This window comes from Salvia splendens, chromosome 6 (assembly GCF_004379255.2).
Source record: "Salvia splendens isolate huo1 chromosome 6, SspV2, whole genome shotgun sequence".
In the NCBI taxonomy this organism is placed as follows: Eukaryota; Viridiplantae; Streptophyta; class Magnoliopsida; order Lamiales; family Lamiaceae; genus Salvia; species Salvia splendens.
The window spans coordinates 18,445,615-18,517,703 of NC_056037.1; the positions used below are offsets into that span (position 1 = coordinate 18,445,615).

A 72,089-nucleotide genomic window follows, 5' to 3' on the forward strand; every position below is an offset into this window, starting at 1 on the left:
CGTCGTGAATCGGAGTCGGAAAAGGAAGTAAAGCTTTTGCGTTTCGTTTGAACCATCCGGGGAAGGTAACCCCTAACCCTTGTTTAATTCGAAAACTCATGCATATAGGACGTTTTGGTTGGTTTAGATGCTGAATAGGGTTTGTGGCTATGCGATATGGTTGAGCATGTTTTTGATAGTAACTGGCAGTGGGTTCCGACCCCTTTTTAACTAAGCAAACGATCTCCGTTGGGTACGAAATTTGAACTGTGTAAAGGTTAATGTGTCTTTTGTGTGGTGTGTAAATTTCAGCATCTTTGGATGTCGTATGAATTTATTATGATTTTTGCAAGTAAACTGCGCAGTTTCGCGAGTTGTATGTTTTTGGGAGATGTTTTCATGTGCAAGTGGCGTGATTCTGAGTGATATGTTTTTGTGATGAATGTGGGTGTGTTTGGCCAAGAGATGGCTCGGGAAAATCAGTGTTTGGTTCGAGGGTTTCGCGTGGGTTGGCCGAGAGTTTTAGGGTCCGGCCTAGGGCAGTGTTGTGGGGAGTTTTTGAAGGGATGATCCCAGGTGTCTGGGTGTGTTTTGGGACGTAGAATGTGTGGTGTGAATGTTGTATAGGGTTTGAGAATCGGAAGTTGGAGGAAGGGGAGTGTGCACTGGCCGAGCAGGCGGCCGAGGTGCCGAGCCAGCGGCCGAGGTGCCGAGCCGGCGGTCGAGGAGCCGAGCAGGCGGCCGAGGTGCCGAGCCGGCGGTCGAGGAGCCGAGCAGGCGGCCGAGGTGCCGAGCCAGCGGCCGAGATGCCGAGCCAGGCGGCCGAGGTGCCGAGCAGGCGGCGAGGTGCCGAGCCAGCGGCCGAGATGCCGAGCCAGGCGGCCGAGGTGCCGAGCAGGCGGCCGAGGTGCCGAGCCAGCGGCCGAGGTACCGAGCCGGCGGTCGAGGTGCCGAGCAGGCGGCCGAGGTGCCGAGCCAGCGGCCGAGGTGCCGAGCAGGCGGCCAAGGTGCCGAGCCAGCGGCCGAGATGCCGAGCCAGGCGGCCGAGGTGCCGAGCAGGCGGCCGAGGTGCCGAGCCAGCGACCGACGTGCCGAGCCAGGCGGCCGAGACACCGAGCCATGTCGAGACGCCGATCCTTTTTCCGAGTTTTTCCGAACCTTTTCCGAGCCAAGTGAGCCGTTTGCACAGTAAGGGTATGCCAGGACTTGGAGTGCTGTGTTCGTGTGTCGTGTGCGCGTTTTGGGTACGTCGTTTGCGTGCGGGGTGTGTTTCGAACGTGTGACTTTGTGTGTTTGTTTTGTAATATGTTGTTAAGTGTATGTACGTGTAACGTGCTAGATGTTGAAGTCGTCCACGTAGGAATCATGCATTGTCGTTTAAAGTCTCGTCTCTTCTGACTCTAATCATGATATTATTTATCTTTCAAAAGGGTGATCTTTTTCGAGGAAAGTGTGGTTGAAGGGAACTGTTTTAAAAGCTAAGCAATCGAGGTGGGCTTTTCTACCCTACTTTTATGTGGGTTATCTTTAAATACGGACTTTGTTCCGGAAATGTTTATGGAGGTGAACTGTTTGTCTTGCCAATTGTTTTGTTTTGAAACCTATCTGAAGTGGTTTACCACATATGTTTAATCGAATTCGGGTCTGTTGGGCTGCGAACCCTCAGGCTAGTGTACACGAGACCGGGAGCCATCTGAGAGCAAGTTGGCCGGTCTAGTTGACCTAGGGTGTGGCCACGCCCCTTGTCATGGTTGGATCAGATAGTGTATGATAGAGGGAATAAGGGTGGCAATATCTGAAAATGACTGCGCAGTCGAATTTATGAAATATATTTGGTGTACTTGGGTTATTTTCATTACACTCAAAACCCCAATGTTACACTGTTATGGCATGACAAACTATGTTTTTGGCGTGTGTCCACTGAGTGCAATAAGTACTCAGCCCTGCATGTTGTTTTCTTAATGTGCAGGTTGAGCGGCGATGGGGAGGACGGATGTTGAGCAGTTAAAGCCAAAGTGTGTTTTTATCTTTTGGATGGTGTCGTGTCGTCATACCCGGCATCATCTGTCTTTTGGTCTTTTCCGCTGCTTGTAAACCGTCACGATGTTTTCATTTAAAACTCTGAATACTTTAACTCAAGAATGTCGTCACAGTACTTTGTTTTGAATTGAATTTCCTTTTATTAAATGTTTTCGGGTCAAATATTCTCGTTCCCCCTTTCTTCCCCGCTTCTTTACTCCTCCCCTAGTCGCGGTCCACCGTACTTCCTATCCTTAGGAAATGCGGGCGTGACACGACGTGCCATAAAAAATGGATTGGGCAAGAACAATTAATAATATGGGGGTAGTATCTCCTGTTATGAACTAGTATTGTGCCCATTTACTAAGGCCTCGTTTGGTTGTATTGATAGGTCTTGATAGGGCCGCCTAACGGAGGTATATCAGGTATTTGGTTGTACTGATATACTATCTCGTTGACCCGGTAAACAAATCAAAATCCCGATGCATTTATGATAGCTAACTGCATTTCACCGTATAATCCTAACTAGGTCCTCCCGTCCGATAATCCTCAATATCGCGAAGCCCGTTTGGTGAAATTCGGCCAAGTCACCATTTTACCCCTTCACTCCACCATTTTTAAGCCCCAATCTGCTGAGAAAATGGTCGGCCATCGTTTTTAGGTAATCATTCAATTTTGTAAGAACATCCGATTAATCTTTAATTGATTTGCAAATTCGTTGACCAATCTTGGTGATATCGTAACCTGGTCCCGATTTTGAAGCGATTACCCATGGCTAATGAAGAGGAATTTCGCAAGGTACACAAAATTCCCAACTACACAACAAATACATCGACGCTTGAAAATTTAAATCGTCCGCATCGCCGATTTGTACTATGTTTCAATTGTTTGTGCATGTGTGCTTGGGAATTACATACTTTTCTCGATTGTTATGACTTCCTTCCATATTTGTATTTATCGATTTGTCTATAGGGTTTGATAAAATATACTTCTTCCCATTTTAGATGTTTTTGTATTGTTTTTTGTTGGTAATAGCACCATCTATATGTAGTTAGCTTGCAGAGCTTTGTACAATTGTCTGGGTTGTATGGACTTCAATCTTGTGTTTACATTGGTGTTTACCACATTGTGAATGAAGGATTTGACTTCGTTTAGTACTTCTAAATTGAGTGGGTATTGCATTGGTTTCAATTGGAAATAGCACATTCGTGTTGCTGCATTTGCACAGAGTATTTGCTGATATGAATTTCGTGGAACTGATGTTTGTGTGTCTGTTTGATTGTCTTAGTTAGAGTAATTGGATTCGCATCAAACTGTTTGTCGGTGTTCCTTCATTAGGTTGGAAGGAGGCGAGATGAGATGACAACCGTTTTGATTTTGCTTGAGGAGTTATTAAGTAATCTTCAAATTAATTTGTTGATGATATCTCTCATAATCACTCTAATTGGACCAAATACTCACAAGCGCAAACGTTGGTCCATAGAGGATCCAACCCAAATGCTCGATTCAATTCCTGCTCATGTCAAGCAGTTAGATAGGCTTGTCCGTCTCACAGATCGGTCTTGCGTTAATAATTTGCGGATTGATAGAAACACGTTTGGCCGACTATGCCGTATACTCCGTGATCGTATAGGGTTAATTGATCAAAAATTTGTCACTGTTGAAGAACAAGTTGCCATGTTGCTATGTGTTCTATCACACCACAAGAAAACTGGTATAGTTGGATACGACTTCATGCGGTCCTCCCATACTGTGTCCAGATATATACATATTGTCCTCTGTGGTGTGCTCATGCTTCACAACCTGTTTTTGGTAAAGCCTAGTCCTATGGATGATAGTTGCAATGACCGGCGTTGGAGTTGGTTTAAGGTTAGAATATTAATTCCATTTTCAGCAAGCTCTTTTTATTGCGATCCTTATTTATATGACTCGTTCATTATATTTTCAATGCAATTCAGGGATGTCTGGGTGCCTTAGACGGAACGTATATCAACGTACGAGTGCCTGTTGCCGACGCACCACGGTATCGAAATAGGAAAGGCCACATCACAACCAACACTCTAGCCGTATGTGACCCGCATCTTCGCTTTGTTTACATTCTACCAGGATGGGAGGGATCTGCGGGGGATTCAACGATTTTGCGCGATGCAATAAGCAGACCATTGGGTCTCAAAGGGCCAAAAGGTGATGCTCTTGTTTAATACAATAGTTGCTGGTGCATATATGGTAGGGCGATGTAGTTAACAGTTTGGAAGTGTCATTGTTCACTTGTTCAATCCATTATAGGTTGTTACTATCTTTGTGATAATGCATACCCGAACGTCGAAGGCTTTGTGATGTCACTTAAAGGAGTCCGTTATCATTTGAAGGAATGGGGTCCTGGTACACAAGCTCCTCAAATGCCCGAGGAGTTGTTTAACTTGAGACACACCAAGGCTAGAAATGTAATCGAACGATCATTCGCGGTCTTGAAGATGCGATGGGGTATACTCCGTTCCGCAAGTTTCTATCCATTTGTGCTGCAAACAGGCTTGATTATAGCATGTTTCTTACTTCACAATTTCATTCGCGATCAAATGGCGGTTGATCCGGTCGAAGAGAAGTTGGGTAACCACGACAACGATGGGGATGAAACGGATCAAGAGCAAGCGCCTGTTGATCAGTGTGGAACCTTCAGCTGAGTGGAATAAGAAAAGGGATGATCTGGCGACAACAATGTGGGCCGAGAGACATAACATGTAATCGAGGATGTGCTGATGTCTTCAATTTAATTCTTACAATTTATGCCATGGATATTCATACATTTGTGTTGTGTTGTATGTCCAAATATAATGGTTGCTTACTATGGTGCAACTGGATTTTTCCAACAATTTATTTTCATTTTCACTTACATATGATATAATGGATATTCATACATTTGTGATAAGGTTATTTTCATTTTCTTGTTCGAATTACTCCTTTTATATATAATGTCAAAATCAGGTCTTGTTAATTGTAGAGAAAATATTTTACCCACTACGGAGAACTGATGTAAATGAAATATTCAATTTTTATATCCTCAAACTTTGTGTGGTTTTACTTAGTTCATCATCAAGGAAACTCCTTTGAAGTATTTTATCAAACCCTTTGTGGGCAAAAGTTTTCTTTCAGTTACAGAATGCGTAAGGAGTCCAGAATGGGTAGATTTTCTATCACCTGGCCGGGTGATTTTTTAGTTTCAAAATCCACCCGGTCGGGTAGTGCAATTCTAACTGTAAATTAGTAGTTTCTTGGGTAGTTTTTTTTTAGGCGGTTTTGCTTGGAAGAAAGGGGGTGACGAATGGTGTAGAGAATCTGGAGAGGGGAAAGATTTCTGTAGAGAAGAAATTGGTGAGAACTAATATCTAAAAATCAATAAAATCAAATTATTTGTACACGTTATATTAAAATTTATTTGCTAATTCGTTGTACATGTGTAATATTTGTGTCAGTGTGGATCTGACTCATCAGTGAAAGGACTCCATCAATCTTATCCTACATTTTCCTTTTTCTAACAACTTTCTTCGGCACCTTCAGAGCTGCCACAGTAGCAGCACGTGCCCCTGACCCAAGCCAGGAGCAGCCCCTGAACCCGAGCCAGCACCAGTACCAGCCCCTGACCCAGAACCAACCTGTGCCTCTGATCCTGAACCAGCCCAAGCTCCTGAGTTGGATCCAGTCCCAGCTCCTGAGTTCGAACCAGCCCCAGCCCCATCTCCCTCGGTAGTGGACTGGCTCTCGTCCATCATCTCTGGGAGAACACTAGGGGGAAGACTTCGTCGGGGAATATCTCCTCAAATGTTATGGGATGGGATGTACCAGCCTCATCGGGCAAGTCAACTTTATTTCCATAGTTTTTTTGAACTGCATCTCTTAGACCTACAACCTTCACACCCCAGCACGATCATTTCCAAATACCTATTTCCAGTCTTCTATTGGAGGCCAAGCCTTGTTCCTCATGTACCTTGCATTTGGGTCTTTCTGCACAAAGTAATCGTCACAACTATTATAAACATATCCATCAACTGCCTCTTGACAAACAATTAAATTCAATCAACAACACACATTTTCAACCTAATCAGAGATGCATTATTATGGAAACTAAACTAGCACCAACCTTAACGAATTGTGCCCACTGCTCATTGTCACATTCTATCTTGTACTGACCATCCGAATTAAAGCCAATACCACTATGATTAAGCATCATCTTGAGGGAGCCATAGTTTTACTTCCAAGTATTTATCTTCAAATAAATGTGGGGGTGAGGGCAGATATCAGTATTTGGGAATTCACGCTTGATCACCTCCTTGATACGAGTTAAATACCCAGCTCGATATCCATTATCGCACTTCCATCCATTCGCTGTCAACTCCTTCAATGTTGCTATGAGGATCTCCTCCTCACGCACGACCTAACGCGCCTCAACCTGTCCGATTTTATGGACTTGCTCTTGCCCAACTCATTGCTACCTGCAACCCATAGTCAGCACAACAACAAAAAACATATGTCAGTCATGTGAAGTAATCGTACCCTCTGGTATAGGGAGACCTTCGTCATCACTACCTCCCATCTGTTGGGATGCCATTTTACACAAGTGGAAGGCTCTTTGAAGGAAGACTAATATTGCACCAAAGAATGAATTAGTGATTCAGACAAAACATCATCACATCAGATTGGTGAATCAATAATGATTAATTGAATTCAACAGATGTCGAGCCCAACTCCGAGAACACAACAATGAATACAGAAAGTAACGCTGGACTTTCACAAATGTGCGTCGATACCAAAAAGAGGAACAACTTAATTTTATATGAAACATTTCACAGCTTTTGTGCGACGAAATCAAAAGAGGCACAACTACATTTTATATGAAACATTTCACAGCTTTTGTGCGACGAAATCAAAAGATGCACAACCACATTTTATATGAAACATTTCACAGCTTTTGTGCAACGAAATCAAAAGAGGAACAACCTAATTTTATATAAAAAAAATTCACAGCTTTTATGCGACGAAATCAAAAGAGGCACAACTCTGAGAACACACCTATTGTCGATTGTAGTATGAAGAGGCACAACCTAATTTATATATGAAACATTTCACAGATGACTTCCAAAACCATGACACAACAGCAGCTTTCGGAACGTACCTGTGGTGGGCAACACGAAACCACGGAAGGCCGATAATCGGACCCCAACACAGCAGCAGCCATCGATGGAGTTGAATGTCGAAGAGCTGCGCAAAATTGGGCTGATGTAGGTGGGTTTTTTAAATGAAATCTCACAAAAAGAAATAGGATTTATAAGGACAAATGTGTCAATACGTTATTTTTATGAGGTTATATTGGTCTATGTATATTTGTATCAATAGTTTCTTCACTCCCAAACAAACACCATGGAACTTATCAAGGAGGATGCTATCGGTGCAACCAAACATCAACTGAGATATAAATCTCAGTACACAATTTTGGAAGATCAATCAACACTATCAAACACAATACTATCAATACAACCAAACGAACCCTAAGAATCAAGTAAAAACATAGTAAAATCGACGATACTTAACAAAATTTTGGCTCTATTAACACAACATAGAATACAAAAATTATTCCTCTTCCCAACTATTCCTTCAAAATCTATTTTCCTTCTATCACATCAGATTCCAAGATACTCATTTCTACTTACTAAGAATCTGTTATCACAATCTACTTTCGTAGAAGACAACATTATTTGCACCTAACCTTCCAAGAAATTTCATTCATTAGGCCTTATTTGCACTTATTTGTAACATTGCCTCAATTGTATCATTTTAACCACCCAACTATATAACTTAGATCAAGGATTTCACTGTTTCTATCATTAAGGCATCTAACAACAACCAAAATAATAGTAATAAAAAAGATATTGTTCCACAAGTAGTAAAATCACAACTAACCTCTGCTTCCAGCATAGGTAGAATAATCATCATCAGGTCGGGCAGCGGAGTAAGTTGACTGGTGGGACTGTTGTTAGCTCAACAACAGATCCACCACCTTCTGCATGTTGTTCACATCCTCTTCCAACTTCATTCTACGCTCACGTCCTTCGTTGAGATTTTGTTACATCTCACTTTTCCACTTGGCATCATGTATTTGATTGCTAGTCGATGCAGCCATAGAGTTACTCCCCAAGAGCATTGCTCCAAGGACTCCCATGACTTGATTCTTGTCAAGGCGGCCTCCCATGACTTGATTGATGTTTGTGTTTCACATGTAGGAGCCACTTCAGTATATACCGTCAGGATATCGTCCTGCTCCTTTCGTTAACCTCAGGTACAAGAAGTCACGGCCTGCCATTATTTCATTTACAGAATTGTAGCTGAATTTCACTACAAAAAAAATCGCCTATTAGTGCGGATATTTCCGGATCAAGTTTTGACAGATCCGTCAATAATAAACTTGTAAATAAAAAGTTTTAGTGACTGATATTTCCATCACTAAAGCTACTATGACGGAAACCATAGGCAACTGCTTCGCATTCGTGACAGATATTTCTGTCACTAATTAGTAACTGACAGTTTCGGTCACTAATAGTTTAGCTATTGGATGCCGTCACTAATTCCGTCATTATTTGGCACTTTTTTTGTATAGTTACCTTTTGTGTTTTATCTCTTAATTGCCACTAATTTTGAATGTGTACTCCTCGTACATTTGTGGGTGTCTAGATGTGCGTTCACTTCTGCCCATCAGTGGACTATTACAAACCCTAGGAGATACACTAAAATACAACTCGTTATGCCTTCGAGATATGGAAATTTTATGGATAATCAATTCATTGCGTAGTTCATACCTTTCGCTTGCTGGACCCCGATTGCATCACTTCATTAGTTCAGATGGATCAGATTTGCCGCGCAAAAATTTAAATTTGGCGGGAGGTGGTTGAATTTTGTGAAATTTGTAGGGACTTTTTGGCCAGAGAGCATCGCACACCCTTGAAATCAAATAATAAAAATATTCTAAACGTTGGTACAAAGTTTAATTTCATGGATACTGAACACCAGATTTCAATTACATATATGTAGGTCATACGAGAACAAATCTTGTCCAATGTAATCATATGCAAACTCTAAATACTCTACAAACTCTAAATTATGATCTTAGAAAATATCAACAGATTACAAAACAACATCAACAGAAAAATGTCAACAGAGTGTCAACGATTGACGTTATGTTGACAACAAAATATTGAAATTTTACACAGTTGACACTGTGCTGACATTGCGTTGACACTATACTAGGGAGTTTGGAGTTTGTACAAGATTTAGATTTTGTATTTTATTACTACCATACTAAACACCGGACAACATATATGTATGACATACAAGAATAAATCTTGTCCAAATTTAATTCTCATCTTGCCCATATCAAATAATGAATAGGCCCTAAAGGTATTTATTTCATTAGAACAATAAAATTTGAAATTTTAAAAAAATTACTCCCTCCGTCCGTGAAATGTTTGTTGTACACTTTGCTTTTTTCCATTTTTGGTAAATGAATCTCACGTTCTGCTAACTCATTACATTCACATTCTATTATAAAACTAATTTATAAATATGGAACCCGCATTCGACTAACTTATTACACTCACTTTTCTTCATATTTTTTAAAATAGATATTGACACCTAATATCCATAAAACTTTCAAAAAGTTAGGTTTTTCCCACGAACTTTGAAATTGACAAATAATATCACGAACTTAACCATGAGTTTGTTATTTCCCACCAATGAACAAATTATGGCTATATTAATAGATTTAAGAACAAATTTGGAGGGTGTGCTTCAAGAAAAACTATTCTCAAAGATTGAAAATCTTGAAGCTCTTGAAGTTGTTGTCGAGAAATTACGAAAAAAAAATTTGTTTCATGATATTATTTTTCGTAATTTTTTCATTGGTGAGAAATAACAAACTCGGGGTAAAGTTCGTGATATTATTTGTCAATTTCAAAGTTCGTGGAAAAAACTTAACTTTTTGAAAGTTCCATGATATTAGATCTCAATATCCTATTTTAAACACATATCGAGTCAAATATGGACAATATTTCACGGATGAAGGGAGTATAAACAAACAGAGTTCATATATATTATTATTCTTTATTAAGTTTGATTCATTTTTATTCTAAATTTTTTGAATGGTTCAATTTGATTAGTACTAGTTTTCCCATATAAATTCCCTCTATTTCTAATTATATCGAAACATATAATCTTGAAAAATTGTAAAACAAATTCTAATCCTGTAAGATAACGTTGAAAAGTCCAATGTGATGAGACTTGAATGGAGAAGAAGCAAAGTTATTACGGAAAAGGACATTGTCTGAACAATTCATTATGGTTAGTATATAGACTTCTAGTATTTCTTTGTTTGGACAATTTTAGACTTAGAGTCGGCTGGATATTGTGGAAAACAAACTTAGTCAGACATGAATTATTTATTATTTTAAACTAACTAAAATAGCTCAGGATAACAATATTTACATTTTAAATATCCCTAATTAAATTTCATTAGCATAAATATATCATGTAGATAAGAAAATTGTAAAGTCATTTTGCATTATTTTTAAACATTTTTTTTATTTTTTTATATATTTTATTTTCAAGTTATTTCTGTATTTTTGAAATATTGTATGAAACTTAAAAAACTTTAAATTATTATTATTTAAAAAAATATGTATAAATAATAATTATTAAAAATATATGTATTACGATGTAAAATTTACTTTTTTTTGTTATGTACGTTGATTACTGCGATAATATTCATTTCTTAAAAATATAAGGAAACGCATCATACAACTTCATAGTATAATTTAGTTGTTTAGTGCGTAGTACTAATTTTTTAATATTTCAACTTATATTTAATTTGTGATGTTGTGTACTTTTTTTTGTAACGCCTGCCCCTTTCCTTTCTTTTGGGGTACTTTTTTTTTATATTATTTTATCGTCCTTGTTTTGTTTTGACAATCAATAGATATGTTTTTTTTTTTTTTGAAGGATCGATGAGTGTTTTGAATCGTATTGTTTGGAGTTTCGATAAATGCTATGGATTATGATTTGAGAAATTAGGAATTACTTTCGCGAGTACTTGGAATAACACCAAAGCACTTAAAACAGAATACTATGAATTAATTAATTTTCATCTTCGGCAAGATAAAAGAGAGGAAGAAACTCAATGTTTGGGCCTATCATTTTTGTATATCTTGTTTTAGCCATTGTATTTCTTTTAGTTGGAGCCAATTGTGAGAAGCCCAAAATCAATTCCTTGTTATAATCCTTTAGTCAAATTTTGGTGAAATATATTTCTCTCAATCCCATTGCCATCCGGTTTCTCCCATATCTCGACCAACCTTAATAATCTCCAACTAAATATTATTAACTCCACACATATCCCTTCCCAAAGTTTCAGTCTTTTATCAACACCGTTTTCTTTACTTCCAGTGCAGTTTTCTTTACAGGTAAATTCTTTGAATACTAAAATCTCCATACTTTGATTCCATAACATAAATTCTTGACATCACCGTGTGAAGGAGAAACCGGGAGAATTTTGAGTTTCAATACCTTCTGTTTGTTTCCTAAAGGTATTTTCCTTCTTCAACTTCACGGCTTAATTGTAGTCTCACGATAGTTCACTCACAGAACTTGTCCAAGATCCGATCTTTAATCTGCAGTAGTAATTGGTCCTTTGAACTAATTCAAATTAAAATACTTCAAAACGGGGAGGGGGGAAACTTACCGGTTGTGAGACCAGTGGCGGATCCAGGATTTCAGGTTTGGGGGTACGATAAATATTATACCTCGAAGTACGAGTAATCGTTAGCAAAATTTTAGAGCAGTTCAAGTCATCTTCAGTGCATGATATTAATGCTAGATAAAAAGCAATTGACTTAGATGATCGATTTTTTTTTAATATAGTACTACTATTAGATTTTAAATTTGACATGAATATATTTAAGTAATATTTATTTTTTGTTTATAATATTGATTTTGGTGTATAGAAACACATAAAAAATTAATATTATATAGATTATTATAGTAAAATTCATATTTTGCTAGTCAATTTTATGTATATAATTCAATAACGCTAAAATAAAGTATGAAAACATTCTTAAATTCAATTTATATATACTATTTATAATTTTATATTTTAAAATCTAATGTTCCCTTTATTTTCAAATTCAAAAAATATATAAATTAAAATAAGAAATTATTATGTCCACACATAGTTAATTAGAGAAAATTTCCACACATTTGCACAAATCAAAACCAACTGGCAAATCAGAAGTGGCCCCCACCTCATATGCAATGGCGCGTCCATTTTCTCTCTTCATCTTTCCCCGTATCTATAATCCCTCCTCCTTTCAGTGAAATGAAACTAAAAAAAACAGTCTGCAATACTTATTTTCTTCAAATTCAAACAGCTGAACATGGATTTAATGGCTATGGCGGATGGTTTAGAAAAAAAAATGGGGGTACAGTCGTACCCCCTTGTTCTAAGCTGCGTCCGCCACTATGTGAGACAGAGGCGCTACCCACGGACAACAACGATGGATGCCTGGAGTTTCAGATTTTGGGAAGCGGCGGCGAATTTCAGTGGCTATGGGCGGCGATTACAAGAGTGAGAGAGAGAGAGAGTTGTGACTAGAGTAGGAATTTTGTGCTATTGTGAAGTGAGATTTGAAAAGGTGAGGTCTCCTGTCTTTGGAAGAAAAATTGAGGGAGGGAGAGACGTGAGTTGTAACGAGGGAGAAAGACGTTCTGTTGAAATCTATTCCTATTATTTTCGATATATGGTCAAGTTGTGTTTTATTATTGCTTTTGTCAAATTTTTAGCATATATTTGTTATTTTACAAATATTACTCCTTCTGTTACGGGACAACCATCAGCCCGCCTTAAGGAGGCAGGCGACGAATGCGTAACGGAGGAGATTGATGTGGATACGAGAGTTCGAGAAGTCAGAGAACCAGATCAGAGCATAGCCAAGGATCGCGCAAGGCGTCAACAACGCCAGCCGGATCGCATGGCTGATTATGCGAAGACTTGACGGAAGGCCGAGAAAATTAGTATTGGTTTTATTTAATATTTGTTTTATTTTCTTTTTATTATTTGACTTTAGTCTTTTTCGGATAATTATGTTTTTTTAATTATTTTGCATCGAGTGTAATTATAAGCTCCTTTCCGGGTTTTTTTCGTTGATTCTTTCTCGGATCGTAGGTCGTATCAACCCTAGGGTCCTAGTATAAATAGGCGTGTATTTTATTTCACTCTTTACGAAATAAGATATTTTTATGCTACTTTTATGTCTTCTTCATCAAGACACCCTAATTCTTTTCGTGTGCGATCGTCGGGCAAACGCTCCCGCGACCTCACGGAGGAATCAATCAATCAATTGGGAGATTATCCCTAACACCTTTCGTACTTGAAGAGCAAATGAGCCAGCCTCAGCAGCCATGTGTTAGCCTCTCCCTTGAGAGCAAATGGAACTACGCGTAGGCGATAATCTTCCTCCGTGGTGTCGTTGGGCCTTTTCTTAATGCTGCACGGCTTGCTAAACTCATTTAGAAACTCGTATGGACACTCGTTCCTACGCCCGGAGAACGTCGGTAGAATGCCTAGCACATTTGTCTTAATATCGATGGCCCTCTAACGCGGATTCATAACTATAGCCTGGGCTGGCTCACTATCTAGATGGGCAGTGAGCGAACCGATCTCAGGATCTGGATCGACTACCTGCGCTATGTCTCTGATCTCTACCTCCTTTGTTTCTGTTTCTGAAGACGACTCGGGATCCTCTCTTCCTGACGAACTCCAATCCTCGTCACTTTTTGAACCAAACGGAAATGGATTTTCCGTATATAATCCCGATCTGGTGGTGACCGTAGATGCTGACTCTCTGTCCTGCCAAGTTAACCGATCATTCCTCCACCCAGATGAGTTACCCCAGTGTCCAAACCGTGAGCCTCTGCTCATAAACTGAAAATAAAAAGAAAAGAAAAATCAAAACTATGTACGCCAAAATCTCTAAACACAATCACAAACTACGTCATCCATCCCCGGCAACGGCGCCATTTGAAACTGCTCGGAAACTGAGTGTGTGCTTTTGTGCTAGGTCAAGCTTCGCAAACCCAGATAATCCACTAGATCACAAGGTCTAGGAACTCAGAGGATCCTGGAAGTCTCGGTCGTCGGACACACAAATTCTGCATTCAAAACCCTCAACCCGCTATACTATGAATTAGTACAGGGAAGTAGGGACACACAAATTCCGCATTCAAATGCGTAAGAAGGCATTTAAAAGACTCTGGAAAGGTGATTGGCTGCTGCCACGCAATTTTGGGTTGAGGAAAGCTATTACTAGACTTATGAACAAAATCTAATATTAGACATAGGAAACCGAGAACATCTTGCAAACTTCGAACTTACTCGTGACTTCAATATCTCAAACAAACTTCCTTGCCCTAGTAAACGGCTACCTAAATTAGCTAGACAGAAAGTAAACATGCACTGGGGACCATTTTCCAAAAACAGCAAGGTACGTATGAAAAACTGCAAATAACAAACTATGAATTTAACTAACAACGACATGCATCTCGTTACCTGATTCAAACGCGAACATGGAAAAAAAACAGAGTAAATAACTAGATTCAAACAGAATATAATAATTCGGACGTCGGAAACTGGCGATTAATCAGAAACAGAACAGATCTACATATACTAGACGAAAGGAAACAAAAACACGGAATCGAGTTATCAAATTCATGCACAATCAACCAACTCTGCATTCAGATCCACAGGTCGGACGCTCAATCCACTCCGGATCCAAGAATCCGAACCCAACTACGACCAAAAATGACTCCATAAATTCTGATTCAACCAATCTGCTCCGATCAATCGACAGTCCAACCACGCTTCTACTCCAACTCAACAGATCAAGTGCGAAAATCATCCATTCAAGTAAATAACTATAAACTCAGAAACAAACATCATACATACTCAAAATCAACATCATCTTAACGGAAAATAGAAATGGCATAGAAAGATTAACAATATTTCAACAGCAAACAAAAAGCCGAGCTTCGAACAGCGAAGACTCTGTGAAATTCACAGCAGCAAACTGAAATGAAAGCAGTAAAATGTTTGTTCGCCCTTCGTAAGGACGGTGGTACACAACAGCTAACCGAACGTGAAACCCGAACCCCTTGCCAATTCCGAAAACCCCAAAATGTGTAGAAGTGTGTGTAAGTGAGCTAAGAGCTTCTCCCCCCAAAAAAAGTTTTTCCATGAATTGCATGTTCTCTTTTATATAGATGCGGAGGGGATCTTCTAGAAGCCTTCGCATGAAATCTCTGTTCTGTCCCTCAGCTTAGCGATCTCCTCCGTCTGGCTATTTTTACTTCATAATGCTTACTGTATCGCCAAATTTCCTTCGCCAGGCAATTATCTTCCCTTCTTCCTTGGCCTGGCGATATCTTCTACACACCTGGCTTAAAAAATGCGCTAGACCCCGTAAATGCATGAATTTAACCTCCTAACCAATGCATGAAATTAGTCTTATCAAACTACTCACACTTAAACCATACTTGTCCTTAAGTATAAAGACAAGAAATAGAAATAAGACAAATTTCAATGCATGATTATCCTATGGCCGACCCTACAGACACAAATAAGACACAAACTCCTAGACCTAGACATACTAACATACTCTTACCAAAAGAAGACAAACACTTAAAGAAAATAAAAACAACAAAGCATGAACTAGTTGAAATTTTTGGGCAGCTGTCCCCACAAGTTTAAGGTCTATTCGATCGTCTACAGTCTCCAAATCCTCCCCTTTCCATCTTCTACTTAATCGGTCTGTCAGTTCGTCAAGAAAGCCTTTTGACTTTCCAATTGTTGGATTCACTCGATCACTCATTCCTCACCAGGGATGTTAGGATCGATTCACTCTTAAGTTATTGCCACACCACTGATGCTTCAGGTTATGAGAGTTTCTCCTTCCTAAGTCCCATTTTCTTTATTCCTGGGTCAGGTTACTATTGCTTCATACCCTTGGATTTCTATTCCTTCTCTTCCCCCCTTTTTTATATATATATTTTTTTCATATCCCCTGGACTTCGTCCAGCTTATAACTCCGAATATTTATTTTATTTCTCCCCTGGACTTCGTCCAGCTTATACCTCCTTTTCTGGACTTCGTCCAGCTTATACCTCTTTTTCTGGACTTCGTCCAACTTATACCTCTAGAACCCTTTTTCCAATTTTTTCTCCTTCAGACTCTTCTCCCTAAACCTCCAGTGGCGGCCCCCTTTTTATTATACATGTTAGCTCAAAGTGTATAGGCTCATAACTCACTTTTATAGTGGGGCTTCACAACTAGGTTATCTAAGCCATCCTCTATCGTCGTTACTTCATCCAAACCGATCACAGCTTATTAAGGAAAAAGGCATCAAAGTTGACATGTATCCTATCTTCAATTACTCTTACTAAGGGAATCTTGCCTTATTGTATTCACTAGCTCATGCGACAAACATAAAACCTAGACCTAAAGACTCCTATTCACATTAAACACAGACTGCACTAACTCCCCCCCTCCCACTTCACTCAAGTTTGTCCCCAAGCTATCCTAGTGAAGGGGGGAAAAGGCAATTAATGCAAACAAAACAGAAACACAAAAGACATCCTTCTCACACTTAGACCGAGCATCGGGCTAAGTGGGAGAAATTAGAACAAAACAAAAACCAAAAACATGCCAGAAAAATACAAACTTCTCACACTTAGACCAAAGATTGGGCTATGTGGGAGAAAACACACACACATATATACAAAACGAAGCATGCTGGAACAACAAACACAAAAGCACAAACTCAGAACGACAAACATGTAAACATATAAAAACGGAAAGAAAACGAAAATAAAAACTGAAAAGTAAAAGTTACTTGGTCATTGAGTGGTTTCAATTCGGGGTCTGGCCCCCGCGGGAGCCAAACTGGGATGGAACATAGGGGCGGGTCACCTTCACTTTCTTCCTAGCCGGCGACGCCGGCTTCTCTTCTTATTTCTCACCATGCTTCGACACAATCTTCTTCACAGACAAGGGCTTAGATGGAATGTGGGTATTGCGAGAGAAAAAGATTTGGGGGAGAATAAAGTGGAGAGAGAGATTTCGGTATTTTGGAGATTGGAAAATAAGAAGAATAAGGAGAAAAAATTGGTATTTTAGGTGAGGATAGGGCACGGCTGTAGGACGGTTGCAGACGTGATGTAATCAACCGTACGCCTTCCCATAAAGTTAAAATTTGAATTTTGAAAATTTTACAACTTCCCTCCCAAATTCTGGTCCGAAAATCTCTTCATCCCCATGTAAATGCTATTCTCCGCAATACCACACTTAGGAAAAACAAAAATGAAACGCCAAACTCCCAGGTTAAGGATTCAACATGTGACAAAATAATTTCCCTAAGAAGTCTGGTGTTTCAAAAATATTTTTGGAAGATTAGATTTTTTTCTTTGTTTGGTAATTTTTTACTTTTTGAAAAGCAATTAAACTATTTACACTTTCAATTGAGTACTCTCGAGATCCCCTGATTCAGTGTATAGATTAAGAATGCATTCCCATTTACCTGACCCAGGAATTCTTCGAGAGCACTTACTCACTAGACCGATTAGGCGATAATAGAGAGTGTGCGTAGTGGCACTTCCTCCACCACACACAACTCTGAATTATCCCTAAAAATATTCAATCGATGACCATTAACAAGGAAAGGAGTAGAGTTCGAGGCACTTCCCTGGATATCCACAGCTCCATTTGCTCGACGGCCAACAATTGTGTACGGCCCAATCCACTTGGACTTCAGCTTTCCATGCATCAGCTTGAGCCTGGATTGGAAAAGGAGGACCTTCTGACCCACTTGTAGTTCCTTGACCCGGAGGTTTTTGTCACGCCAAAGCCTTGTCTTCTCCTTGTACCACATTGCGGACTCATACGACTCCAGCCTTAACTCTTCCAGCTCTTGAAGTTGCAATTTCCTCTCTTCCTCACAAGCCTGGGGTCTCATATTAATCTCCTTCACCGCCCAATATGCTCTGTGCTCCACTCCCACGGGCAAATGGCACATCTTGCCAAACACCAGCCTGTAGGGCGACATCCCCATAAGAGTTTTATATGCAGTCCTGTAAGCCCATAATGCAACGCCGAGACTCTTGCTCCAATCCTTCCTTGACGGGTTCACTGTCTTCTCCAATATTGCCTTGATCTCCCTGTTCGAGATTTCTGCCTGCCCATTAGACTGAGGATGATATGGGGTAGAAAGCATTGTGGTGGACTTCGTATTTCCTCATCAGAGCTTCTATGGTTCGATTACGGAAATGCGTCCTTTGGTCAGATATAATAGCTTGGGGCACACCGTACCTGTTAAAAATGTTAGCTCTAAGAAACTTAGCCACCTCTTTGGCTTCACTAGACGTGGTAGCCTTGGCTTCTGACTTTGAAACATAATCTACGGCCACAAGGATGTATGTATTCTCGTACGAATATGGGAATGGGCCCATGAAATCCATCCTCCATACGTCAAAGATTTCGCAGACGATTACTGGGACTTGCGGCATCTCATCTCGCTTTGAAATTCCTCCAGTTTGCTGGCATCTCTCACAGTTTTGACAGAATTCAAAAGAGTCCTTGTGTAATGTAGGCCAATAAAATCCACAGTGTAGGACTTTCCTCGCAGTCTTCCTTGGTCCAAAATGACCTTCACACGCCAACGCATGGCAATGATTAAGCACATCCCTCTGCTCCCATTCAGGGATACATCTCCTAATTACCTGGTCAGCTCCCATCCTCCACAAGTAAGGATCGTCCCAGAAATAATACTTAGCCTCGCTTTTAATCTTCATCTTCTGGGCCCGGGAAATTTCTTGTGAACTGGGCACCTCTCTTGTGACCAAGTAATTTGCCAGGTCTGCGAACCATGGTCCCGCGTTCAACCGACACTTCCCTTTTTCAGCATCTCCTGGACCTGTTATTGCCATTATTTCCTCCCAACTGATAGGTCTAGGAGATTTTCCTATGTAGTACAGATGTTCCTCCGGGAATGCGTCAGGTATAGTTTCCTCCGTTTCTCCCTGGAAAATCCAACTCACATGGTCAGCCACTCTATTCTCTGTCCCATTTTTGTCTCTCACTTCCCAATCAAATTCTTGCAAGAGTAACACCCAATGGATTAACCTTGGCTTTGATTCTTTCTTCGCCAGCAAGTACTTGATAGCCGCGTGGTCGGTAAAAACTATCACTCTCGACCCCAGTAAGTATGGTCGGAATTTCTCGAATGAATACACGACTGCTAACATTTCCTTATCCGTGGTGTCATAGTTTTTCTGGGCCTGATTGAGTGTCTTCGAGGCATAGAAGATCACGTAACTTTTTCCATCAATCCTTTGACCTAGTACCGCCCCCACGGCGAAGTCTCTTGCATCACACATTATTTCAAACGGCACACTCTAGTCGGGTGCCCTGATGATAGGGGCAGACACTAGTTTATCTTTTAATAATTGAAAAGCCTTCTTACACTCTTCGTTGAAGACGAAATCAACTTCATTGTGCAGCAGATGGGTGAGCGGTTGAGCAATCTTCGCGAAGTCCTTTATGAATCTTCTATAAAACCCTTCATGCCCTAGGAATCCCCTGACTTCTTTCTGATTCATAGGGTAAGATCATTTTGATATTACATCGACCATTGTTTGGTCTACCTGTATGCCCTTCTCCGAGACTACATGCCCCAGGACGATCCCCTCGGGTACCATGAAGTGACATTTTTTGAAGTTAAGGACCAAATTCTTTTCCTGGTATCTCCTCAATACTACGTCCAGGCTAGCTAAACAGGAATCGAAAGAGTTCCCATATACGGTGAAGTCATCCATGAAAATCTCGATACAATCCTCTAGTAGATCCGAGAAGATACTCATCATGCAGTGTTGAAAAGTGTCTGGGGCATTGCACAGCCCAAACGGCATTCTTCTATAAGCATACGTGCATTTCTGACTTTTTGGGTACCATGTGAACTGGGCTGACCCATTCACTGTCTGGTGTGGAATAGATGATGCCTAAGGCATGCAGCTTCAAAACTTCCTTCAGAACTTCCTCCCTCATGTTTGGATTCAGCTTGCGTTGTGGGTCCCTATAGGCCTTAGCACCGTCTTCCAACCTAATGTGGTGCATGCAGAGATTCGGACTGATTCCTACTAGGTCTGAGAGAGTCCATCCTATTGCCTTCTTATTCCTTCTGATTACCTCTAGTAGATCTCTTTCATGTTCCTCGGTCAAGTTGCTGTTGACGATGACCGGGAAAGTCTCATTCTCTTCCAAATAGGCATACTTGAGGCCTGGTGGGAGTGTTTTCAGTTCCTTCTTGGGGGTACTTGTTTCCTGGGATAAGGGATTTTTTCTGTCGCATCTTTTATCATTCCCTTAGCAGACCCAGAAGAATTTTCCATGATAGCCACATGGGCTAATTCCCTTGACCTGGCTGACCTCGGATTTTTACAAAACTCTGAAATAGCTTCGGCTAACTCTTCATCCGTTAATTTCCTTGTGTGCATTGTCTCACACCAACCAGCTACCTCTCTGTCAATTGAGTGACTTAACTCTGAATTATCAATCTGCTCCTGCATCAACTCGGTCTCAAGATATTCCTGTAGCAGGGGGTTAATAACATCGACAGCATACAAATTCTCAACATCTAAAGGTTTCTTCATTGCTTCATCTATGCTAAATGTATATTTCTCCCCATTATAGTCCAAGCATATTGTTTCATCAAAGACATCGATAATGGTTTTAGCGGTACGCAGAAAAAGTCTTCCTAAGAGCACGCCGCTAGACTCAGCAGATTTATTATCACTCATTTTAATAACATGGAAATCAGTCGGATACAGAAAATCATGGACCTTGACTATAACATTTTCCAAAACTCCCTCTGGACAAATATACGACCTATCCACCAATTGGATCACTACTTTTGTATCCACCATTCCTACTCCTACCAACTTTTTGTATATGGAAAGCGGTAAAACATTTATCGATGCCCCTAAATCACACATAGCATGCTCAATTCTGACATCACCAATGGAAATGGGTAAGGTGAACATACCTGGATCAGTGCGTTTCGAAGGCATCCTGCGTTTCTGAATCACTGCTGACACGTTCTCTCCAATCAGTATCTTCCCACTGGGTCTTGTCTTCCCAGCGATGAACACCTTTATGAATTTGCTGAAGACCGACAATTTCAAAGCCTGTAAGAACGGTAGGTTTATCTCCAACTTTCCAAAGATATCCATAAAATCCACCGGTTCATCCTTCTTCTTCTTAGCCTCTCCTCGGTGCGGGAATGGTTTCAATTGTTTCCCTGCACCTGTTGACCCTCCAGCTGAAAGCTCTTCCATTTCCTTCATCACTCCTTCATTCTCCGCTTCTGTCTCTGGGTCTAGGAAAAATGGTTCAGCCACACTAGGTAGCGGTTTCCCCAGATCACCCTCCTGAAGGTCATCTCATCTTAAGGTACTCCCTATCGTCGAATTTCCAGGTTCAGGGACTGAGTTCTTCCCTTCCTTGCCTTCCTCGGAAGGTGTTTCTTCATTCATCTTCATCACCGGATCTTCATAACTTCGTCCAGATCTTAAAGTGATTTGACTGATGTTAGCTCTATCTGGTGGCCTTACTGAGGCAGGAATCTTTCCTTTGTTACCCTGCATCTCGTTCAAGGAAGTTGCGATCTGGGACAATTGCTTTGCCAACATATCCATTGTTGCCATCTGCTCCAACAGAGCGTCCTGAAGCTTATGCACCGCATCATTGTTGGATTGCATGTTATTCTGTATATGTTGTTGAGAACTGACTAAATAATGCACCATATCGTCAAGATTCCTTTGTAGCTTGGAATTGGGTTGGCCGGGATTTGGTCCTGAACCCAGGTTCGGTCCACTCCCCTGGTTCTGGCGAAAGTTTCCCTGACCCCCTGAACTGTTGTTGTACTAATTTCCTAGCCCTTGATTCCCCTGGTAAGTAGGTTGGGAATTCTGATAATTTCCTAGGTAATTCCTTTGGTGTGGCGGTACATAAGAGTTCCCCTGGTGATTTTGATTCCTGTTCCCCCAATTAGAATGATCCCCCTGATTCTGGTTGTTCCAGTTGTTCTGCCCCTCCTGATTTCTCCCAGACCAGTTAGTCTGCCTCTCTGGTTGTTGTGTAAACTGGGTGTTCTGTTGTGGAGGTGGCTGGGTCGGGTCATTGTCAGACCATCTAAAATTAGGATGGTTTCTCCATGGTGCATCCCTCTGTCTCCCTTAATTCCAACTCCCATCTGGATTCCAACTCCCCATCGAATTAACCTGGGCCTGGTAATCTCCTTCTTGATGGCCATAGTATTGCTGGGGTGAAACTTCTCCTGGACCTGGAGGCTTCTCTTTCTCTTGTGAGGCTGGTGGATTAGTCTTCTCGATTACATTCAAGAGTGTTTTCTCAAGCCTATCTATTCTCGCCTCGACTCTTTCGTCATCTTGCTCCCTCAGAGCATTTGCTGACCCTCTCCTCATAATATTCCTCGGGCTGTCGTACGCCTTTTTGGCCTCTATCAACTTTCCCAAGATCTCTCTCGCTTCACTTCCTTTTTTTTCGTAATATTTCCCCCGCTCGAGGAATTCATCAGATCATTGGATTCAGGGTTTGTTCCTTCATAAAACAGATAATAAATTTCTGCCTCGGTCATTCTATGATTGGGCAAGCATCTAACAATCCCTTAAATTGTGACCAATACTGACTCAGAGATTCATCATACTCCTACTTACACTCTACGATTTCCTTCTTAAGAGCGTTTGTCTTGTTTGAAAGGAAAAAGTAATTCAGAAACTCCAACTTGAAATCTCTCCATGTACGGATGGAATCCTGAGGCAGCCTCAGCAGCCATGTGTTAGCCCCCCCTGAGAGCAAATGGAATTGCGCGTAGGCGATAATATTCCTCTGTGGTGTCGCTGGGCCTTTTCTGAATACTGCACAACTTGCTAAACTCATTTAGAAACTCGTATGGACACTCGTTCCTACGCCCAGAGAACGTCGGTAGAATGCTTAGCACATTTGTCTTAATATTGATGGCCCTCTTACGCGGATTCATAACTATAGCTTGGGTTGGCTCACCATCTAGATGGGCAGTGAGCGAACCGATCTCAGGATCTGGATCGACTACCTGCGCCATGTCTCTGATCACTACCTACTATGTTTCTGTTTCTGAAGATGACTCGGGATCCTCTCTTCCTGACGAACTCCAATCCTCGTCACTTTCTGAACCAAAAGGAAATGGATTTCCCGTAGATAATCCCGATCTGGTGGTGACCGTAGATGCTGACTCTCTGTCCTGCCAAGTTAACCGATCATTCCTCCACCCAGATGAGTTACCCCAGTGTCCAAACCGTGAGCCTCTGCTCATAAACTGAAAATAAAAAGAAAAGAAAAATCAAAACTATGTACGCCAAAATCTCTAAACACAATCACAAACTACGCCATCCATCCCCGGCAACAGCGCCATTTGAAACTGCTCGAAAACTAAGTGTGTGCTTTTGTGCTAGGTCAAGCTTCGCAAACCCAGAGAATCCGCTAGATCACAAGGTCTAGGAACTCAGAGGATCCTGGAAGTCTCGGTCGTCGGACACACAAATTCCGCATTTAAAACCCTCAACCCGCTATACTATGAATTAGTACAAGGAAGTAGGGATCGATCCCAAGAAGATGGATGCGTAAGAAGGCATTTAAAAGACTCTGGAAAGGTGATTGGCTGCTGCCACGCAATTTTGGGTTGAGGAAAGCTATTACTAGACTTAGGAACAAAATCTAACAGTAGACCTAGGAAACCGAGAACATCTTGCAAACTTCGAACTTACTCGTGACTTTAATATCTCAAACAAACTTCCTTGACCTAGTAAACGGCTACATAAATTAGCTAGACAGAAAGTAAACATGCACTGGGGGCCATTTTCCAGAAACAGCAAGGTACGTATGAAAAGCTGTAAATAACAAATTATGAATTTAACTAACAACGACATGCATCTCGTTACCTGATTCAAATGTGAACATGGAGAAAACCGAGTAAATAACTAGATTCAAATAGAATATAATAATTCGGACGTCGAAAACTGGCGATTAATCGGAAACAGAACAGATCTACATATACTAGACGAAAGGAAACAAAAACACGGAAACGAGTCATCAAATTCATGCACAATCAACCAACTCTGCATTCAGATCCACACGTCGGACGCTCAATCCACTCCGGATCCAAGCAATCCGAACCCAACTACGACCAAAAACGACACCATAAACTCCGATTCAACCAATCCGCTCCGATCAATCGACAATCCAACCACGCTTCTACTCCAACTCAACAGATTAAGTGCGAAAAGCATCCATTCAAGTAAATAACTATAAACTCATAAACAAACATCATCCATACTCGAAATCAACATCATCTTAACGGAAAATAGAAATGGCATAGAAAGATCAACAATATTTCAACAGCCAACAAAAAGCCGAGCTTCGAACAACGAAGACTCTGGTAAGCAGCAAACTGAAATGAAAGCAATAAATTGTTTCTTCGCCATTGGTAAGGACGGTGGTACGCAACAGCTAACCGAAAGTGAAACCCGAACCCCTTGCCAATTCTGAAAACCCCAAATGTGTAGAAGTGTGTGTAAGTGAGCTAAGAGCTTCTCCCCCAAAAAATTTTTTTTTCCATGAATTGCATGTTCTCTCTTATATAGATGCGGAGGAGATCTTATAGAAGCCTTTGCATGAAATCTCTGTTCTGCCCCTCAGCTTAGCGATCTCCTCCGTCTGGCTATTTTTACTTCATAATGCTCACTCTATCGCCAAATTTCCTTCGCCAGGCAATTGTCTTCCCTTCTTCCTTGGCCTGGCAATATCTTCTACACACCTGGCTTAAAAAATGCGTTAGACCCCGTAAATGCATGAATTTAACCTCCTAACTAATGCATGAAATTAGCCTTATCACAGACCCTTCCAAAATTGAGGCCATGTTGGCTTGGCCGGTGCCCGGCTCGATTCGACAGCTCCGTGGATATTTGGGCCTTACAGGTTACTATAGGCGCTTTGTGAAGCATTATGCGTCGATCGCAGGGCCTCTGACGGACTTGCTTAAGAAGGATTCTTTTTGTTGGTCCGCGGAAGCAGAAGCGAGTTTCGTCGCGTTAAAGGAGGCTATGTCGACAGCGCCAGTTTTGAGGCTGCAGGATTTTACTAGAACTTTTTATTTGGAAACGGATGCGTCGGTTTTTGGGATTGGCGCAGTGTTATTACAGGATGGCCATCCCCTGGCGTTTTTTAGTATGAAACTGGGCCCTAAGCGGCGTGTCGCATCAACTTACCACAAAGAACTATACGCCATTGTTGAAGCGGTATAAAAATGGAGACAGTATCTGCTCGGTCGGGAATTCGTCATTAGAAGCGACCAAAAGAGCTTGAAGGACCTTTTGCAGCAGGTGATACAGACCCCGGGCCAACAGTTTTATGCTAGAAAGTTGATGGGTTATAAGTTCAGCATAGAGTACAAAACTGGCGCCTCTAACAAGGTAGCAGATGCTCTATCGATGAGAGACCTCGAAGGGATCCCAGACACAGAGACTGGTTTGAACGACATCACCCAAGCGAGGATGTACAGTTACTCGCAGTAGTAGCCCAACCGGTTCCGGAGGTGTTGCAGCGTCTGTGTGAGGAGGCCGAGCGAACGCCGGACATGATCGCACTTCGGTCAGCATTGGAACTTGGAACTGGCGACCCGGACGTGTCAATGGTGGATGGACTGCTGTAATATAAAAGGCGTCTGTATGTCAGTAAGGACTCAATGGTGAAGGGGTCGCTACTTTGTGAGTTTCACTCCGCGCCGACAGCCGGCCACCCGGGCATCGATCGGACATTTAAACGTTTGGCAGCGGTGTTTTATTTGAAGGGAATGCGCAAAGATGTTAAGCAGTTTGTTGAATCTTGCTTCGAGTGCCAGACGACGAAATACTCGACCCAGAAACCCGCGGGGTTGTTGCAGCCATTACCGATCCCTTCAAAGGTGTGGGAGGATGTCTCGATGGACTTTATTACTTGTCTTCCGCAGTCTAAAGGATACACGACGATTTTGGTGGCGGTGGATCGTCTGACCAAGTATGCACACTTCGCTCCGTTGCCAAGAAACTACAATGCGTTGAAGGTGGCTTCCGTGTTTATTGATATTGTGGTCAAACATCACGGGTTCCCCAAAACGTTGGTGTCGGATCGAGACCCGGTGTTCTTGAATGAGGTTTGGGAGGATATGTTGCGGCTGAGCGGTACAAAGTTACATTTTTCAACCGCCTATCACCCGCAGTCGGATGGTCAGACAGAGGTGCGGAACCGAGGTTTGGAACAGTATTTGTGGGCTTTTGTGGCAGATAGGCCGTCCAAATGGGTGAATTTATTTCCTTGGGCGGCCATCTCTAATAGCGGCTAATCCTTCGGCAGCCACTTGATGCACTATTTATTAGCACTAAAAATACCTGCAAGCATACAGGGTAGATCTAGTATAGCTAAATGTCAGTACCGGATATCGAACACAGGGAATAAGATTGCAACTGACTACCATATACTAAGCGTCATATACTATCCAGAGACACGTGATTTTTTGGTTGATTAATTAAACTAGATTGAAAGAAATAAACAAAAAAATGGAAAGCATAAAAAGAAATAATACAAAGCAGGCTTAAGAATGTAGAATTTTAGGATCCAAAAACACAATCGACTTCCTTGAATTACGGTCTCCAGAGCTATTAAGTCGATCACAATTATAGATTAAACCCCCTCCCGAGGTGAGAAACCTGTAGATTAGGTGATAGGATTGAAGTCCCCTTCTAACCCTTAAACCCCTAACTCCTAAAAGCATATAAGACCAAAGACCTCACTCAAAACCTCAACTCTCTCGAGTTCTATTGAATTAAGGTGTGAATTATCCCTTTTTCCAAGTCAATTATTTCGTCTCCCGATTACTCTAATCAACTCTAACATGTATTCAAGAGGTAGCTAATCAATTGAACATAAAAAGCACCAGATAAATCAAATAACTGCAAGAGCTAACACGGAAAATCAATCGAATATCTATACCAAAAATTCTACAAAAGATGTTCTACTCATAGACAAGTAAAAACTACAATTAAAGTACGAGACATGAAAGAAATTGATAAAACCCAATGTTGAATCTTCAATCTTCAGTCTTCTCTTGCCTGGATCTGCAGAGCTCCGCTCCAATGGAAGATGGATGAATTATGTGTGTATTATGGAATGGAAAGAGGTGTAGAGATGAAGAAGGATTGGAGGCTCTGAGATGAAGATTATGAATTAGGTTTAGAGGTATTTATAGGCTGGAAAAAGTTTATTTTTGATAAATTTCGTGCCCTATAAGAAATAGGAGAGATTTGGCTTCACAATATAATAATTTCTTTCCTTCCGTGAATTTCCGCCTAAATTCCCGCCAGCTTTGTCTACACTGCGCAACGATCGTAGAATTGTCATAACTTTCTCCACAAAACTCCGATTGAGACATGCAAGATATCCACGCGAAGCTCTTTCGAAGAAGAAGAGAATGACATATAGTAAGCACTGGCTGGACTTCAAAATCGCTGGAAGAATGGGATCGAACAGAGACTGCTGCACTTTGGCCTTTTTTCACCTTTTTCTATCATTTATCAACAAACACGTCAAAAATACCAAATGTATAACATATGCAATTTAAGAACATAATTTGCATGATTGAAATTTAAAACAAGTCAAATCTAGTCCTTAAAAACATGCAAAATCTGTGTTTGTCACCACTCCACCGGATGTAGCGGTCATGATTCGGCAGCGGGGAGAATTGATTATGTGGTTGCGACAGAATTTGGAGCGTGCGCAGCAGCGAATGAGAGCAGCGGTGAATAAACACAACTGGGACGTGGAGTTCAATGTTGGCGATATGGTGTTGCTAAAACTCCAATTGTATAGACAACACTCAGTCGCGAAGCCGCTTTCCAACAAACTAGCGAGACGATTTTATGGGCCCTTAGAGGTGTTGGAGCGGATTGGTCAAGTTGCTTATCGCCTTAAATTGCCGGAGGGGAGTAGGGTGCACGACGTGTTTCATGTTAGCTTATTGAGGCCTTTTATCACAAGCGGTGGGAGTGAGGCGACGACCCTACCGTCTTCTTTTGCACATGGGAAGCCGATTGTTCGGCCCTTAGCGGTTTTGGATCGCCTAACCGTCTGCCGGGACGGGGATACTGTGGAGGAGTTACTATTGGAATGGGACAATGATGATGGTGACCATCCGAGTTGGGAGCCACGCGAGATGGTGAATAGACGATTCCCGGCGTTGCTCCTTGAGGACAAGTTCGCTCCTAAGGAGGGGGGAGTTGTTACGGGACAACCATCAGCCCGCCTTAAGGAGACAGGCGACGAACGCGTAACGGAGGAGATTGACGTGGATACGAGAGTTCGAGAAGTCAGAGAACCTGATCGGAGCATCGCCAAGGATCGCGCAAGGCGTCAACGACGCCAGCCGGATCGCATGGCTGATTATGCGAAGACTTGATGGAAGGCCGAGACAATTAGTATTGCTTTTATTTAATATTTGTTTTATTTTCTTTTTATTATTTGACTTTGGTCTTTTTCGGATAATTATGTTTTTTTAATTATTTTGCGTCGAGCGTAATTATAAGCTCCTTTCCGGCTTTGCTTCGTTGATTCTTTCTCGGATCGTAGGTCGAATCAACCCTAGGGTCCTAGTATAAATAGGCGTGTATTTTATTTCACTCTTTATCAAGAAACCCTAATTCTTATCGTGTGCAATCGTCGGGCAAACGTTCTCGCGACCTCACGGAGGAATCAATCAATCAATTGGGAGATTATCCCTAACACCTTCCGTACTTGAAGAGTATGCAGTATTTACTTTTTTGTCCGTTCCAAAGAATATAAACATTCCAATTTTGGAAACTATCTTCTCTCTAATGAGTTGGGACACTTTCTACACTAACAATACTTAAAAAACTTTCTATATCTATATCTTTCTTACTTTACCAATAATGCATTAAAACTCGTACCGAATCCAAAGTTCACACTCTTTGGCGACAGGGAGTATTATTGTTTATAACTACAACTAAAAATTAACTTAATTCAATTCTGTACTCATTTTGAAAAATAATAAATAGTTAAAGTGAAAAAAAGAAAGTAATAGAGAGAATAATATATAGAATACTCGTTTTTTTTCAAACGAGTGCAGAAAATGAATGTCGGTATTAAGGCTGATCGGAAGGAGTAGTTTTTTTAAATAATTCACACGGAATCTACTAAAGCTAAATTAATTGCACACAAATTACACTAGTATATTCTAAATTTTAAAAGTTAGTAGAACATAAATTAAATTTAAAAATAAATAATAGTAATAAAATTCCATGTAGGGATGTCAATCGGGCTGGCCCTACTTGGGTTGTGGGTCAATCAGGTGCAGGCTAATCGGGTTGTGAATATTTTCGGATTGTAAAAGTTCAACCCTAACCCTAAAAGCTTGAGTTTCGGGCTAGCCCAACGGGTTAATGGAGTTGTTATCGATAAGATTAACATGCGATCAATCCAATAAATAATGATGAAAATTAGTTATATTCATAAAATGTAAAATATTTTAATCTGGTGCGGGCTAATCGGGTTTTAATTTGATCGGGCTATTCGGGCCAAACCACGGGTTGCGGGCTACATTGACATCCCTAATTCCACGGGTACTAAAGCAAAACAACGGCTTCTCTCTTCTCCCACATTTCTCTTTTACATGCATCTGCAACTCATTCTCATCAAGTTTTGTTCTTGAATGTAATTTTCTCCTAAAGTTGATTTTTTATTCACTTCTACAATAATATTTTCTCTGTATTTCTCTCATTTCCTTACTATATTCTCCATCCCGGCTAAGATGATACATTTCTTAGTCGGCACATGATTTTAAGAATTGTTGGTTAATATGATTATTTGGAGAGAAAAAGAGCAAGTGTAGGAATTAAATGGAGAGAGAAAGAGAGTTGAATATTTAATTGGAGAGAGAAAAAAAGTGGTTGGTGAATTAATTGGAGAGAGAAAGTTAAAAAAATAAAACAAACTAAAAAAGAAATTGTGGCATCTTAGTTCGGTCAGAGAGAGTATTTTTCTTTAAATTTTAATTACTATCTTCCTTATTTCTCTATAGTGGAGATGAAGCTACCCATTGTAGGGTCGGGAGATGGATATGCCCTCGGTTGGTTGTCGATTATGGATCTTCACGGTAGTACTCATAGGCCTACGATGGGGTCCGCCTAAACATGCACAAACCGAACCGGCCCGGCGGTTAATCGCCGGTTCATGAACCAGAACCGGCGGTTTGAACCGTCCGGCTGGTTCGCGGTTCATGCTGGCCGGTTCAGGGTCGAGGGATTATTGAACCGTGAACCGGCAGTTCATCGGTTTGAACTGGCGGTTCAACGGTTCCAACGGCAGATTCCGACTAGTGGCGTAGGATTGCAGGCTAGGGTTGCGGTTCAAACCGGCAGTTTCCGGCGGTTCTGGTGACTTTTCAGGTGGCAGATCGTAGGACTGAAAACCGGTCTGAAACCGCCGGTTTTTAGTCAGAAAACCGTGGACTGAACCACCGGTTCAGGCTGTAAACCGCCGGTTTTGGCCAAATTTGAAATTTGAAAAAAAAAAATTATTTCTTCCAATTTTACTCCTATAAATACCCCACTTCCCACTCATTTTTACTCACCTCATTCTTGTGTTAACAAGGATTTCATTCTCAATCTGTATTTCTCTATTCTCTCATCATTCTCTCTAATTACTCAAGTTGTTTACAAGTTACTAGTTTCCTAGTTACTACTTACTATGTTGTGCTCGTAATTTACCACTTATTCCATACTCCATATTCAATCCATACTACTTTCATTTATCACTATGTCTTCTTCTCGTGGTGGATCGGGACGTGGTGATCGGAGCAAGGGAATTGCCCAAGATCAAAGTACTAGTCGTCCCTCAAAATCAAGGCGACCTAGTCGTCGAGAAGTTATGGAAGAGGTTTCCCGAGTCGCGGCTGAACGCATGCAAGTAAGTAATGAATAATTATTTTTACGATTCATAATTTCATAAGATTGAGTTTTTCAATTTTTTTTGTGTTTCTAATTAAACTTCAACTTATATTATATTTATAGATAGAAGAATATCATAGGATGGCAATGCTACTCGCTGAAATGCATCAAGGTGGGGGCGGGGGCGGTGGTTCCCAACAAAATGACGAGTACGACGTGTCTATATCGTCGGACTCGGACAACAACGATGATAGATCTCATTCTCGTATTCCGTCAAGCACCGGCGGAAATGAGGAGATGTCTCCCCCCCTCCACCCACTAACACCGCAAAAGCTTTGAAATCTGATATTTTTGTCAAACACTACAAGAAGGTCCCGGTGGTGATTCCAAGTCCTCATGATCCGCACTCTCAAGAAGAGACATCGGCGTTTCATGCGTATTGCAACTATTGTGATAAAGTCTACAAATTCTCAAGTGGTAGGGGATATGGCACCCTCCGTCGCCATTTGGTGACAAAGCATCCGGTATAGCAGCACTACCTCTACCCAAACCCAACTAAACTTCCAACTCGGTGGCTCGGGTTCGTCAGGTACGACTCTTTTTAAATATGATCAAAAAAAATTTCTGATGTTATGACTAGATGGGCGGCAATGAAGCATTTTCCTTTTAACGTTTATGATGACAAAAAATTTGAGGTTACTATGCAAAGTGTTTAAACGTAGCTATCAAAAGAATAGGGCGAATGACCGTTCAATGATCTACCGTTAGGCAATGTTTAGAGAAAAGAGTTGAATTATCACGTTATTTAGTTAACTTGGGCCACAAAGTGAACATTTGCTCAGATGTGTGGACTGATTGTTTTAACCGGCATTCACACATGGGAATTACGGTTCACTTTGTGGACAATAGTTGGACTTTAAACAAGCGTTTAATAGGTTTTAGAGAATTTGAAACTCCACACACTGCATCCGAAATTGCTTCTTTGATTGTACAAGTTTTGAATGAGTTTCAATTATGCAACAAGATATTTTCTATTGGTTTTGATAAAGTAACTGCTAACACCGCAAGTATTAGTGATTTGTTGCGGCTTGTGCTCCGGTAATTGGAGGTAAGTATTTTCATCAAATATGCATATGTCATATTTTAAATTTATGTGTACAAGATGCGCTTGAATTATGGCAAAAGCATGTTAGTCCTATTAGAACTGCAGTTAGATTAATCCATCAAAAGCCGGCTATTGGCAAAGCATGGAAGAAATATTACAATCAAAAGAATGTTAGATATACGAATTTTACTATGGATGTGTCTCATAGATGGAATTCGACATATGATTGTCTGAATTCTACTTTGACGCATAAAGATTCTTTATGTGATTTTTATAGAACATATCCCGTGCATGATTTATATCTTTCACATAGTTGTTGGGAACATAGCGTGAATTTATTTAAATTGTTCAAATATTTCAAAAATGCTACTGTTGAATTATCGGGTGTTTATTATTACACTGTTGTTCGTGTTTTAGAGCATTGCATGTATATATCAATTGGTTTTAAAACTGCAATGAAAAATGCTTCCTCTTCACTTGAATTAATGTGTGTTTTATATTAAATGATTGAAAAATGGCTTAAGTATTTCAATGAGATTCCAACCGTGTTTTTGATTGCAAAGGTATTGGATCCAAAATGGAAATTAGCCGGTACCTCTAGCATTTTAGATTTTTATTATAACAATTTGAGTTCTATTGATCTTGGCCCCTTCAAGCAATCCAATCCGATACCAGCGACGAATTTGGAGTAGACCTCTCATAAACATTTCAAATAACCCTCCCGGACCGGTCCATTATCCAACAAACCCTCGAGTTTAACTTGCGCGCTCTCTACACCGAATATGAAACCAAATATAACACTACCCACCAAGTCAGAAGACCCCCCCTCCTCCACAACATAACTATGGCTTCGCATTTCAAGCCGATTATGATGACCCCGATGCGCAATCCCAATTAGCCGACCTATACAGCTACAGTACTGACGGAAGGTCCTCAGGTATGGTGAGTGAATTAGATTTATATTTTGATTCACTCTTTTCCTTTGGTGATGAAAGTCCTACTCCTCCCGCCCAAATCGACGTCCTCGATTGGTGGGGAACCCACGAGAAAGATTTTCCCATCCTTGCGTCAATGGCCAAGGAGATTTTTTCGGTTCCGGCTTCCACTGTCGCCGTCGAGTCCGCTTTTAGTGTTGCTCGCGTGTGTTGGATAAATCAAGAAGTAAGCTCTCGGCGAAAAATATGGAAGTTGTGATGTTACTTGATGATTGGGCCAAAGCTGACGTCCAAGAACAAGAAAATGATTGAGATGATCGTCAGGAGGGATCACAAGATGAATTCACCGGGGATGAATCGTAGGCCAACCGTCAACCGCCGCCGGCCAAGCCAAATAGGTAAGTAAGGTAAGAGAACTACGTGGACTTTGATTCCCTAATGCAAATGAGCATTGGGGATACGTAGGCACGTCAACTTAAATTTTAACTTTAAGTTGAGCTCAAGTCTCATTTCCTTTATTTATTTTTTTCCATTTGTTCCTACTTTAAAAATATGCAAATACAATTACATAATTGTATTTGTATATACTCTAGTCGATGAAGTAGATTTCTCTATACGGCTAAATCCGGGAAAGTTTTGTCAATTCTACTATAATTGTTGATTGTTAGACTAAACTCAACATTTAAAGTTGAATTGCTAAAGGTGTCCTTAATTTAGTTATGTAGAAAGATCTCCTTCGCCGATTAAGAGTATATATACTTATAAGTTTTTTTTATAAGAACTTCTACGTCTTTTTTGTCATTTGTAATTAGCTTCGTTGTTGACTAGTACTCTCGTTTGTATTTAAATTTTTGTTTAAGACTTCAAGACCTCAAGATTTTTTCGATTTGTAATTGTTGTAAACGTGTAATCTCAATAAAATTGCAACTTTCATCGTATTTTTTTTATTTATGCACATTTCATACATAAACAAATAAAAATAATGCACAAAAAATAAAATAAAATTGGACGAACCGCCAAACCGGCCTGGAACCGGCGGTTCAGGCCGCAAACAGACGATTTTGAACCGCCACCTAAACCGCCGGTTTTTTTAACCGGAACCCTTGGTGGGCCGGTTCCGGTTCGTGCATATGATGGACTGTGAACCGCCGGTTCATGAACCGGAACCGGCGGTTCCGAACCGTTGTGCATGCCGCGTCTGGTACGTCGTTGTGTAGAAGGAAACGAGTCTCAAAGTTGCATCACACTTGTGTGATGGCGCGATTTAGGAGGGGTTGTTTTGTGATAAGTGGAGAAAGAATAAATATAATTTTATATATTAATATATTAATGTGAGAGAGAATTGTTTTTAGAAAAGAAAGTATGATATCTATATTCAGATAAAAGATATATAAAAATATAAATATATAATAAAATAAAAATATGTTCACTTACGTATCATTATTATCCGTTTAAATAAGTTGGCAATTCGGATAATGTCACTTCAAATATAAGTTTTTAAGTATTACTTTCTTCGTTTCGTAATAGTTAGAGTGATATTTTGGCATGGAATTAAAAAAGATGTTTATATATGTGGAAAGATAATAAAGTAATAATAATAATAATAATAAACTAAAAATTTAAAGTAAAAGAAAAAGAATAGGAGAGAATATTGAATATAAAAAACTTGTTACTAAGGTTGATTTATTATACTGAAGTCAATATATTATTTTGACTTCTATTGATGACGGTCTAGGAAATCTGCTTTGAAAATGACGTCACACCTAAATTATTTCTCTAAATTTATGCCGTGAGAGATTTCTACTAGATAAATCATTATTGACAAATATATGGACCCTATTAGTGACATGACAATGGATGTGAATTTATTAATTTGTATTTTTTTATCTCAATTAGTTGAGTCCTATTTTATTTTTATTTTTATTTTTTTAAATTACTTATATTATTTCTTTTTATGATAATAAAATAAAATCTATAATCACTTATTTTATCTCTTATTATATTCTCTATTCTTTCTCCTATTTGTTGTCTTTCATTGTCCTTTAGCCTTGATAAATATAAAATATTTTATTTTCAGCATGAGATTTTATATAGTGTTATTTTGTGAGTTAATAAAGAGAAAGAAAAGTAAGAGACATGAAAAGTAGATATTGTGTTTTTTCTATTTTAGAAAACTTTTCATTTTTAATGGAACAATCCAAAAAGGAAATTTAATGAACATAGACCGTATTTATTTTATTTCCATTTAATCCATTAAATATACTCCCTCCGTCCCATAAAAATATGAGCGGATGAAATGCAACGTGAATTAAGAAAAAATTGGTAAAGTATGAGAGGAGGAGAATGGTATGGTAAAGTAAGACAAATGATGAGAATGATAGTTAAAGTAGAGTTAGTAGATATTATTACCTATATTATTAAATTGGTATAACTTTCCAGAAATGAAATGTATATATTTTTGTGAGACGGACGAAAATGGAACATATTTTTATGGGACTGGGGGAATATATTTTTATTTTATTTAAAAAAAACTCCAACTGTACTAAGATGAGATTAAGGGAATGTAATTTGTTTAGGTGATACACATTTTAGACATCACTATTCCGAGTACTACATAAAAATCATTTCTATTTTGTTTAAGATTAGACTACTTTTCTTTGTCCTCATTAATTACTTGCGTAGAAAAAAGAAAAGAAAATGAAACACATATGTTCTCGGACATAAATATATACCTGAATTTTTGTGTAGCCACCACACATTTCTACTTCAACAATCTAGGCTAATGGATAGATCTTCTCATCTCTACCTCCTTATAGCGTCACTCCTACTACATCAATGGATGATTGATTATAGCTCAGCCAACTCAGATATAAACGTTGATCGTTCTTCGCTTGTTATCATCAAATCAAGAATCTCTTTTGATCCCCATAATATATTGGAGTGGTGAGAGCAATATCTGTAGTTGGATAGGAGTTACATGTGATTCTCACCATCGTAGTGTAACTCAGTTGAATTTATCGTCAATGGGTCTCGCGGGAATCATTCCACCGGAAATCGGAAATCTTTCTTTTCTTGTTTCTTTAGATATGAGCGATAACTATTTTCATGGTCCTATTCCCCCATCTATTTTCAACATGTCATTTTTAGAAAATATGAATTTAAATTTTAATAATTTGTCTGCCTGCCTACCTCATGACATGTGCAAACAAAATCTTGATAGACTCGTATTTCTCCGTATCTCTTTCAATGAATTATATGGGGAAATACCAGAGTTGAGGCAGTGTTCGCATCTTGTGTATCTTACTTTATCCAAAAACAAATTTAATGGTGAGTTGATTTTATCTTTCTTGATATTAGTAATACTTTTCCTTGTTATTTTTATGGGTTTTGATTGGCCTACAAATGGTCATTTTCCTTTTATTCACAGGTAATATTCCAAAAGAGATTGGTGGTCTTACAAATTTACAAGCTTTGGCAATGAGTTTCAACAATTTTAGTGGCCACGTGCCAAGATAAATTGGGAACTTGACAAAGCTTGAATTGTTAGACCTTAGTACCAACAACTTAAACGGTAAGATCTTATCTCATCATGCTATTACATAGTATGAAGTGTTTCCTACATTTGTTTTGGCTTGGCATTATTAAAATTATAATTTTGATATCATTACATTATTATTTGGGAGGCATATTGTGCTTTGCATTTGTAGTTTATATTTATGCATCTGTTTTCATAAAGAGTTTTCAATTAATGTTGTAAAACGTGACTTCTTTGTCATAAGGTTTAGCAGATATAATGTTGAAACACGCTTCTAATCCCATACCTCTTGTTACTGAAAGAATATAGTAATCTTTGGTGACTCCAAAACGACATGTTAGCATACTTATAATCTTAGTCAATTAAAGATTCAATCAAGTATCCTTACACGTTTCAAGTCCTTTGGGTTTCTTAACAATCTCAGCTCATTATTTAGGGTTAAAGAGACATCGAAATTAAAGCTAGTACTACGGTAGAAAGACATGTTCTAAATCAATTAGATAGAAATAAGTAAAATTGAAAACAATTGAACTACTTGTATGGCGAAATAAGTTCAAAATAATTCCTACTATAAGGTAGGAGTAATTCAGAAGATTAGCCATATGTTTTCTTAAAGAAAATCTAAATACAAATAACAAGGTGGACGATTCTTCTATTAGATGAGCCTATATCATTTTATAGTTGCGGAAGAGCTGGGATATGTGAAGTATGTGTGAAGCGAGGAAGAAATTAGGTTCACTAGGTTTGCTCAATGGACCACTGAGAACATTTTGTTCTCTCCGGGTGGTCCGCTTATTTGAGGTTGCGACATGCAATTTTCATAAAGTAGTCATAACTTTCTCTATCGAACTCTAATTTTAGCATGCGAACAACCCATGGAAAGCTGTTTCAAAGGTACTACGAATCTCAAAATTAGCTAAAGACTTGTTCTTGTAAAAAAAACACAGTTAAAATTACAATAAAAACATTGGACGACATAAAGAACATACATAAAGAGACAAATCAAACATTACACTAAACAAAAGAATTCCCACCAAAAGATTGAACAACATATAGAATAGATAGGAGAATACAAATGAAAGAAAAGGGTGTGAAGAAATGACTACTTGGAGACATAAGAATCTCTTGGAAACCTAAGAACGTCCACCAAAGAGATGATGACAACCTTTGTCACCTTTTATCCAAGCAATCACTGCAACTTTAATCCAAGCAAACATTTTTCCTTAGTGACTGGCCCCGAGCTAACCACAATGCATCAAATTCCAAACATTCATCTCACCCAACTTGGGGAGAAACTCTCTCAAAGGAGACACTCTTTAAACTAATCTCTCTAATCAATTCATTACGAAAGACAATGAGCGTCTTAGAACGGTTTGAACCAGCTCCCGGTTTGGAGCTTTTTGTGCCTTCATTTCCTTTTCTCCTCCGGTTCAATTTAGCGCCACCCGGATTCCCATCAGAGCATGAAGGCAATGATATTCTTAAAAGAGCGTTTGGAAACATCTCTATAGGCTGATTCTTGAATTCTTTTTTATCCATTTTGTCTTGAGTTAACACTTACAAAAAACAAACTTATAACAAAAATGAGTTTATAAAACACTTACAAGTGCAAAAAATCCTTGCAAATGTGATTCACATTATCTACATACAACTTTTTTTTTTCTTTTTCAATTATGTTCATATTTGAATTAGTATAGATGTGATAGCATTTTGCTCTCATGCAACTTTTAAATTGGCAGGTAATATTCCAAAAGAGATCGGTTATCTTACTAAGTTAAAAGGGTTGAACATGATTTCCAACGTGGTATCAGGATCATTACCAAATGAAATTGGAAACATGACATCCCTTACCGACTTATTCCTAAAGAATAACGCATTAAGTGGTATGATATTCTCTCTTTCATTGTTACATTGCACCATAAAGAGGCATAAAGTCATGAATTCTATCTATAAATTTAAAATTTTGCTTTCATATTTAGTAACACATGTTGATAATCTGTATATAAAATATTATATGAGATGTCACGCAATCCTATTATGTTAGGAATTAGGATATAGTCGGCACTCTTGTATCGGAGACTGCAAACACATAATTGAAATCACTTAAGTCTTAAAATCTATTTCAATTAACACCAATTGATTAAAGATAAAACTTCCACTATTCATACTGAAAGATTTCACTTAAAATTAATTTTACTTGTGTTAAAACACACTATTTAATAATATCTAATTATAGTTATATAATTATGAAACTACCGATATTGATTTTGGGCTTATTCTAATAACGCCCTTTGATTGATATTCTTGATTTCTTCCCATGTTCATCATTGAAATTTTTTTTTATGTAACATCACTTTTCGAATACTTAACTTGTTTAGAACTTCGAAAAAAATTTTGGAACTAAGGCCATCCACAATAGGAATAGCCCAGCAATAGCCCAGCCATAGCCCAGCCACTGCCACATCATTAGCACTAAAAATCCTCCTGCCACATCATCAAAACAAGCAAATAGCCCAGCAATAGCCCAACCATAGCCCAGCCACATACTATCCACATCATTATTAACAAATATATACAAAATGAAATAATTAAAAATCACACAATATACGGAATTAAATTTACGACACAAAAACGAGAAAATTCACTAATATTAATAAAATATAAAAAGTACATTAATTAAAAAAAATTACATAATTAAAAAAAACTAACGGCGGTCAATCCTCCGTGCCCATAACTCTTCAATTAAATCCTTTTGGAGTCGAATATGAGCCGCCGTTTGGCGCATGTCGGCGTGTGCTTGTAAGAGGCCGGCTTCATCGTGAGGTACCCCACTCCGTACGTTGGGGGCGGCCACGCCGTGGCTTGGACCGGCTTCATTATCGTCGTTGACCCAATTGGTCAGTTCGCCACCTTTTGTGCATGATAATACATGCGTACATGATATCAGCAATGCATTGGACTTCCCACAAACGCGTTGGACCCTTAATTGCCGCCCATCGAGACTGGAGCACACCAAATGCGCGCTCCACGTCCTTGCGCGCCGACTCCTACCGTGCCGCAAAGTAGGCCTTCTTCGCATCTCCTGGGCATCGGATCGTCTTCACAAAGACGGGCCACCTAGGGTATATCCCATCCGCCAAGTAGTAGCTCATATCATGTTGGTTGCCGTTGGCGACAAAACTGATGGCCGGACCGACGCCCTGACACTGCTAGTTGAAAAGTGGCGACGAGTTGAGGACGTTGAGGTCGTTGTTCGAACCAGCTATCCCAAAATACGCGTGCCAAATCCAAAGCCGGTAATCAGCTATGGCCTCTAGGATCATCGTGGGATTCTTTCCCTTGTAGCCGGACGTGTAGAACCCCTTCCAGGCTGCGGGACAGTTCTTCTAGTCCCAATGCATACAATCTATGCTGCCTAACATACCGGGAACCCATGCTGACTCCCGTGCATCCGCAACAGATCTTGGCAGTCTTCGGGGGTAGGCTTTCGCAGATACTGATCACCGAATACTTCTGACCGATTGTCAGTTCCTGCTCGACCTTCACGAAACAGTGCACGGATTCCTCGGGATGCTCGGCAGCGTCGATTGCATGCACTGGCAATGGAAGAATTACCCGGTGGCGTGGAGGGGGTCCTACACGAGCGGCTACAAAGGCACCCAGCCAACCGTTATACTCGAGGCCGTTACCGACTACCGGCTTTGGATCTGGCATGCGTACTTCGGGGTCCCCGGGTCGAACAACGACGTAAACGTGCTCCACCAATCCGACCTCTTAACCGAAGTTTTGGATGGTAAAGCGCCGGCCATCAACTTCATCGCCAACAACCGGCTTTATAAAATAGGGTACTATCTCGCCGACGGCATCTACCCGAAGTGGCCTACCTTCGTGAAGACGTGCAGCAGGCCTGCGAACCCAAAGTAGGCTCTTTTTGCGCAGAAGCAGGAGGCTGCTCGCAAGGATGTGGAGAGGGCGTTCGGGGTTCTCCAAGCGCGCTTCAACATCATCAAAGCCCTGGCTCGTACGTGGTTCATGGAGAGCATGGTCGACATCATGTATACGTGCATAATCTTGCACAACATGATTGTCCAAGACGAAGGACCCGATGCGGGAAATTGGTTCAACCCTGAATGTTTTACAATGTTTGTAATAGAGAAACGCAAGTTTGCAAAATATAATTTTTAAAAAATCAAAATGCTAAATCTAAAACTTAAAATATTGTATCCTTCCATTGAGAAAACTTTATAAAAGTGATAATTGAAATAAAAACTAATAAATTAAAATAACAGCAAAAGATTTAAAAAAAATCTATTATTAATCTAAACAAGGACTTACTTGGAAAATTTAATTATCATCCAAAGTTTTATATCCAAAGTAAATTTATAATTGAATAAAAAATTAACTATTTTATTTGAGAAATTAATTAATTCCTAATCAATTTAAATTCATAGTGAAATATATATTTAAGAAATAAAAGATCGGGGTCTCCTAATTCTGTTACATAATTTCAGTTGAAGTTCTATATATAATTTCTAATTTCAATGTAGATTAGTTTTTTTATATATTTGAAAAAAATGGAATACAATCATATTATTAAACTAACTTTTATGTAATTAAAAATGAAATTACCAAAGAAAAAAAAAGATTTAACTATCTAAATTTTATTTTGAAATCCCATCTATTTCAAAATTTGAAAATCCGCACCACTCCCATCTATTTCAAAATTTGAAGACTGTACCTCTCCCATCCATCTCTCCCATTTCAAATACTCCATCTACTAACTTATTTTGAAGACTCTAACGGTCCATCTCTCCGGCGAAACTCGGCACCACCACCGTCGCTGATTCTCCCCCTCTCTCAATCCCACTCTCTTTCCCTCTCTATTCTCACAATTCCCAAATTAGGATGCATCTATCTTTCTCCCAAAAATCTGACTCTCTCATCTCCGGCGAAACTCGTCTCCAGCATATCACCACCGCAACTTCTCTCTCTCACTCACCCTTCTCTGGCCTCCACCTCCTGTCAGGTTGTGCGAAATTTCTCATTAAAATTACCTAGAAACCCTACATGAAAAAGCGGTGCCTCTATCTCCCTCCTCCAACGGCACTGCACTCTCCCTCTCCATCTCCTTCTTTCTCTCTCAATTGGCGGAATCGACTCGTGTTTTCCCCACACCAAGAGTTAGCCCTCGCAGATTTCACGCCCCCGGCCTGGTCGCCCGGAGAAGAAAGCCGAGGACGTGGCTGTCTCGGAGTTTGGTCCCCACTGCGGCTGCTACTCGCCATCATCAGACGCCGTCGTCTCCTGCAGCAGGTCGCTGGTCTGGATTCGTGGGCGGCGTCGGGTGGCCCCTGACTCGCGGCCTTGCCGCCGCCGCCAGCTGCGCGAACCCGTCGCCTTCCGCCCTTCCGTCGTGGGTCTTTTCTCCTTTTTCTTCTCATCTTTCTCCCTAATTGAATTGTAAATTGAATTGGTTTAGTTGGGGGCGAACTTGTAGTGTGTGATCATGCGTGCAAATTAAGCTAGAAAAAGGTGAATTATGGAGTTTTAATTTGTTAAATTTCTTTGCGTCATTGTCTTTTTCCCTTTTTATTTGTATTTTTCTGGTATTTTGTGTTCTCATTTTGGAATTTCACTGTCTTTGTTGTATGTCAGTGTTTATTTAATTGTCTAGACGGGATACATGTCACCATCGACCTCCTCATGGACTCGCCGTCTGATTTCGTTGCTGCTGATTCTCGCCGAGCGGTGAGAGGCGCTCCAGGATCCACTGAGCAGTCGCTTCGGTCGGTGTCATACTCCAGCCATCTCGGCTGCATTGTCATTGTCAATTTCGTCGGACTGCCGTGCACTTCTCGGCTTAGGTAAGTTTCCACTAATTTTCCAATTTACAAATTTTATCTTCCTGTTTGGGTAGATATGTTAGGGAGTTAGATTTGGGTTTATGAGATATGGCTTCACTTCTTGATTTGTGAAGCTATTAAACTTCTTGTGATGTCCAAACATTCTTGGGTTGAAAGAGCAGGCCATCACTTGCTTATTTGTAGATTGGTGTTATCCCTTTAAGAATTTATCTTAAAATTTGGGTTCAGCCATTGTGAAAGCTAGAATGAGTTTGTAAGTTTACCAGCATATTTTTTTGTCATTTTGATCATCTAATTGAAAAACTTCCACGAACTGTTCAAGTGACATCATTTCCGCCACTTAGCTACTCTGGCCGATTTGGTTCTTATGGTGGAGGCTTTGGTGGGGGGTATAGCAGTGGGCTAGGTGCCTATGGTCGTGGAGCGGGGCAAGTGGTGGATATGACTCTGGCCCTGGTGCTAGTTATGGTGGAGCAGGAGGGGGAATTTATGGGGGTAGAGCAGGTTATAGTGGCAGTAGTCGATACCATCCTTATTCAAGATAGATGTCCTTTAAGCATCTTGTAGGAGTTCTCACATTTCTCTTGGCCATTGCTTCTCACCACTCGGAGTTGACTAGGTTTTCAAAGTACTAGCAAGGAGATGATCTGTAGAAGACTGGAGAACCTTAATATTTTGCTGTTTCTTATTCGCTTAATTCTAAGTGTGAATCTCATTGAGACACTGTTAAGCTTTCTAAGCTAGACATCTTATACTGTATGAAATGTATTTTGTTCTATTTTTAGTTAGAATGGCCTTTTGCTTTTTTAGGTTCTACCTGCTAGAATTTAATGTTTATCTAGAATTGAGTATACATGCTCAAGTGATCTGTGAGATTATGCCTAACCAGACATAACGCCTCTAGCTGTTTTTGAATCTGTGATTTGTGTCCAAGCTTTCTTGTGTGTTTTTGGATGTTCTGGCTGGATGTATTAAAGCCTCTGGTTGTAGAATCTCTTTAATGTTTCATTTACATTGATTTTAGGTGAGTGTTGGTAGAGAAAGCTATGAAATACAAACCTAGTAGTTTGGGTATTTGCTGTTTTTTCATTGCAGGAGACCTGGGAATTTTGCTGCTAATTTTTAATTTGCTATTTATATTATTTTTCCATATATTGTCATTTGTAATGACTGCTGAGATTATAACTTTTTACAGATATCTGAGTTTATTAAGAAATATGTTATGGTTTCAATCTTTTTGTCTAGTATGTTCCAAAGTTAATATACTGTGTTGTCTTGCATGGCCTAAACTCTAAACCAGAATTTTTTTCGTTTGCTTTTTATGAGATTTTGGTACATTTGAATTGTTGACTAGAGTTTATATTTATAATGTGCTTGAAATGTTGATGCTGTTGTCAAGATGATAGAATTAGTCTTATATAATGAAGACGAGAGATGCTGCAATAGTTATTCATATTCAGCCTCGAGTGTGTTAGTTGATTCGTTTATTGGCTGTAATGGTCTTATTATGAGCTTGGTTTGCTCCCAATTGCTTTATTAACTGTTCTTCTCTTTCACTTGATTGTGTCTAAATGAAACTGGATGTCTACTTAATTGTCTTACTAGTGTGGTGTAGGTTTGATTACGTTTTGCTAATTTATTTAATTTGTATCAGTCTTATCATGTAGTAGTAATTGTTATAAATTTTTATATTTTCAAAGTTTTGGAACGGATCTTGAAGTACGAAATCATGCAAATATACAATTTATTATCATGAATCATATTGATTAATACTGAAGCTCGCTGTCGTGTGTTTTATTTTGGTACTTAATTTATTTGAAATGCTTAGGCCATTACTAATCTACAGTTTATTCTGAATGTCTCTTAAAGCATCCATTGTTTTGCCTCCTCACTTCCTCTCCCACCTTACTATCAAACAAGCAACTTGTCACTTGCTATTTCCTGAACATCAACTATTACGACAATTCAAATGATTCAATGCACCTCATTATATACTACTCCCTCCGTCCAGTTAAGATAACCCCTTTCATTTTTCGCACATGTTTTGTAAAAATCATAATAAATAGTTAAATGGGAGAAAGTAAATTAAGAGAGAGAATAATATGGAAGAGACTCATTTTCTCATTTGTTTTTGTCATTGCAAAGAGATACAAATGAGTTTAAGCTATTTGTCAATGTATGGCGGTTAGTTATTTGTTTTATTTGACGTTTATGTCTCAAGAGTAAATGGAAATTGGTATGCTATACTATACACATCAATTCTTTTGATTAATAAATTGTTATAATCTTTTCTCAAGGAATCGTGCATTCTTTTTTTCTGACCCTACAAATGTGTTCCTTCATAGGGAAGCTTTAGCAACAATCTTTCTACTCCCTCTGGAGAGTTTGTATCTGGCTGGTGCTTGTCTAACGTTCTAGTTTGTGAAGAGGATGCACCATTAGAGTATGTATTATCTACATCATCTTAATAATTCTTATTTCACCAAATTAGTCAGTTACAACTATTGCATGGGTCTTAAACACCCTATATCGCCAATGTATAAATTTGAATTCACCCCTTGCAGTGTACCTCGTTCATCTTATGCTCATCAGAGAACGTCTTTGTTGATTAAAGTGATTGCAAACCTTGATTGCTTTGTTCCTGAATGATTTAGTAATTTTCAGTTTCAATCAGGGTATGCTCCTTGATAGTAATATTTAACAACTAATAACATTTGTTTCAATCCCAGATGAGAAGGATTTGTTTCTCAACATGTTCATTTGGTTCATAGAGAAGGACTATTAGAAACTGTCAGATGACAAAGTGTCCACAGTTATGTATGCCTGCTTCTAACTCTTCCCTTGGTTAATCAAGTAGTAGTACATATCTATATTCTAATACTCTATTGCGTGTAGGTTCACTGTTAAGTCTTGACCTGATTTAAAGGTAATGAGTTGTATAGTGCAGCCATAAAGTCGTACGTGCATCTTCAAATCGCCAAAAAATTGTAGCGACTAGAAACATGCATACTCACAAATAGGACCACCCTATGTTGCATTCTTCAAAAAGTATTTCAATGTTTGAATCAAAAGGAAAAGAGAGAAACGATTGATTTCTAATGATAGAGGGATCGAATAATATTCTCAGGGGTTGTTCGATTTGCAAAATTAAATAGTATGTATTGTGTTTTGTTCATGTGATTGAATCTCACAATCCAATCTTTGACTACGTCTATGATTATTTTGTCTAACAAACCGAACAGTCGCTTAATGCATGTAATTTCCTAAAAATTATATTAACCCATGCAATTAAGGTGATTAATAGTAACTGTCATTTGCACCACAACAGATTCGAACATACGCTTCTATCATATATATTGAACTTACGTCATTATAACACTGCAGTGGAGCTCATTATACGCAAATTGTTGGAATTAGTTTTTTTCGTTACAGCTATCGTTTACTCCAACAACGGATAAAGTTCGATCATAAAATTATAACAATAGTATTAATTACAAGGGGCTTTATCACAAAAAAAAAGTTTAATTATATACGTAGATCTTTTAAAACAATGTGATGTTTCTGTCCCAATAGTAGAATTCTCATTTCTTAAAGCAAAAACATGGTTGATTCTGTTATATGACATTTCATAATTTTTCGGCTAACTAATTTTATTTATTTTTTGTCGCATTTCTTAATTTGTATTGAGTTTGTTGAACTCAAAGCATTTATCGTTCAACATTGTGAGTGAATGGTCTTAATTAGGGGTGGAACGGTACGGTATACCGTAGTGAGAGTGTCATACCGCATACCATACCGAAAGTAGCGGTATGACAAAACATGGCGGTCACTAGAGGATGTCCTCCACCGCAGTCTGTTAGCTAGCTAGATCCACTGCTCTTCGGAGCACAGAAACAATCTATTTCAAGCTTTCTTATGTTTTCAGTGCTCTGTTAATTGGTTGTTCGGTGAAGATGAAGTGAGAGAAGCGTTTTAGTAAATCAGATCGAGATATACTTTATGCTTTTTGTACCTTCACTTTTCATGCATCTCCACTCCCGTCTAGGAAATCTCTGCTCCACAACAGCATATGTCAGGTGCTCTCTCCCCCATCAATTTTTCTATTAGGCATGAGCATCTCCAATGGTTTTAGGCCAGTCATAGGCTAGCAACAACTCCTCTTGCCACATCATCATCACTAAAAACTCCTCCTGCCACATCATCAGGATAAGTAACTAGACAAGCAATAGGCTAGTCACAATAAACAAAATTATAAAAAATAAATAATTAACAATCACACAAAATACGAATTAAATTTACGACAAAGATACGGGAAATTCAATAATAATATTTAAATTAAAAAAAGTACATTAATTAAAAAAATTACATTAATTAAAAAAAATCTAACCACGAGCAGTCCTCCGCCACAACTCTTCAATTAAATCCTTTTGGAGTCGAATATGAGCATCCACTTGGCGCATGTCGGCATGTGCCTTGAGGCGGACGACTTCATCGTAAGGTACCCCCCTTCGTACATTGGGGGCGGCCACGCCGTGGCTTGGGCTGGCTTCATTAGCATCGTCATTGGTCCAACTACTTAGTTGTACACCTTCATCTTCGACAATCATGTTGTGAAGGATAATACATGCGTACATTATATCAGCAACGCAGTCGACATGCCACAAACGCGTTGGGCCCCTAATTGCCGCCCATCGAGACTGGAGCACACCAAATGCCCGCTCCACGTCCTTGCGCGCCGACTCCTGCCGTTCCGCAAAGTAGGCCTTCCTCTCATCTGATGCACATCTGATCGTCTTCACAAAGACGGGCCACCTAGGGTATATCCCATCCGCCAAGTAATAGCCCATATCATGCTGGTTCCCGTTGGTGATAAAAGTGATGGTCGGACCGACGCCCTGACACTGCTCGTTGAAAAGGGGCGACAAGTTGGAGACGTTGAGGTCGTTGTTTGACCCGGCTACCCCAAAATAGACATGCCAAATCCACAGCCGGTAATCAGTTACGGCCTCGAGGATCATCGTGGGATTCTTTCCCTTGTAGCCGGTCGTGTAGAACCCTTTCCAGGCAACGGGGCAGTTCTTCCACTCCCAATGCATACAATCTATGCTGCCCAACATCCCGGAGAACCCATGCTTCTCCCCGTGCATCTGCATCAGATCTTGGCACTCTTCAGGGGTAGGGCTTCGAAGATACTGATCATAGAATATTTCAATGAAGCCCTGACAGAAATACTTCTGACAATCCAGGGCAGTCGTCTCACCGATGTGGAGGTAATCGTCCCACATGTCTGCCGCGCCTCCGTAGGCCAACTGCCTGATTGCCGCAGTGCACTTTTGTATAGGTGTGTGGCCGGGTCTGCTAGCCGCATCATACCTGAATCGAAAATACAAATATCGACGCTCCAAAGCATCAACGATACGCATAAACACTGCCCTACGCATCCTAAAACGCCGCCTGAAAAGAGGTGCCCCAAACCGCGGCTCCTCCGCAAAGTAGTCTTCATATAGCCGCTGATGTGCAGCTACGTGATCCCGATCAATCACTGCTCGTCGGTGGACAACGGGTGGAGGTTGAGGTACCGCCGGCTGCAAGGCCCTTTGTAGCAACCGGTTTATCTCGCGGGACGTATAGGCCTCCAACTCTTCGTTCATTTGTCGTTCGTACTCCTCAGCATCCCCACCACTACCACCACTACTACCACTCGCGTTACTCATTTCACGTTGTTGCTCTTGTACAAAAATTAAGTGAGAGAGAAAACTCGTTAAAACAAGCGGTGCGAATGAAAATGATGTGCAAATCGCGTATATATATTGTTTCGAAAATTAAAAAAAAAAGTGTTGGCCGACCGCTCGCCGATCGCCCGCCTACAATGGCGGCCAGCTGACCGGCGAGCGGATCGGCCAGCGCCCGAGAATCGGCGTCTGCTCGCCGATTTGGTGCTAGCCGACTCCAATGGTTCGGCGAGCGGACCGGCCAGCGCCGGGAATCGGCTAGCCGGTCTGCTAACCGCAATTGGAGATGCTCTTATAATATATGTAAACAAAAATTAACATCTATATTGGGTAGCCTAGTTGGTTGGGGACATGGTCTCTTGTCCAATGTGTCCCGAGTTTGAATTTGTCTGACCTGGTGTTTTACTCATTTTTATTCTCTTCAACTTTTTTCTTCTTATGTCTTTCTATTTATGCTGTCATTCTTCTTGCTATTTATTAAGCATAAGTGTATATTTTTGTTTCTTTTTATTTTTTATTTTCTTTGGAACATAATTTCTTTTCACTTAGCAATTGCTTTCTTCCACCATTATACTCATAATAAAAAATTTTAAAAATAATTATTGTATTCTAGTATTTGTTATAATTTTTATTTTTGTTGATGTTTTCTATGGTGACATTTAAACATCATAAAAAATTCGTTTCCCTCCATTATATAGTCAAATATTGATTATTTCGAACTTCCGATGTCACGCACATCGAAAAATCCTATAAATATTAACGATAATTTGGGCCTCCCATTTAAATTTTTTTGGCTTCGCCACTGGGTGCTCTTATTTATTTAATTATTTTTTCATGATGTTTGTTAGTTTTACATATTTTCCACGTTTCGAAGCTATAATTCATATTTTACATGCTTTCCAAGTATGGAGGGGGTGCAATTAAATACTCCCTCCGTACTTGAAAATTTGTCACCTATTTCCTTTTTCATCCGTCCCTAAAAATTTGTCACATTTCACTTTTACCATTTTTGGTAGTGGACCCTATATTCCACTAACTCATTCACACTCACATTTCATTATAAAACTAATATATAAAAGTAGGACCCACATGCCACCAACTTTTTCAAGTCACTTTCTAATACATTTCTTAAAATCCGTGTCGGGTCAAATGGTGACGAATTATGAGGGACAAAGGGAGTATTAAAAAAAGTTAATATAATTAGTAAGAATTAAATTAAATAAAACTCACCTTGTCCCATTAAAAATGAAACGTTTTCCTTTTGGATTGCCCAATTAAAAATGAAACGTTTCCTAAAATAGAAACATCTCTATCTCTACTTTTAGATCTCTCATACTTTACTCTATCTTCATTAACTCACAAAACAATACTTCCTCTGTTTCTTCATAGTTGAGTCATTTTTCCATTTAGAGAAGTTTCTTCATAGTTGAGTCATTTCCATATATAGTAATTATTTTCTCTTTCTTACTTTACTCTGTCTTACTTTTTTCTCTCTACTTTATTTACTTTCTACTTTATTCTCTCCACCTTTTTCTCTCTCTTACTTATTTTATCTATTTATTCAACACACTCAACATTATTTTCTTAAATTCCGTGTCGAAAAGTTTCGCCTCAACTATGGTGAAACGGAGGGAGTACTAGATAAAACCCCATGCGGATTCCCAAATGTTGCATATTTAATGGGGCGGGAGGAGTATATTAATTAAAAATATAGAAATAAAAAAGTAATACTACATTAAATAGCAAATATTTAAACTCTATAAATATTTCAAATGTTTATTTTGATATACAATTAATAAGATGCTACTAACTTTAATACAATATTTATTGAAAACTCATATTTATCTATACATGGAAGGGGCCATTTTGCTATTTCCAGCTCGATTATAAGGAATATTTAGGCTCTCCGGATGGCCGAGAAGGGGTGGTCGACCCCTCCTGCCTCGCGGGATCCACCGGTGAATACTCCCTCTGTCCCATAAAAATTGATCTCAATTTTCTATTTTTGTATATTTGATAAGTTTTTCACTTATGAGGCGAGGCACATTTTTGCTAACAATACTCGAATTATTGTTTTGTTCTATCTCTATCTTACTTTGCCAATTATACTTTAAAACTTGTGCCGTCCTTGAAGTTCCTCTTTTTATAAAACAGAGGAAATATATCGTATCATATTTTAGTTATGTTGTGATAAAATAGAGTAATTGTGTAATCGACAAACGAAAGAACGTAAAGAAGACATAGAATTTACGTGGTTCGCCAATTGGCTACGTCCACGGGCAAGAACGGAGAACAAATTGTATTATGACTGTTGTTACAGATTTAAGATCCGACCACAGAATTATGTGCTCTACTAACATATAAATAGGCACACATGAGATCCTATCCTAATTAGGAAAATAAGCCTATCTCAATTAGGAAACAGAATCATATCCCAATTAGGAGACAAATTCAAGACATACTAACAAATCTCTACCTTGACTTGAATCCTCCTTCCAAATGCATCATCATAATACCAAACAAACAAACTTTTTCATCCTTGCCCCAAATTTGCCCTCCACGGGCAACTAACAGCTCATGACCTCAACATTACGCAAATCCAGTAAACTTTTGTTCAAATTTTCCAGATGATCCGAAGGTGCATACCTTCCTAATTGCGTAATCGAAATAAATGTTGCTTCAGGAGCAACTTGTTGGTTAGAGACTTCGTCATGTAAAGACTCTCCAACTTCGTCCAAAGGGCAGCAGCAGTCTCCTCAGCAGTCTCCTGCTCAGCAACTTCGATGATAACATCGTCAGACATGCACAACATGATGGTCGAGTGGGCATTTTCGTCTAAGGTTGTCCACTCCTCATCATCATCCATTGCCTTCTTTGTTTTGAGCAGCGCCCACAAACTCTGTCGCTTCAGCAAGGATCGCATCTTGATCTTTCATAAGCCAAAATTATTTCTCCCGGTGAATTTGTCGACCTTCACGTTCAAAGCAGACATCTTGATCGATTAACACAGAAACCCTAACAGATGCGGAATTCAAAACCCTAGTCCGAAAACCAGGCTCTGATACCAGTTGTCAGGATTGTCGGTGTCGACAATATTAGTTTGATATTGTCCGCTTTGGGTCTAGCCCGCACAGATTTATTTTTGGGTCACTCCCAAAAGGCCTCAAACTAATTGGGGTTGGACAGGAATTATATACACCTTCCAACTTCCCTCAAATTTCCGATGTGGGATAGGTTTGTCCTCAACAAACCTCTCCCTCAAACCGAGACCACATCGAGACACATTACTGGCCCGACTCAGATTTGTTAGGATCGTCGGCCCCACTCGAACATGGGTCTCTCAGACCAGACCCGACGCCAACCTGGCTCTGATACTAGTTTGTTGGGTTCCCGGTGGTGCACACCCGAACTCCACATTAGTATGATATTGTCCGCTTTGGGCAAAGCCCTCACGGTTTTGCTCTTGGGGTACTCCCCAAAAGGCCTCATACTAATGGAGTTGGGGAAGCCCATTTATATGCTTGCAACTCTTGTCCATTCTCCGATGTGGGATATGGTTTCTTCACCACAATTCACCACAATCCTCCCCTCAAACCAAGACCACAAGACCAAGACCACATGTCTGTGTCCCATGTTACAGGTCACCAGGTCACCACAGGTCTTGGTCGAGCTCATGCAGAGACATCGGAGAACTTGCAAGCGCAACCCACCGAACCTGTGGTACATTAAGGAAGAAGGTGGAGCTGTGGTAGCTTACCTACTGCTCTATGTAGATGACATGCTAGTAGCAGGAAGCAGCAAGGAAGAAGTTCAGAAAGTCATGAGCATTCTCAGTAAAGCTTTTGAAATGAAAGATCTTAGTGGTGTTGGCAAGATTCTTGGCATGAGCATTGTCAGAGACAGAAGCAAGAAGGAAATTTGGCTGAATCAGTCTGCTTATGTCAACAAGTTAATTGAGAAATTCAAAATGGGAGGAGCCAAGGCAGTAGGGACTCCAATGGGGCAGCAGTTCAAGCTGTCAAGTCAGCAGAAGCCAGAGAGTGAGGATGAAAGAAAGGAGATGCAGTTAATATCTTATGCTAATATAGTTGGCAGTATCATATATGCCATGATAAACACTAGACCTGATCTAGCTCAAGCCATCAGTGTAACTAGCCGCTTTATGGCAGATAATGGAATGCAGCATTGGCAAGCCTTGAAGTGGACTCTGAGGTATTTGAAAGGTGCTAGGGGTTTTGGTATTTTGTATAAGAGTGATGCAGTGTTGGAAGGAGAGCCTTTGGTGGGTCACTGTGATAGTGATTTTGCAGGCAATCTTGACAGCAGGAAGTCGCAGACCGGTTACATCTTCACACTTTATGGTGGAGCTATCAACTGAAAGTCTGGATTGCAGAGCATGGTGGCTTTATCCACCACAGAGGCCGAATATATGGCATTGACTGCAGCAGTGAAGGAAAGCTTGTGGTTGAGAGGCATTGCAACTGAGTTTGGTGTGGAACAGAAGGCTATTCCAATAGGATGTGATAGTAATGGTGCTATCAGTTTGTCAAAGCACCAATTCTTTCATGAACGTAGTAAACACATAGATGTGTGTTATCACTTTGTGAGAGAAGAGATGGAGAAGGGGAACATTGTGGTGTTCAAGGTGGACACAGCTTGCAACCCGACTGACATGCTTACAAAGCCGTTGCCTAAGGAGAAATTCAATTTATGCAAGAAGCTGGTGGGCATGTGTGAAAGGAGCTAGTGATCTCAGAATCAAGCAGTCAAGGTGGAGATTTGTGGACTCACTGTTGGCTGCTGGATTCGAGCTCGGACCAACTCAGAAAGACAGTGTTAAAGTCGCGAGTTGGAGGCACGATTTTAGGCAAGTATTGAGCGCAGTTGAGAGCCGTCAGTTTTGATTAGTTTAGATGATTAAGTCTTGGCCGTCCGATACAACTAGCCGTTGTATCAGTTGTAACAAATCTTTGAGTTTGTTTACTTCGTCGCTTTCAGATGTGTTTCCCCAATTTGTAGTTACACTCAATTGAGTCTTGTAGATCGATCAAATTCAATAAAGGGTTTTCATTGTTTCCCAGAAATTATAGTGTTCATCGTTTATTGTTTAGCTTGATTGATTTTATCATCCTCGCCAACAAGATTCAAATTCGAACCGTTATTATCGTTAGAAATATGTAAAATAGAATGAAAGAGAAGGTATAAGTACACTAGAACCAAAATTGAACTCATTTGTAAAGAATATATTGCCCATACTCAATATGACTAACGTACACGTACAAATCATACACAAAATTATGCTTGTATTAGTATGTATTTAGTTGAAATTTTTAAACACTCTCTCAATCCATCCACGTTAGTTTATCAATGAAGGAAATGGTGGCTAACTTGTTAGCCTCTTCATCACTCAACTTCTTCGCCCATCCCACTCTCATAGAACTTCTCGAACCTGGACCCTTACATTTATGCTCCGATAGTGACAATTGATTCCTGCAAGTACATATTCGAATATTAATTAGATGTTTATGGATGAAAAATGATTCTGATAAATTCTTTAATAATGGATATATTCTGATTTGGCATACCATGTCAAAGCTAGTGTGCAAAATCAGAAATGACTTAAACTTCAAAAATTTACTAGCAAATAACCCTAAAATTAAAATGAGAATAAGTGGTTACTCGTTGCCGGAGCTTTTCCAAGCATTCCATCCTTGAGGGACAATGATGTCGGACATTTGTGTGTTGTAAAAGAGGACTCTAGCATAATTTCTCCATGGCCTTCCAAGATAAACCTTCCCATCCCCAACTATGTTGCAGTTGTTAAACACAAACCCGCTCCTATCATTAGGGTTCTCTCTCCCTTGAGCTGTAATGAATCCTATTCCATTATAGGTTCCCGCAGCTACTGATATAGTGCAACTCTGCAAAGAATCAAGGTGTTTAGTGTGACTGATTATGCATTATAAGATTGAGTTTTGAAGGATTATATGATCAAATAAACACGAGGTCTATGAAAGTGGATACACTAGTTACCTCATACAAGGACTGGGCATCACCAAATATGAAATCTATGACACCTTCTATGGTGCAACTTTTGTAGTAATGTCTGCCTTGAGCATCCCATAAGGTGTCTTGCAATCCGAAGAATCCGCAGCGGTAGAAGGCCGATTTGTCGCCTTTAATTCGCGCCGCCACCGCCTGCTCCACCCGATTTCTATTATGGTTTGGGGGAGAGTTGTAAGAATTCTGCACATGCCAAATAGTTACTAAGCTAATAATCCAACATGAAAGAACTTAATTAGTTAATGCCAAATATGTTTATTACCACGAACGATAAGTCCCGGGCGATTGTGTAGTTAGCTTCGGAACTGAAAGTAGCGGTTGCATCAATAGCGCCATGACCATTCCACGAAATGACGGTGTCGTTAATTCCTGTTCCTTTTAGGATTATGAATGGCTTATTCCTAGGAATAATCACTTGTTCCCTGCACAAATCAATATCGTTTATAAAAGAGTGAGGCGTGATTGCCTGTAGAAAAAAAAATATTGATAGAGACTCAACTACTTTATAATTTTATAGACATCAAATTCATTTGAGCTAAAAATAATCTTTGATAATTTGCATAGTTTTAAAATAGAAGAAAATAGTACTCCCTCTGTCCCAACTAATATGGTACACAACTTTTGGGTACAGAGATTATAAAGTTGTGTTGAATAGATTAAATAAAAGTAAAATAAAACAGGAGAGATAGGAGAAAGTAATGTAGGTGATGAAATAAAATAAGAGTGGTTGAATATTATATTTTTTATTAAAAATGGAAATGATTGTGTTGGGACGTCTCAAAAAGAAATACGACCCAACTTAGTTGGAACGGAGGGAGTATGGTTTAAGCCCTAATAGCTTCTCACTAGTTCCAGCCCTTAAGCGTGAGTATCCCAGCGTATTTGGAAATGGAGGGGTTCGGGTACGCATTAGAACACTATTAATTTCGGGACAAACTAAAAAGAAAAATGACTATTGTTACTGACCTGTAAATGCCTTTTTTGATGTCAATGGTAGTCCATTTGGTGTTGTCGGAAGGAACGGAATCAATGGCAGCTTGTACGGTTGTGAAACCACCTCGCGTCGATTGATCAACCACGATTATGGCGGCATTAATCGAAGAAATTGATGACAAAAATATGCAGATGCACCATTTAAGAGATGCCATAATTTTTTCTGTTGAATGTAGTAAACCAATACACCTTGCTCTATTATTACTCGAATGATTAATATGTATATATACTCAGTTGAGTATACATGTGTACATGTTAGGATTTAATTTTGAATTCAAAAAAACATGGAATAAGCTTCATAATCTTGTTCATATATGCTGGTCTTCATTCCTTTTTTTCATCTACAGTCAAATGTTTGATTTTTTTTTTCATAATTATATTCTTTTTTTATTACCTTCCTAAATTATGTTGAATTTGATTTCAATTTAGACCAATATAGGCAGCATTTATATGACATTTGCACAATAATATTAATGCACCCAACAAATGTACGTTACAAAAGCAAAATACTAAGCTAAAAATGGTGCATAATTAAAATTGAATTGAATTATGATGGATATAATTTGAATTTCAAACACAAGGCAAGACCATAAGTTTTCAATTGTGTTTTACATTTAAATCCGAGTATATATGTTAACAAAGGAAGGTGATCATACAAATTCTAAATATTGTACAAACTCCAAACCATGATCTGGACCGTTAGAAAATGTCAACAGATGATAAAATAATAGCAACAGAAATGTCAACGCAATGTTGACATTATGTTGATATTTTCTGTTGCTACTATTTTGTCATCTCTTGATATTTTTAACAGTCCAGATCATAGTTTGGAGTTTGTACAATATATGAGTTTGCATTTTATCACTACCCTACCCTGTTAACAAAACTATTATCTAATTTAATCGATCTATGCATGATCGAATTAATCGTACGCACAAATAAAAGCATCTGTGGTAGGTTCCTATGAAAAATAGAAAATCTTAAGTTGGTTTTGATAAAAAAAAACTTTAGGTTAGTTTATAAAAATTACTCCCTCCGTCCACAAAGAATAATTCCATTCGTGGACGACACGAATTTTAATGAAAAATTAGTAAAGTAAAAGAAAAAAAAAAAGTAGATAAAGTAACAAAAATACGAAGAAAAAGTTGGTAAAGTATGAGAGAGAGGAAAAAAATGAGTAAAGTATAGAGAGAAACTTTTAAATTTAGAAAAGAGACTATTTTTCATGGAAATCCTAAAATGACAAATTGAAACTATTTTTCGTTGACGAGGAGTAATACATTCTAATTCTACTAAAAAGTAAATAAAGATACCAACCCAATTAATTTCTTTTTGTCTGAGTAATTTATTTTAGAATTTTATTTCATATTTTGTAATATACATAATACTATGGCAGGGTTAATTATTATATTTAATATTTTTAACTTGTAAATTTGTATATTAAACTTAAAATATTTTATGTGCGAATACACCTATGAAAAATTATGAATCCATTTAACTTAGATGCATAATTCAAGTTTTACGGATCAAGTTTATTTCTAATTTCTTTATTGCCAATCTTTGATAAATATGTTTTTAGATAAAGATATTTAATTTTATTTAATTTTCATAGTTTGATGTACATGCCTTTAAAAGAACATCTGAGTAAATTAGTCGTTATATAAAACATAAATAGAAAAAAAATGTAAGGATATTATAGTATATAGACATTATGATCCATCCTTTAATAATCCTAGTTAGGCTGACAACTTTTGATACCACACAATAATTCAACATGAATCCACACGAAATTAATAGGTTTGGGTCCGGTTTATTGGGTTTGGATCCTTAATGGATCGACTCAATAAGAACCTGAAATTTCGAATAGGATTCGAGTTGGATCGGTTTGGATTTCGGTTATCCGATAAGAAATAAAAATATTATACTTTAGTTTTATTATTTAGATTAAAATCATGTTAAGGTTTAATCATCTTATGACAAATTTTAATTGCGTAAGATCATATTTTATAGTTTAATACTCTTCTGTTCCAACTAATTTGAGTCGTATTCCATTTTGGGGTTTTTTTTTTAAATTAACTTCATATATTTATATCATATATATGAAGGAGGAAATTACAAATCAACTCCTATAACAAGGAGGAAAGACAAATTACGCCACCCAGGGTTCGAACTCGAGACCTCCAGGATGGACGCGGTATCCAGCACCCTTTACCGCTAGGCCAAGGGGCTTGGATTCGTATTCCATTTTGGGTTGTCCCAACTAAGTTGAGTTATTTCTTTTTTTTTGACAAAAAATAAAATACTCATTCACTATTGCTTTATTCTATCATCTACTTACTCTCTCTTTATCTTACCTATTGTAATCTTATCTCTTACTTTTCAACAAAATTTCTTATTCTTCGTCCCAAAAAGTTTTGACTTAACTTGGTTGAGCCTGTGAGCCAGCTAGGGGGTGTCGCATTTTGACCGTTGAAAATTTATTTTTTTTAAAAAAATGATAACAATAAAAAATTAGTACTCCATCCGTTCCACTGTAGTTGAGTCATTTCATTTTCTGTACTCGTTTTAGAAAATGATAATAAATAGTTAAAGTAGATAAAAAGTAAGATAAGAAAGAGAATAATGTAGATAAGACTCTTATCTACCTTATTATGTCACTTAGTTTACTCTCTCTCTATTTTAACTATTTATTATCATTTTTCCAAAATGAGTGCAGAAAATGAAATGACTCAACGACCGCGGAACGGAGGGAGTGAAATTTTACCACTTCCCCGAATATAACCACTTTTTACCATTTTTTCTTTTTTTTAATTTTTTTAATTTTTCCATTTTTTCATTCTGCAACTCATTTTTCCATTTAAATTTCTAAGATATAAATTATGTTTTTTTTAATTTCTAGGATTTTAATTATGTATTTTTTAATTATTCAATTTTTCATATTTAGGATTTTAATTGGTAACTTTTAATTTTGTGTTTTAAATGAAATATCCAATTCATATTGCTTTATTCTATCATCTACTTACTCTATCTTTATCTTTCCTACTTTAATCTTATCTCTTACTTTTCAACACAATTTCTTAATTTTCGTCCCAAAAAGTTTTGACTTAACTTAGTTGGGTCTGTGAGCCGGCTAGGGGGTGTCTCATTTTGACCGTTGAAAATTTATTTTTTCTAAAAAAAATCAATAACAATAAAAAATTAGTACTCCCTCCGTTCCGCTGTAGTTGAGTCATTTCATTCTCTGTACTCGTTTTAGAAAATGATAATAAATAGTTAAAGTAGATAAAAAGTAAGATAAGAAAGAGAATAATGTAGATAAGACTCTTATCTATCTTATTATGTCACTTAGTTTACTCTATCTTCATTTTAACTATTTATTATCATTTTTCCAAAACGAGTGCAGAAAATGAAATGACTCAACGACCGCGGAACGGAGGGAGTGAAATTTTACCACTCCCCGAATATAACCACTTTTTACCATTTTTTCTTTTCTTTTTTTTATTTTTCCATTTTTTCATTCTGCAACTCATTTTTCCATTTAAATTTCTAAGATATATATTATGTATTTTTTAATTTCTAGGATTTTAATTATGTATTTTTTAATTATTCAATTTTTCATATTTAGGATTTTAATTGGTCACTTTTAATTTTGTATTTTAAATGAAATATTTTTTAATCAGTTGCATATTTTACCTGAAAAATGATATAATGACTAGTTAAATGAAGAGATGGCTAAGAAATGTAGGATTGCAAGTATCGTGTCTTCATTAAGAGGCGGAGTAAACAGTGACGTGGGGTGAAATAAGAGCCAGGATTATTGATGACATGAAGCGCGAAATTTTTGGAGTTGGAAGATGTTGAAAAATGATTGAAAACCATTATTTATTGTAAGTAACTATACTAGTAGAATTATTTTATTAAAGAATAAATGTTATTTAAATTATACTTTTAGTTGACTTTTTGGTCAATTCCATATCTTGTAAAAGTAGCTAATTAAGTAAAAAATTTGTACATTTCTCAACTATCCAAAACAATTAAATTTTTGATAAAATTTGTTATTGAAATCATACTCTTTAGATAACATTGTTCTATATTATAAGTATCGATTTCTAGATAATTGTTATGTAAGTGGTGAAGATATAATAACAAAAAGTACAAAGTCAACCAATTTCATCAAAAATTTAACTATAATGGTCAATTAAGAAGTGTACAAAAGTTATGATCTAATTAGCTACTTTTGGAAGTTATGCTATTGACTAAATTCAACCAAAAATTATGGCTTAAAAGGATAAATTTTTCTTTATTAAATACTCCATTTGTCTCAGTACTCTAGTTAACACATTTCCTAAAATGAAAACATTATTTTCTCTCTAATAAACCCACAAAACAAAATTACATAAATGTGTTGAGAATGAAATACTTCACTTAGAGCATCTCTAAAGGAGGGTAAATAGAACGATAAAGATAAGAGCATCCACAGTGGAAGCCCGATCTCGCGCCCGATTGCGAGAGATCGGGCTCGGGCGTCGTCGGGCAACCACTGCAGGCGCCCGAGGACGACGACCGAAAGATCGGTCTTCCCCTTCAGGTGCCTGATCGGGCGCCCATTGTAGAAAGAAGCTCGAGCCCGATGTTGACGGTTTTGCAATTTTTTTTATTCTTTATTAACCACTATAAATACCCTAACCCTCATTCACTTTTCACACACTACACAATACTCTCTACTCAACTCTCTTTCTCTTCTCTTTTCTCATTTTCACACTTTCAACAATGGATCCGAGTCAATTCCCAAACCCCCATGGTGTCGACGATCAAGAATATGAGCCCGAAGTTAAACTTAGATGACTAGTTAGGTTTTTATTAATTTAGTAATGTAGTTTTTTTAAAGTTTTTTAAAGATTTAGTTTAGTAATATTTTTTTTAGCTAAGTAAGATGTAGTTTTTTTTAAAACTAAGTAATGTAGTTGTTTTTTCAAATTTGTAGTGTTTAATATAATATATTTTGGTATTTTAGTAATTAAAAACAAAAATAAAAAATAATAATATTTAAAATTAAATGCAAATTGAGTTTAATTGATAGGGCTCACACTATGATGCAACCATTGCAGAAAGAAGGGGCGCCCTAAAAATTGATAATGTGACAACCACTAGGGCACCCACTAAAGCATCCATTGTGGATGCTCTAAATAAATACCATATTTATTTCTTATTCATAAAAATTCATTTTCTAATGGGAAAATATAATTGAGAAAGTATTATTCTATCTTTTTTTAGTTTTGAAAATACATCTTTACCTCTTTTCCACGTAAAAGGTAAAGAGTTAGTTATTTTTGTTTGCTTTTAAGAGCATCCCCATTCGTGTTCTTGCCAACGAGTACGGATGTGGGCCCGGACCCACTTTTACTCCTTGTCCTTAGGCAAGAGCACAACACCCACATCCGTGCTCTTCCGTAAGGACAAGCTCAAGGGTCCCTCCATTCTATTATTATATTTAAATAAAAACATTTACACATCATTAAAATGCTTTAAAATTACCCGGAGTACTATTACAAATTATTAAAAAAAATTAAAAAATACATAAATAAAATTCTAAAAATTAAAAATTACACAATTAAAATCCTAAAAAATAAAAATTACATAATTAAACTCCTAAAAAATAAAAATTACATAATTAAAATCCTAAAAAATAAAAATTACATAATTAAAGACTAAAAATACCCCCGTGGAAGACTATTCATCCGGCTCTACCCCCAATGTTCTTTGGAGACCCTGTATCATTGCCACATGCGATTGAAGTTGCTCGGAGGTCATAGTTGACCTATCGGCCAAATTGAGTTGGGCCAAAACCCCCCACAACGAGTTGGTGGGGGGTTGAGGTGGCACAAAGGGAGCGGGAGCGGGATCGGGGGAGGATGGAGTCGCGGCGCGACGGCGGTTGGCCGTCGACTTCTTCCTCCCTTGCGGCCGGCGTTGGGAACTACTCGGGCCGGCGTCGGGGCTACCCAAGTTAGCTCCGACGAGCTGGGTGGACACCTCATCGGAGCCGGCGTCGGATAAGGATACCGACCTTGACCGTTTTCTGGAGGAGCTAGAGGAGGATGATACGCCTCCCCTATACTTTGGATGCACACGCACCTCCTGCCAAACATTGAGGTACTTGAACAGTTTGTAGTGTTGGGATTGGTAGGTCGCCAACGCGGCACTGATGATGTCGACCTCGCTTCTGCCGCTCCCCGCCGACCGCTCTTCATGGAGGTAATACCCCTGGAACTTTTGGATTTCTTCGTTGGCTCTGTATATGGCATTGCGCACCATACTCTCGTTGCGCCCGATTGTTTCAGCCGGTCGGTTTTGATTGTACCGGCGACAGATACGGCACCAAAAATGGTCCCCGGATTAGTTCATGCCGCTCCATCCCGCTTTGGGTACGGGTGGTTCGGGGGCATCTTGGACGTCCACCGGGTAAGGCTGATTGCCACCCGAAGCTTGCGAACTTTGGGTTTGAGGAGGGGCCAAAAATTCTGTTTCCGGACTAGGAAATGGTTGCGAGCCGAACCATTCGTGGTTCCAACCGCGGGAGTCGGAGGGGTGATTGCCGGAGTAGGACATTTTTTTGTTGTAAGAGTAAAAGAAAGATTTAGAATTGTAAGAAAGGAAATGAGAGAATTTAGATGAGAATTGTGTAGTGTGGTGTGAAATTTTTTGAGTGGAAGTGAGGGGAGAAAATCGCGTTTCTAGGCTATTTGGCCTTTAAAATAACGTAAATGTACCCATTTTGTTATCAATTCCATTTATGGGAAAAACGCCGATGAAGTTGGCGTGTCTAAACGTAAAGACGCCAACATAGACAGCGTTTTATACTTGTGCCGTATTTTGGGCGTATTCTTTCCAATTATCATTACATTAAAACACGCCATTGGTGTTGGCGTGTATTATATAAAACACGCCAATTTTAGATGCGTGTTTACGCAAATACGCCAATAACATCGGCGTGTTTAAACGCAAAGACGCCAATAAAATCAGCGTTTTTAAACGCAAAGACGCCAATAACATCGGCGTTTTAAAAAAAAAGACACCAATAACATCGGCGTGTTTAACAGAAAAACGCCAATTTGAGTGGCGTGTTTTAACAGGCTGATATACCCCAGTCTCCACCCCCAAATCGCGAAAACATCACAGCCACACCCACACTCTGCGATTTTTCTCCAAGCAGCGCCAATCTCCGCGAATTCGCCCTCATCTCCGTGATTTCACCCTCCATTCATCAATCGGTGCTATTCTTCCCCAGATTCATATATTTTCTTCGGTTAGTATGCTTATCTTTTACATTATTAGAGTAATTGTTGGATAGTTAGCTAGGATTTGTAATGGGTTGTGAATTGAGTTGAAATATTATGCATTTTGGATTGTTTGAATGACATTAGTGTTGATTATTATGTTGGATTATTTGGATTTAAGTGAATTTATATATAAAATTGATTATAAACCTAAACCCTAGTGTTGTTATAGCAAAAAAATTGGGCAAATTGATTTGGTTTATGTAGGTTTTGGTTGATGTATATTGTTTAGTTTGAATTGTTAATTTTGTTTATATTGTTAGGCTGGGCAATTTGAAATTGGACAAATTGAAATTGTTAGGTTGGACAAATTTGTAATTGAAATTGTCAATTTTGTGTAGATGAATTGTGTTATGATTTTGGATGTGAAATGTTGTGTAGGTGAATTTGTGTATTGTGAATTATTTGATTTTGGTGTTCCATTTTGTGAAATTGGATTAAATTGTATGTAATTATTGAAATGATTTATGTTTGGTAAATGTTAAATTTGGATTATGAATGCTGTGTAGGTAAATTATGGCATCATCTTCGACTTCTGCTCGTCGGCTTGCGTGTGGTCCTACAGATCCTTCTGTACTGTATCTTCAGAGACAACACGTCTCTAATAACATATGGGCAGGAGTTCCATCCGAATACGTACGCTGCCGACGATATGAAGGAATAATTTGGAGTGTTCCCATACATCACCGTGTTTTGGCACTAGTGGACCAGATGGGGTTCGGCGATTTATTGAGGTGTGGTCAGCCAAAGGACATTGACCACCATCTTATCACCGCTTTGATTGAACGTTGGAGGCCAGAGACTCACATGTTTCACTTCCCAGTCGGTGAAGCGACTGTAACATTGGCAGGACAGGTGTTTGGATTTTCTAGGATTCATACCGGACGCATCCGAGTTGAAGGAAATGGCTTTTAAGCAGACAAGCTTATCGCGTCAATTGAGGATTGAGCTGAATGATGAGCACGATCACAACATATATGCTCAGCGGGCTCGTATCTATTGTATGCTATTACTTGGTGGTCTGATGATCCCGAATGCCACCGGAAATAAAATTCCGTTTTTCTACCTGCAATTTTTCATGGATATAGAACGGTGTTCTACCTATAGCTGGGGTGGTGCGACGCTTGCTTGCTTGTATCACAATTTGTGTGAAGCTGCCGTTGCTAAGAGGACGGATGTCGGGGGAGCCTTAACTCTATTACAACTGTGGGCTTGGGAGAGAATCCCAAATATTAGACCAAGGATACTAGATCCCGTGCATACAGACTATCTACCATGTGCAAGCGCGTAAGTTGTTCATTAATTCATTTTTTAAGCTTTATGTTCATCAATCTTCGTGTTATTCGCTCATAGTTTATATTTTGTAGATGGAATGGTCCGGCGTCATATGTAAAAGCACCCGGACATTGTATTGAAAATTTCCGAGATCAGTTCTCCATGATGCAGGCCAACCAGGTACTTCATATACTTATAAATTGTTTTTTGTTTGTTGTTTTTTATTGAAATTAATTTGAATAAATTTGTGTTACATGTAGTTTATTTGGATGCCTTATCTCCAACGGGAGTTGCCGGAAAGTTGTGATGCCGGTCGTCCTGTATGGATGTCGATAACAACGCTTATTTGCTGGAATCTGGCTGAGCCACACCTGCCACACCGAGTGTTGCGCCAATTTGGGATTTTCCAACCGTATATCCCGCAACTCCCCCGGTTCCACGGTACTGATTTTGCGAAACAGGATCGCCGAAATTGGGTTGATTGGCACGCCAATTATATACAGGAGTGGGACAACAGACACTTTTTGGTGTGGACTGATCTGGAGTACAGTGATGAGCCTGTTGCAACCGAAGAATATATGGATTGGTTTCGGCAGATAACTGTGGTGTATTTAACCAAACCTGGCGTGCATGCTGAAGAGGGCTTCCACGAAACGACATCTTCTCATAAATTCGCGGTAAATTATTCATACTTAACCAAACCCTAATTAATTATTTAAATTCATATTATGATATGTATTTAACTTTGAAAATTGTAGGTGGAGACACTTCACAACGTGCGCCACTTTCTAAGTGGCCAAGATACGACAGAACATCCGGCTTTGGGAACCATTTCGAGGATGATTGAAGAAGGACTGCGGATATCCGGGGAGGCTGAGCGGATGGACTACCGTCCTTCGCAGCGCTCTGCAATGGACGTGGACGTACCCGTAAGGCAAAAGGCAAAACGACGAACCAAGAAGAAAACCGCCTGCGGAGAGTCGTCATTTCAGCCCGTACACCGCTCCGATGACGATTTTGTGGAACCACCTCCACCTAGATCTGCAGTTCGAGGCCGTCATTCTGTCAGCCACACCGGTGGTACCGGAGAAGATATTGGCCTCAGTGATGTCCCCACTTCTCCACCGCGGTCGTCTGTGCAAGATGACATTTTTGGGGTTGATCTAGAGAACGCTGTTGTTCAAGATACTCCTCCCTCAAGGATCCCTAGATCTACATTCTTGTAACTAACTTTCACATGAAATCTATTTTCAATATCCGCCACAATTGCTTTTACCTTGTAGCAAGGATCGTTTTCTATCTGATGTCGAACACTCAACGCTATCATACCCGACGAAAGATTAGCGTGCCCATTATAATTACGATCCCCCATGCAAGTATGAGCAGTGCTAAACACTCTAATTTGTCAGTGTTCATCATGCTTCCTCAATGTTGCTCTACACTCCCACAAACATGGCGGTAAGGACTTATCTTTCGGATTTCCTTGTGGCCACTTACAAACTGCATGCCATCTCTTTCCTTTGCTTTCAACAACTGTATATTGTCGGATTTTTTCCAAATGCCAAAAAGTCACAGCTGACTTTAATTCCAATTTGGTTTTAAATTTAGTATGCAAACCGACATTGCTCGGATCTTTTTCACTCCAATAATGCACATTGAGATCATCAGACTCAAAGTTTTTTGGATCAAAACTATCATATGGACCTGGTAAGGTGCGAAAATAGTTCATACCAGGCTGTGGGAACTGTGGAACTACTCTTTCTCGTACTGCTCTTCCTCCAATTGATGTTTCTCCAACCACTGTTTCTCCAACCGGAATGGATGTTCTTCGAGCAACAAATTGGTCCTCATCCGACGAAGCACCATCTGAATCTGTACTATCCGGATCGACATCTTCAGAATCATAAGGTGATTGTGGATCAAGAAAGTCGGCTTTATCAGGACCAATTATGTCCTCAACCACAGCTGGGTTGTATCGAAGCATGGTTCTTGGCCTCTCGTAGACGTACCAACATCAAAATCTTGTGTTGCAGCGAAATATGGTTCTCGGCCTCTCGTAGACGTACCAACATCATTACTCATGAGATGATGACTATGTTGTTGAGTAATTGACGAATACTCAACATACAATTCAATTTGACCTCCTGTAGTCATACTCTCACTAAACATTAGTGGCATGTATACTTCTTCTAGTAAAATACCTATAGACGTGATTGAAGATCCATAGAATATATGACGTTTCCATACTATTTGAAGTTTGTTTTCAAATCTGTTTATCCCCATTCTTTCACAAATTGTTTCCACAAGCTTATCGTAGGAAATACTTTCATCCAACATAATCAATCCTTTTGCAAAAGGAGGATCATATGAAATAACTGTTCCGGGAATTATATTTCCACCCCAATATAAATGGACACACCACGTCATACTATCTGCATTAATGTCAAACACAAATATTGGTCAAAAATATTTCTTTACAGTACACTACAATATATACTATCATAACAACCTATCAAATATGGGTAAAAAATTAGATATACTACAACATATAATACCATAACAATTGGTCAAAATATTTCTATTAATTACAATACAATTTATAATACTATAACAATCCATCAAATAATTATATAAATTACACTACAATATATACTATCATAATAATCCATCAAATATTGGTAGACTAATGTTTGGAAGAATGAGTTAAAAATTAGATATACTAACCGATTGCGAGTACTAATATTTAGAAGAAATGAGCCAAAATCGAAATCTACACGCTTCAATCCACCACCGGGTTGACCCGACCAAGGCAAGCGTTTTCCCGTTTTTCAGCTTTGGGAAGGTTTTTCGCATTTTGGGGAGGGAATGTGACTAGGGTCTGCGATTTTGGGGGAGATCTGTGATATATGGTTCAACCGGAAAACGCCGACCAGGTTGGCGTTTTTTATGTTAAACACGCCAATGATCTTGGCGTTTTATTACTTAAACACGCCATCAAGATTGGCGTCTTTACTATCAAACACGCCAAAGAAGTTAGCGTGTTTAAATTTAAGTATTTTGGTTAATAATACGAGCAAAATACGGTGCCATTGTAAAACGCCAACTGTGTTGGCGTGTTTGCGTATAGACACGCTAATATCACTGGCGTTTTCATTTATAAACACACCATTCTCGTAGGCGTTTTTCCCATAAATGGAATTGATAACAAAATGGGTACATTTACGTAATTTTAAAGGCCAAATAGCCTAGAAATCCGATTTTCTCAAGTGAGGGTATTTATAGATGAAAATGTGAATTTTTGGGAAAAAAAATTGAAAAATAAATTAAAAGTGAGGAGAAAACGGATATAATTTTTTGGGAAGTGGGATTTTTTTTTAAATCAGATTTTTTATTTAAAATCCGATTTAAAAAAAAATGAAAATTGCCAACGGCATTGCCGTTGGCCAATTAGAGGAAGACACGTCAGCTGCTCGCTGGCACGGACTTGCTCGATGCATCGAGCAGCGCCGTGCCAGTGGCGAGAGCGCAGCGGCGGACAACGGGTGTCGTGCCTCTGGCACGGACGGACGGACGTCGTCCTTCAACCGCTGCAGATGCTCTAATTGACCATTTTCTCTTGTATTTCATTACTTTTTAAGAAGTTATAATGATCTTTTTAAGAAAATAAATACTCCATCCGGTCCCAATTAAATATTCCATATCCGTCCGGTGCGAATTATAAGAAATCGTTTGACTTTGTAAAGAATGTGGGTGGAAAAAGTTATTGAAATACGAACTCCACTTTTATATATTAGTTTTATAATAGTTGTGAGTATAATGTGTTAGTGTAATGTGGGGTATATTTACCGAAAATATTAAAAATGAAATATTTATTAGGAACCGTCAAAATTGAAAAATGTGAGACATTTAATAAGAACAGAAGAGAATAAGAAATATATTTTCTAAATATATCTCTGCGCATATGAGCTAGGGGTAGACATGAGTGCGTTATATTGTTAACTCATCCTTAAATTGTTAACTACAACTAAATGAATGACATTGAATTAATAAATCAAGGTACAAGATCATTCAACTACGATTATCGGTAAAAAGTCAATTGAATTATAATTAACTTTTTAAAAATATCTTAAAATTTTAAATAATTATAACTATCTCAATTTAAATTATTTTTTCACACAACATATATCAAATTAAAGATAATTTTATAAGGATTCTAACGAGGTCTTACTTGCATATAGTCCGGTGTCAACATTTTAAAAAAATTCTTGAATTTTCATATTTTTCGAGTACGAAAATTATCTTGACGTATTCAAGGAATCTTATTGATATATTTAGTACACTACATTGATAAGTTGATTCAAAATCCTAATTTTGATAGGTTTCTTATCTTTTAAATTTAAATAATAAGAAATTACACATGACAATTTATAGATCATTAGATTTCTAAAAGTCTTATAGTCTTAAATTAGTTGTATTAACAATTAAAGATGGAGTTAGCAATTAATCACAACACGGGGTAAACATTAGTCATCTCACATTAGTCATTACACTGAGGCGATTTTGTATTTATTCATTAAATTTAGAATCCTTTGGGATGACTAATTTATATCCCCTACCTATAAATAAAAAATGAAGCCATTTTGTACCCCTTCTATTCTGCAATGCTAAAGACTTTCTTTTTCAGCAAAAAAATAAAATAGAAAATGAAAATGCGGAGAAATGAAAAAGAGAATAAAGTAATTAAGAAAGAGTAAAGTATGCGGAAAAGAAATATGTTACTTTCTAATAAAAGGAAAAAATACACTATAAAACTTAAAAAAGGGCAAAATGAGTTCAATGTGAGAGGGGGGAGGGGGAGCATTTATTTATTCATTACAAAATTTAGTCATTTAGTGTTAAAATCTCAAGGAGAAACCCTAATCAGATTCAACATTTCAGGGCTCTCAGATTCAGAGAAATCACATTCGCTCCACTCAATTTCAGATTCACATTCGCTCTACTCTCTCGTCGGCTCATCGCATTCCTTCCGGCTCAGCCCCGACGCGAGGTACGCCGTCTCAGCAGCCTCCGTCCTTCGCCTCCGCTCGTCAGCCAAAGGTGAACTTATTATTTCCTTTTACTGCGTGTTGTATTTCTGTTATTTTTATTCAATTGAACTCCAAAACATGAAATTACCACTCTCACATGTCATTAGTGAGTGATTAGCTCTCAACCTATTACGTGACCTTCAATATATTTTCTGTTTTAAGAGATTTATATGTTAAATGAAACTAGTAATTTGTGTGTGCAACGAATGAAAAAAATTTACTAGTAATGTGCATTATCTTTTCTCCGGTGTGAACAAAAATTGCTGATAAAAGATGAACATAATTTATAAATAGGGAGGGGTTATACAGATATCCAGATGAAATGATACTACCTCGGTCCACCAAAAATAGACATAGTTGTGTATAGCATGTGTTTTAACATGCAATTGGTAAAGTAAGAGAGACGAGGAAAAAGTAAAGAAGTAGTGTTAGCGGATTGTGGGATCCATATTATTGGTAGTATTTTAATGTTTAAAACTCTCTATATTTAGAAATTGGTCTAATTTTGGTGGACAGTAAAAAATGGTAAAACTAGTCTCTTTTTTGTGGGCGGAGGTAGTATTCTGTACTTCCTCCGTCCCAAGGAAGATGACCCTTTCCTTAGGCGGCACGAGATTTTATGCAACTTTATTTTGTGTGTTAATTGGGGAGAGTAAAGTAAGAGAGATGGAATAAAGTAAAGATAAAAGGGGTTTCCATTTTTAATAATGAGTCATCTTGGTTGGGACAAACTAAAAGAAAAGTGAGTCATCTTCAATGGGACAGAGGGAGTATGATATATATAGATTTGTACATAAGTGTTAAAATGAGAATCAAATAGTGATCCCATCAATCAATCATGCTCTCTTGATTCCGTTTACCTCATCGCCCTAGTGCGTCCCGCGACCCAAATTTTTACCTCAGCGCCTCAGTGTGCCCCTAACAACACTGAGTGAGGGATGAGAGAGAGACACTTCTCTAGAGGGATCGCCCCAGTTGTACCAGACACCTTGCACTTGAGTCTTGACAAACAAAAATCCATTCTCATCTTATATGTTTGGGCTTGGGTAGTTAGACATGTTGGTTTTCGTCAGCACACACATTGAAATTACTTCTATGAGGTAATTGAATCTATTTTTGTGGGGTTTGAACCTACTAAAAGATATTGTGAATATCAAGTGATAGGATAATTGCAGTATTAATATTTATGATATATCAATGGCAGACCGAAGCAGAAGATGACGACAGACCCAAAAGCAAACGATATGTTGCATGGAACAGAAACTGAGCAACCTGTGCCTGTTGGGTGGTTACAGAAAATTGAAGAGCGGTATAGGAAAACCAAAGAAGATGTCGAGGCGTACCCCTACGTATGGGGTTCTTATATTCTTGTATACGGAGGTTTTGGTTTATGGCTGACCTACAGGTGGAGAGCTCTGCGCAAAACTGAAGACAGAGTTCGAGCTCTTCAAGAGAAGATCCGTAAACAACGCGAGGAGGCGTCTAGCTCTGCTGAAGTTGTAGAGAGATCAGTAAAATATGGTTCGTCGAAACCCAAGCCGCGATCTGTTGATAAAGCTAACCAATAGTCAGGGTAAGCTACTCTTGAAAGATAAATATTCTTCTGGAAACAGAAGATTCTGGTACAAATTATGTACACTTTCACTCGTTGTTAGATCGTATGAGCTACATTCCCAGGATATGCTATTCGAGTAACAGATCTTACACATGAATGGTGATGTGGAAAACATTGATTCTGGCCTTTTGTTTGCAGTTGAATGCAAAACGAGAATGTTTGCTTTTGCCATCGTCTTACGATGAATATAAATTTCATTTTTATGCTGAGGGTTGCTGGATATGCTGGTTTGTAAGTTAAATAGGCATAGCTGATTATGATTGATATGTAAGTATACAGCTTGTATTGTTCCAATTGCATTATTCTTGTAATGACTGTTTTAATTAACATTTACATATCTAAGAGAACAAAAAACATGAACTTTCTAAACACACTCTTGAGTCTTGACTCTTGTGTTGTGAGCAGTTCCCTTCTTATCTACCCTGACTCCAGGTAATGGTGACTTGATTGTTGGAATTAGTGGCGTTCGAGCTACTGTAACTCCGGCCAGCGCCCACATCTCTCCCGGTGAAGAAACCGGGTTATTTGGGCACAGGCAACTCAACCTGATTACCAAGCATGAAAACCACATCCGACATGCTGGGCCTATCTTCCTGGCATGTCTGGACGCACAATAGCCCCACTTGGATGGACCGTAGGGCTTCGGACAAGTCAAACGACCCTCCTAGACATGGATCCACTAGATCGCATGACCTTCCTTCTTTGGATAGAGTCCACGCCTGCATGTTAATTACCTCATATTTCACTTATAAACGATAGAAATCCATATGGTTTCATCCGAAAACCAATTGATGATAGGAAGATATGTCCATGAGATGAGACTCATATATTGGTTTCAGTTTTCTCTTTACATCTTTACATCGATATGAAATCCGCAAACAATAACCGCTTCACTTGGCTCACTAGTGTTAATTATACTTACATATCCCAGAAGGTTTAGGCTGCTTTGGTTTTGTTCGTGGCAGAATCCTCTGTTTCTTTTTCCACTCACAATTTCTAGCACCAGAACACCGAAGCTGAACACGTCGGATTTGATTGAGAACATCCCGTCTATTGCATATTCCGGCGACATGTATCCACTGCACCGCCAGATTAGCAATGTCACAGTTAATACATTCAATACGTACAAATCAAAGTACGTGGATCTTACTATGTTCCAACAACTCTTCTAGTCTGAGCTTGCGTCTCGTTCCCCCCGAAACTCCTGGCCAGCCCGAAGTCCGATATCTTGGGGTTCATCTCGGTATCCAGCAGTATGTTGCTGGCTTTGAGGTCGCGATGGATGATTCTCAGCCTCGAGTCCTGATGAAGATACAGTAGTCCCTTCGCAATTCCAGTAATGATATTGAATCTTTTTCTCCAA

General features: G+C 38.9%; 3 protein-coding genes and 3 long non-coding RNA genes across 9 annotated transcripts in view; 4 read left to right on the forward strand and 2 right to left on the reverse strand.

Moving 5' to 3' along the window:
* The first annotated feature begins 2,769 nt into the window (after window positions 1–2,769).
* LOC121808915 (protein ALP1-like) lies at window positions 2,770–4,679 on the forward strand. Its single transcript, XM_042209474.1, has 4 exons — window positions 2,770–2,796; window positions 3,337–3,867; window positions 3,957–4,182; window positions 4,285–4,679. Exons 1-4 carry the CDS (start codon window positions 2,770–2,772, stop codon window positions 4,677–4,679), a joined length of 1,179 nt encoding a protein of 392 aa, XP_042065408.1.
* Window positions 4,680–11,379: 6,700 nt separating this feature from the next.
* Window positions 11,380–12,852, forward strand: LOC121807163. The gene is made up of 2 exons (XR_006051764.1): window positions 11,380–11,621; window positions 12,462–12,852. It is a non-coding gene; the product is annotated as an uncharacterized LOC121807163 (long non-coding RNA).
* Window positions 12,853–35,934: 23,082 nt separating this feature from the next.
* On the forward strand, window positions 35,935–45,535 carry LOC121807280. 4 transcript variants are annotated; one of them, XR_006051788.1, is made up of 7 exons: window positions 35,935–36,552; window positions 36,653–36,796; window positions 38,500–38,643; window positions 42,416–42,624; window positions 44,970–45,067; window positions 45,354–45,441; window positions 45,520–45,535. It is a non-coding gene; the product is annotated as an uncharacterized LOC121807280 (long non-coding RNA). The 4 variants fall into 4 exon arrangements; XR_006051787.1 differs by having other exon boundaries at window positions 45,354–45,436; window positions 45,520–45,534; XR_006051786.1 differs by lacking the exon at window positions 45,520–45,535 and having other exon boundaries at window positions 35,940–36,552; window positions 45,354–45,513.
* An 8,163-nt stretch (window positions 45,536–53,698) lies between these two features.
* Window positions 53,699–55,567, reverse strand: LOC121808916 (probable pectinesterase 29). Its single transcript, XM_042209475.1, has 5 exons — window positions 55,386–55,567; window positions 54,682–54,841; window positions 54,390–54,602; window positions 54,036–54,277; window positions 53,699–53,846 (listed from the first exon to the last, which is right to left on the reverse strand). Exons 1-5 carry the CDS (start codon window positions 55,565–55,567, stop codon window positions 53,699–53,701), a joined length of 945 nt encoding a protein of 314 aa, XP_042065409.1.
* A 13,415-nt stretch (window positions 55,568–68,982) lies between these two features.
* Window positions 68,983–71,020, forward strand: LOC121809878. Its single transcript, XR_006052321.1, has 2 exons — window positions 68,983–69,121; window positions 70,316–71,020. It is a non-coding gene; the product is annotated as an uncharacterized LOC121809878 (long non-coding RNA).
* A 172-nt stretch (window positions 71,021–71,192) lies between these two features.
* LOC121809877 (receptor-like serine/threonine-protein kinase SD1-6) overlaps window positions 71,193–72,089 on the reverse strand; it is a 914-nt gene continuing 17 nt past the window's right edge. Inside the window, exons 1-3 of the mRNA XM_042210710.1 lie at window positions 71,877–72,089; window positions 71,649–71,805; window positions 71,193–71,445 (exon numbers count right to left, since the gene is read on the reverse strand). The exon at window positions 71,877–72,089 is cut by the window's right edge and continues 17 nt beyond it. Coding sequence (XP_042066644.1) covers window positions 71,248–71,445; window positions 71,649–71,805; window positions 71,877–72,089 — 568 coding nt within the window. The 3' untranslated portion in view covers window positions 71,193–71,247. The remainder of the gene's footprint in view (window positions 71,446–71,648; window positions 71,806–71,876) is intronic.

Excerpts from the sequence above, each read along its gene's own strand:
- LOC121808915 (XM_042209474.1), top strand. The coding sequence starts at position 2,770 with ATGGCTAATGAAGAGGAATTTCGCAAG. Across the intron at positions 2,797-3,336 it reads ATGAAGAGGAATTTCGCAAG|GTTGGAAGGAGGCGAGATGA; the intron begins GTACACAAAATT and ends TTCCTTCATTAG. Across the intron at positions 3,868-3,956 it reads GGCGTTGGAGTTGGTTTAAG|GGATGTCTGGGTGCCTTAGA; the intron begins GTTAGAATATTA and ends AATGCAATTCAG.
- LOC121808916 (XM_042209475.1), bottom strand. The coding sequence starts at position 55,567 with ATGGCATCTCTTAAATGGTGCATCTGCATATTTTTGTCATCAATTTCT. Across the intron at positions 54,842-55,385 it reads ATCAAAAAAGGCATTTACAG|GGAACAAGTGATTATTCCTA; the intron begins GTCAGTAACAAT and ends TGATTTGTGCAG. Across the intron at positions 53,847-54,035 it reads TGGAAAAGCTCCGGCAACGA|GAATCAATTGTCACTATCGG; the intron begins GTAACCACTTAT and ends ATGTACTTGCAG.